Genomic DNA, 72,089 nt, shown 5'->3' with positions numbered 1-72,089 from the left:
CCGTTAAGTTGAGATGTTTGCTAGGTCAGGCCTGTGCCTTTGTCTATATAGAATATGTGTATACATTTTGGGTCCAAACCATCCCACATTGTTCCCTTTCTAAGTTCTTTATGGCCTCAGAAGGGCGTTCTCCGCAGATTATACAAAGTACTGCTGTGTTACCTGACCTGTTAGCCAGTCTCCGAAAGGAAACATCACCTGAATTATAAACCTTCTGGTAGAGGAGTTGAAGGTCCTTCCAGTGTTTAGATGCATGCCTGTTAAATGAGTGCAGGGATCAAGCTGCCCTTGCAGAAAGAAAGATTGTCTAAACGAAGCTCGTGTTCCTAGCCTAGGGAACACCTAAACAAATCCAACTGGCTCAGAGTGAGACAGGGGCAAAGCTTGATGCAAATGGGACTGGGGCTCCATTCACAGTTCCCATCAAGAACTGCATGTGAGAGACTACCAAGATTAACCATCTGTGTGTCTGAGACCCTGTGCCACTGCTGAGGGAGAGATGATCTTCCCAAGTAGACAGCAACTGCAAGAAGCACATGCCAGTGTCGCATAGACTCTCATTATTCTAATGAGACTACTGGATTTGAGCGGCAGAATCGCCTGCAGTGTGGGGGACTGAGGCCCATATTTATACTTTTTTAGCGCCGCATTTGCGCCACTTTTTGACGCAAAAGCGGCACAAACTTACAAAATACAAAACGGCGCTAAAAAAGTATAAATATGGGCCTGAGTCTAACCCACTGCAGGTGACACCTGTCAGCCTAATCTTGGTTTTGCTCCGGATAACTAGCAGTGCCTCATCTTCACCCAAGAGCAGGGATGATTGGGAAGCCAAGCGCATGACATAATTGATTCCTCAGGGAAATCGTGGTCACTCATATCTCATCCGTTTCTCTCAGTTACATTAGTCCCACATATACAATGACAAACAGAGGTAGTATATGTTTCAATAAGGTTTTAATGAAGCACCTGCATCTTAGATAATAAAGCATGTACTGCAATAACCAGGAAGATAAAGCTTGACAGGATTAAAATTGTGACAAGGAAAGTAAAGCATAGAAATAACGATACCATATTGTCACTAGAGTCAATTGACTAATTCCTACCTAGGCAATATTAGCGCACAGCATGTTAAGCTATAGTTCTGCCCTTCAGGTACCCCTGGGAAGAGATCATCCCCCATACCTGAGCAAAGGCCTGATGTCTGCATAAGCAGCTGTAGTGGAGCGGTCAGCAATCAGCATACAGTCATGGTCACCTGGCTGGAATCTCCCTCTAACGTGTATGGGACAAGGAAGTGTTTTTATAATAAAACAACTGATGTTCTGAGAAAATGTCCTTATGTAAGGATGTGTATGTTTCTATGAATACCAGAGACAAAACGTTACCACGTTTTACCGGCAACCTATCTCACTGCAGCCTTGAGAGAAGCACAGAGTGCTTGTTTAAGAACACAGTGCTGGCCTAAGCAAAGAACAGCTACATAGAGAGAAACAAAACAAGACCGCAAATGTGGCTATTGTTAAAATAATAAACAAAGCTGAATAAAATATATCTAGGTTAAAGTGCACAGTGACAGGCCTAGTGAGCTAAAATAAAGAGCATGGAGTTATAACTAAAATGGCTAAACAACACCAGCATATGTATCAACTTAGCAGAGGGAAGCAACTAACCTGTCATGATATTTGTTTGCTCAAACCTAGAATAGAACAACAACCACCTTGCCATGGGATCTGCCTGCACCGGCCCAAATGAGTGCTGCATCTGCAGGAAGGTGTTGTGATCACCTGATGAAGGAGTGGTATGAACAGAATGCTACATTACTGGATACCAGGAAGATCATGAGGTATTGGTGCTGTAGCCTATTTTTCCAATAGCTTTAAAGGATAGATTGTGTGGGCTATACAAGGTAGTGCAAAAGATTTCAGAGGCAAACTATTTGGTGAACAGAAGTGCTACAGTGGAGCCAAAGCAGGTATCGATTGTGCACTGGCTAAAACCACATATCCTGGCATCCTTCACGGTGTACATCATGGCAAGCAATGAATACATTGAGGAAGACAGTGAACCACGTCCTGCCCTGCTGCAGGGTATTACAAAAATTGGTTCTGTGGATGGTGTAAAGCCAAACCTTGACTAATGACTGAGTAGCAGAGAGAATATAGTGAAGTGTAGAGTTTATTTTCTCATCTAATTTCATTGATTCCAAGGTTGACACCTGTATGTTTCCATGACATAGAAATATGGGAGAAGCTTACTAACAAAGAGCAAGACATTGATTGTGTGAGCGAGTGCAGGAGTTGCCAAGATGTTGGAGTTAAGGGTGATTAAGTGCTCCCCTAGTCCTTTTGTCAGTCCAGTGGTATTTGTACCCAAGAAAGGATCCACAGACTTGAGCTTTTATGTGGACTACCATGCCCTCAGTGAGTTGAACAAGACTGTTTCACACCCATTCCCCAACATTGAAGAGCTACTGGGTCCTGCTTATTACTTGAGTACCATCAACCAGACCACTGGCTACTGGCAGGTCACATCAGCAACTAGTGTCAAGTAGAAGAATGTATTCTTTGCACCAGAAAAGTAATGTCAGTTAGAGTGACCCCGTTTGGGCTTAAGAATGTCCTTGCCACTTTTCAACATCGGGTGAATCTTGTTCTCATAGGGATGGGAGATTTCTTAATGTCATACCGGGACAACACTGCCATCTTTACCAATTTGTGAAAGGACCATCTGAGGCACCTAAAACAGTTGTTTGTCAAGATACAGATTGAAAAACTGAAGAAACAGAGAGGCATATTTATAAGCCCCTAGCACATTCCTGCATCACATTATCATAATTCTTTTTATGCTAGTGTGGCATTAAGAAGGCTTTTTACCTTTTTTATGAGATTATACAGTGTAGTGATTGTACCCCACGTGCACTGATTGAGGGGTATTAGAAACGGGGTCTCTAGTTGGCAGAGGTATACACCCCTTTCCAAATAGGGATCACAATCCTAGTCAGGGTAAATCACACGCAATCCAAATTATCCTGTGCCCACCCACTGGTAGCTTGGCACTGAGCAGTCAGGCTTAACTTAGAAGGCAATGTGTAAAGTATTTGTGCCAGTGCCACATGGGATCATATTGTAAGCACTGACCAAAGTGCATCCTGGGTCTTGTAGTGTCCTGAACACTACAGGGTGAATAGCCATCACTCTTGCATTTATGTGAAGCATTTGGTGAGCTTGTTGCTTCTTGCTTTGGGGGCCCAAGTCTCTAGCCCGAGGTTCTTGTGCTGGGCATCATGGCTATTTTTTCAGGCATCCACAAGTGTTCCTAGTCTCCAGTGGAGGAGGGACCTCCATTACTGGGTCCATGAAACGCGAGCCAGCTACAGTCTGCAGGTTTTTTCAGTGGGTGGCAAAAGAGTTCTTTGGTAAAGGAAGCATTTGGCTTAGCCCTCAAATTTTCTTCTTCTGCCAAGTTTGCTGTATTTTCTGCTCTTGCTCCATAAGGCAGGAGGTGGGAGAGAGGAGGCGGACAGCAGCGTTGTTGACGCAAGGCGGAGTCGATGAGCTGGGCACTGTGAGCTTGTGCCTAGTGGCATTCTACTATGCAGTAGAGGCTTAGGCCGCAGGCCCTCTTGGTGGCGTGGAGGTTGCTGGCATTAGGTCGGTGTGGCTTGTGTTTCCTGGAGAGAGCCTGCTTTCGACACACATATTCTTCTATTGTTAAACCATTGCTTGCCACTTGGGTGCCTGGACTTGGGTTTTATCAGATGCCTGCTGTTTGCCCGCTCTTTATCACTCCTATCTCTGCCATCTTTACTATTATTGCCATCTCTGCCCGTTGTATACTACACTGCCTGAAAGTGACCATAGATTCAAGGTCACTAGTGCCCTTTTTGGAGTAGTCTAGCTGACCCAGGTTGTTTTATTGCCATTGCTGAGTTTTTTCTGAAGTTCCTGATCAGTGCATATGAGCAGTATTTTTTCAGACTGTTCAGCCACCAACAAAGGCGTAGGTGTGGGCTCTGAAGGGGCAGTTTGAGAATACGATGACTGAAGAAATCGCGCTCTGGGCTAGTAGTTTATTCTTCCCCTAGCCAAAAACCAAAAGTAAGGAAATTTACTCAGAGCGCTAGAAGCCAGCAATGTCTTTTTAAATCTCATCCAATAATTACTGTTTTTTCTGGAAAGTTGCCCAGAAGCAATGACTGAAGATTTCAATTGTGGTCCCAGTGTCTCACCACTATTGGTTATGCCCTCCTGTCCAGCCCATGGATGTTTTAAGAGTGCCAGTTTTGACAGTGGAACTTCGATGGTTGGCAACTTTAAGGAGGGTTTGGTTCCTCTGTCTCCAACTGTTTCTTCAGCGTCTTCTGTGGAGTTGTCTGCAGCTGCTTAGTCAATGCCCTTCAACCCCTCCAATAGCATCATGAAAGACTGTTTCTACCTCCTCTGTACTGTAGTTCTTCTTCTTTGGCGGGTTCACTTTCTGAATTCAATCATGACATTATCTTTCCGAGTAAGCAATTGAACACTGACAATGGAGGGGAGGGTGTTCCATCTGATATCTTATTTTGCATTGAAAAGATCCTATTTTCTATTTTTTCTTTTTCGGGGAAAACTGTGCTAAGCTCTCATTATGTACTAGAAATTATGTCTGCAGTTTTGTTTGAAGTGCAAGATGTAAACAAGTTTGGTCCTTGCAAGTCAAATTTAGCAGTAAATCTTTTTAAAGATAACATTGTACAAGCTGGTATGCCATTACATCATATGCTGAGCCCAAAAAATGATTGGAATCTTGAAAATGAAGAGCTATACTTAAGTATGTTGTTTGGGGACCTGGAACAGTGTTCTTTCTTGGCTGAGGCTAAGACAGAGATTTTTCCAATGTTCAAAAAGGGGATCGAAAAAGGTACTAAAAAAGTGGGAAAGTAAATAATTCAGCACTGCACTTAGTTTGGGACTGGTAGGGGATCTGGTAATTGCCAGTACATCAATGCATTGTGTCATACTGTGCCCAAGTCAGGTGGTGTGCCAAGCTGGGCTTCGCCGGAGGGTAAGGCAGAGTCTTCTGCAGGGAGTCAAAAGGGGATGATCAAGAAAAGGAAAAATAAAAGAATAAAAAAAAGAAGATTCCCTAACTGTAAAACAAACAAAACTGCATATCTCTTTGATCATTGATATGCAGAGTTTGAGGGTTGGGGGTTTGACCAAATTTCCTTCTGAATGTAGTGCTTCGATTGCACCAACTATGCTGAACTTCTCACATGTTGAGGCGAGTACTGGAGGAGCACCGGTTATTTCCTCTTCACCTTCCTCTCCATTTAGAGGGCTTTGTTTCTCATATCCAACGTTCTGTTCGAGCTTCCTGGGGCCGGAGGGGGATTGGGAAGTTGGGTTCCTCTTCCTTTGCTGGAGTTAGGTTGTAGTAATGTTAGCAATCTTGTTGGCTGCTCTTGAGAGGAGAGAACTCACATAGGAGGGACAAACAAGGGCTATAAGGCGTCTAATTTGTTGACTCTGAGAATGGTGATCAGTGCACCACAGTAGCATCTGTCTCTCACCCTTGTTCCTGACCTAACCATGGGGTAAAAACCTTATGTCCAAGTGTCGGGAACCTTTATGGATTCCCCCAGTAGGCCCCCCACAAAGGACCTATGTGGAGCAGAATGATATGTCTTTTGTTTTGGATATGGTCTTGTTATTTAACAATGAGTGCACACTGATAAATAGATGCTATATCCTAAATTCCTTCACAGAGATTGATGCCTTAAAGTTGGTGAAAAGTGGTGGTATTATAAATGTAACTCTTGATTCGACTAGTCCATCTCCCTATTCCAGAATCACTTTTAGCTTCTTGGTTATTGCAAATTTGGTAATTCAGACTTGTGAGTATTTCCTAAAGCAAGGGATTGATGTTATTTCTGTTGCATAGTACAGGGAATCCCCGATCTAACAATTGAATGGTCCAACGGTATCTAAGTCAATAATAATTGATGCAGAAGGGCCTGATTCTGGTTTTATTTGTGGGAATCCCCGAAATATAGCTATTTCAGTAGGGCAAGGGGGTTGAGTCATTAATGTGGTGGCGGGTCCTGTAATTTATCCCCGGGCTACTGATCTGAAGTATGATCTTCTCCAGTGGAGCTGGGTGGCGGGTATTCTGAATAACACTCACCTTTTATCTAGGATCTATAAGGCCTTGAGGTAGCCTGGGTGGGCTATTTCTGTCATTAAAAATATCTGGATTGGGACAAAATGAGGAAAATTAAATCTTCTGAAATCTTCTAATCCCTTAATCAGGTGCCTACAAAAAACTTGGTCATGTACAGAATATGACTGCAGTGGTTATTTTGCATTCTCCTGTAATGCAGGGCATTCTGAAAGGGGTCATGCTAGTAAGGATATGGCAATCCTACTAGAGGACACAGTTAACTGGAATCATGTAGTCTATAATAATCCCTCAAATGCGTGTTTATGTTTGAAGTTGGACTTCCTGGGTGACAATAGAGGTCCATCTTTCTTTTTATTAGTGAGCATGTATATTCCACCTAGGAAACCATTTGATTTCCTGGTGAGTTCACCCTTTTCCTTTGTTCATGACATCTGCATAATGGAAGATTGCCCCCTGGTTATATTCATGGGGGGTGTAAATGTCAAGGTGTCTAATTCTGCCTATGCAATCTTCGACAGTGTTGACAAAGAAGATATATTGTCCATTCAAAAGATTCTGTTTTCTGATAAAATTGGAATGGACAAGCTAGGGTTCCTTCTGCTTTAGACTTTTAGAAAATGTGACCTGATTATATTAAATGAGATTTCTCCTGTGGCTGGAGCTGCTTCATATACCTTTCATGCTTCCTCCACTCAGCATCTACTTGATTATGTGGTAGTCTCCTTCCAAATATTTAGGGTTTGTGAAAAACTCAGGGCCATATTTATACTTTTTGACGCAAAACTGCGGCGGTGCAGTTTTGCGTCACAAATATTACCGCCGACGAAAGCTTTTTTGGTGCGCCGTGCGGGCGTCAAATTTAAACTTTGACGCACGGCGGCGCAAACCACAGGTGGGAGTCATTTATTTTGACGCACACCGCAGAGTCAAGTCGTAAAGCAAAACAACGTTAACGAGGCGGAAATGACTGTGGGTCGATTTATGACCCCGCAAACCGGATATGTGCCGATTTTTGACGCAATAGCGTCAAAAAACCCTGCAAACACTGCCATTTCAACAGAGGAGAGACAAAATGGATCCCAGATGCCACCACAGACCCCAGGAAGATGACAACAGCCCAGGAACCAGCCAGGAGGACCCACACAAGAACCAGGACACTTATAAGAAGAAAAGAAAGTGTTGCTTCAGTGCAGAGGAGCAGGAAATCCTGGTTAAAGAGGTGACGGAACACCAGCACCAACTGTTTGTGACCTCAAAGTTGCCAATCAGTAGGAGAGAGGCTATATGGCAACAAATTGTTGACAAGATTAAAAGTGTGGCAGAAGTACTCAGAACAGTCATCGAGTGCAAGAAACGCTGGCATGACTGCAAGCGCAGGACCAAGGAAAAGATGGCCAGGAACAGGAAGGCAGCACTGCAGACTGGAGGTGGGAGTCCAGCACACCAGGAGGCCCTGGACCACATGGAGGAGATGGTCGCAGCCGTCATCCCTGAGGAGATCGTCACAGGGATTCAAGGACAGGACAGCGCAGACTACCAGGAGACAACGCACATGCAGGGTAAGTCGCATGGGGAATTGAAATGCACTAATGTCAACTGCAACTGGGGGGAATACCTACTACACATTGCATGTAAGTCATCATATACATGGAGTGGCATGGTTAAAGGGGCATGGCATGGGGGCATGGCCTGCACAGACAGAAGGTGGGGCACACCATAACACTACACCAACAGCAGTCCCATGGGGCATGCTGTCATGCCAATGATGGAGCAAAGGGAAATCCACGCCAGGAGGGAAGGCCACAACATCAAACTGACATCCCAGCACACGTCAGCCACCATACCCCCCACATTAACTAGGGCCCTCTTAACAACCTCTAGCCATACCGACAACTGGAATGTAACTGCGACAACAGTTGCCACTACCACTTCCGCTCTGTGTGCAGTTCAAGTAGCCAATAGCAGAAACCACCCCATGGATCATACACACCTAAATTAGGGGGTTGATGATGACAACTTCAACAATCCCCTGAAAAAAGACAAAGGCCCCAGTACTGTCAAATCTCAATGCCCATAGTTGTTGCAAACATCAGCCAATTTCAACAACAATAGGGGCTGCACAGCACTAAGGACATACCCATGATGCATATGTCAGGGTCCATCCTGTGCCTGGGTCACAATGTAACATCCCAAATGTCATACTGCTCAGACAACAGCATTGAGGGGGATGACACATGTAACTGGTCACTGACATACACCTGCACAGTCATAGGAGGAAATAGGACACTGCTATGACTATCAGGGCAATCCAATGTACCACACATTCCCCAACATCAGCAGTACACATTACCAATGCCAACATCCATATCGTGTCATAACATTGCTATGCGTAGGATATGCTACATGTCAAATACATTTAAGTGGATGTGAAAGATCAGAGATTGGGGCAGGTCCAGATTGTTAAGTGTGCTGCCAGTACCATCAGAAGACCCACAGCCAGTGAAAGGCCTCACTGTGAGAATGGATGTAGACGGAGGGTTGAGTAGGACTAGAAGGTGGCAATTCACTATTTGGCGAAAACCAACACCTAGAAGAGATGATGCCGACAAGTCTAATAACTTAATAACATACATGTGACATGCAGGTGGGCCATAGGCCTGGGAGAATGCCCATCTGAAAGACTGGAGCAATAAACACGAAACAAGATCACAATGTGAAGTCATCACAAGGCAGGCATGTCACATCACTCATGCTACAACACAGACACACTAATTGTACCCTGTTTCATTGCAGAGGAAGATGGATCTCCTGTGCATATGCCTGTCCCAGATTACCCTGATGACATGGATGACGAGCTGATAAACATTCCCCAGGAGACTATCCAAAAGGTCCTTGAAACCCTCCAGACCCCACCTTCAGTCACAAGGAGGAGCACAGAACAAGCAGCCATTGCAGAGGATCCACCCACCACCCCAATTGTAAGACCTGCCAGCTCCAATACAGCTGAGGACTCAGACAACACAGGCACCAGCTTTGAGAGAACTGTAGTTGGGGTACAGCGGGAACTGGCCAAGGAGGTGCGGGTGGGGATGCAAACTATGACAGCCAGCCTAGAGAGCGTGCGTTCGTGCATGATGTAATCTGCAGATCAGGCAGCAGCTATGCAAGCCCGAACATCTATCTTGCAGGAACAGCAAAAAACCCAGAAGGAAACCAGCACAGCTGTAATACAGTTGACCCAACACCTACAACAGCAATCCTGTCAGCACGTGCACGAATGCAACATTGAACCCCTCAGGGCCGACCTGGCTGCCTACCATCGTGAAGTGGCTGCTATTCTTAAGAACCAGCAGATCCTGCTTGCTGCAGTACTGCCCTTAAGACCTTCAGAGGGAGCAGCGACCGGGATGTCTGACTCCACGTCTTCTAACACAGAGGTGTGTGTTGCTCCTTCACAACCACCCCCACCAAGAACAGAGGAGGCAACACACACATCAAAAGAAGAAGACATGGAACAGATCACCTTCACACGAAAAAGTACCCAGAAGCACTAGTCCCTGCCACATGGCCAACTATTACCAAGGTCCTGCGCTTTGTAACATGCCAGTCTTACAACAACTCTACTTAATGACTGTTCTGCTTACCACTGTACATCTTGTCAGCCTGCCCAGTGATTGTCACTCTCCTACTCATTGGCAAATCATGTCCCTCTGCACTGTCTGAAACATCACCCCAGTACGTCAAAAGCATTTCCGTAACCCCTTGTGTAGGATCACAATGTAAGATGTCACTCCAATGGACTCACAATCTTGGACAATGTACAGATAGCACTACAGCACTTTTCAATAAATAGCAATTACACAACAAATTTGTCTCTGTGTAATGTGACACATCAACTGTGCAGTATATAACTGAAATGCGCCTCCTGTCAAATTACGTAGCTTGTCAATACAACTGTCCTGAAATTATGTAGTCTGATAACTTTGCACAGAGGCCTGGATTGCACCATACTCTGCCCTTCCTGAGGGACATATCTGATGAAGTGAGAAACCATACACCATCATGCTGTGTTGGACAGAATAATGCTTCCTCAAGGGATATCTAAGTCATCAAATAGTGGCTGCAAAATGTTGTCACCATGCAATACTAACACATATAACAGTGCACACTAATCTAAGCAAACACTACAAAAATTGCATGAATGATGGTGTCTGAGTTTACATACATATAGGTAATCATGCTGAACTGTATCACAAATGACTTATGTGAGTCATGAAGACAAGAATACTGGAGTGCCTACGAGAACTCATCTTATAAGGGTGTCCTTGAACATCACACTGCAGTCAGACCTAAAACTGTTCCCCCAATACCAAGTCTGGAAGCACTGTTTGTGACGTAGAAAACACACTTACCAACAGAAACACATTGTCATCCATATTACCTGTGATTGGTGGTTGCAACGAAGGGTGGAAACTTTGCAAGGTAGCTCTGAGGTAGCTGCCAAACTTACAGCTCAGTTGGGAGTTGTTTGTGGCATAGGACACAAATGTAATAGTACAAACTTCATGTACACTGATTCCAAGCCCAGGATCAAGTACCATTTAACACATACTGTTAAGGGTTAACCAAAATTTATTAAATGCTAATCACAGAAGAGGAAACTGAGGGAAAAATCTTACCTACCCTAATCTACCCTGACTACTCATTACCCACAACTGTCCCTAACTAACCTAAGCTACACTTACTTATCACATGTGACAAAACATTCTAAACATCCACCCCCCACCCCCCTTATGAGACGGGACACATGGAGGACAACACATGCTAACCTAAAGACACACTATACTATCCTAAACAAATACATATATTTTTGTATTTATTTTTTCATTTTTTTCATTTTTTTTAATTAAACACACAAGAACCCCAACATAGCCTAACCCCCACCCACCCACACATGTAATAAGAAAAAATAGAAACAATCAGGACCCCCCACCCACTAACACTAACTAAACTAACGGCCTATACTAACCTAACACTAAGCCCACTAAGTATAAGAACAAGGAAAGAGGAGGAAGGGGAGGGAATCATGTCCATATCAAAAACAGTCTAGAGGTTGGCCCTGCGGAGGGTCCTCTTGATCGACTTCACACGCCGGTTAATGTGGCGCACATCCCGGCTCAGGTGGCTTAACTTGCGCAGCACACAGTCCATCTTCCGTTCCATGTTGTGGAAGGCTGCAGGGTCAACAGATGGAGCTGGGGCAGTCTGGGTACCGGTGGAGGAGGTCTGTGTGTGTGTGGAGCCAAGGCCAGTGGGCTGTCCTGCACATGTAGCAATGCTGGGGCCTGGAAGTCTGGCAGATGTAGGCACAACAGTCCCAGCTGTGGGTGGGGCCACCTGGCTTGAAGTGGTGGTTGTGCTGGTGGTGGCTGTGTTGAGCAAAGTAGGGCCACCCTGTGGGAAGGCCCTCCATGCCCCGGAGGCTTGTTCATGGCAATATCGACGGGCCATCCTCCTGAACCCCGACTCCACCAGCAGGATGTGCTGGTATCTCATGGCCCGCCGCTGGAACTCATGGACCTATGCTGGAGTCATGTTTGCAGCTGTGAAGACAAAAGCAAATATTCTACATTAGGAACTGCATTGTGTGAAATGGCACAAGAAGTTAATCAGACAATAGATCTACTGTACTTGTAACAGCTCATATCACAATACAGATCATTGAATGTCCCTGAGGAAGTACATGGCAGGCCAGCCTACAAAGGTCACATCACACATGGCACATCCATAACCTACAAGATGGGTAACAACTGGCTTTGACTTGCCATCTGAGTTCTGCCAGTTATCAGCTAACAATCATGCTGCATATCCTCCGCCAATACCTGGGCTACAAAGGTCAGTGTACGGAATGCAAAACTAAAGCCACATGGTCTGCAAGTTGTAACAGGACTTGCCTGTAAAGCACGAAGTGCCAAACCTGAGTGTGTATACTAGGTTCCAACCAAACAGTCACTTATTCACATGTATGTGTAACATACTGGTAGCATCAGTACTAGGTATCCCATTCACAAACCCATGCCTGTGTTTGAGGGTGGGGGGTGGATAAACAACTATCAATTTCCAACAACATATACACCGAGGAGTGTATAGAAAACTCCACACATGTTTGGCTCTACACACGCACCACAGGTAAGGTCCATCAACAATTAGGAGTCAGCAAACCATAGACCAATCATAGAACTTGGTACACCACATATGCTTCCAGTAAGGCCGGACTTACATCAGACACAGAGTTGCAAGAACACCGATGATCATGATTAGCATGCACACCTAGGCCATTGCACTTAAGTTCCACATACTTGTAGCAATACATGTGGAAGTACATGCTACTAGGAGGTTCTACCTACAGTTTAATAAGTACCTTGGTAAATAGGGAAGCAGAAGTCTATTGGAAAGCAATTTGCTGTACCAATCTTGGCGAATGTGGGTCTGACAGGCTGACAAAATCTGAGCTGACTTCCAGTGCGACTCTTGTTGATACAAGTGTCATCCACATGACTCACCCAAGTACTCACTGTGGTGCCTACAGGACTGGCCTACAATCCCTAGATAATACAATAGGATACGCATTGGCCAACTCAAAACATTTGAGAAACTGAAATCCCACTCATGGAACAAGACAAATGATTGCCCAACGCATCACACCTTGCAATGCGTTCAACACACAGGAGTCCATAACCAGCAAACACAACAAATAACAGACATATCAACACTTACTGGAGTGGTCGGGGTCCTCACATGTAGCCACCTCTCCCACAGTGTAGGGTGCCGGTCCACCTGTAAGGCATGGAATGAAGAAATGTGCTCAAAATCTGTGCACTGACCAACAATTTCATTAACATATACAATGTGTAGTCTGAATAAGGAAATGGCAGCCATTCAGACATGATGATACTGCTTCTGATATATCACGGCCAACTTGTACATAGCATGGGTCTCCTGTGACAGTTACACACATATCTGCACACATGCAGTGGCCCTAACTATCATGTGGTGGCAAACATGCCCCATCATTGGTGACCTGAAAAAAATATGTAGTGTAATCATCTCATCATGTGCATCCAAGAGAGACATCCAAAGCCTGGTTACTTGAGGAGTGCATTACCAGTCAAACATGCTATGTGGCCATGACACATTTATGACACATAGGTACAATGTACAGAGGGACAGGGACTTTTGTAAGCCCTCATGTTGTTACTGTTTATTCAGTTGATATGGCCCAGCTGTGGTGATTTGCACCAACCATGGAGATGTGAACGCATGTGCATACCTTTGGACTGCCATCCCTAATTGGAATGTGGCACAACTAACTCCAACAAACATTCTAAGATGTTAGCTGAAGGCACCTTACACCTTTTCACGATGTTCCCAAATCCAGATCTGACATGTACCCAAAAAGATAATGGACAACAATAATCCCTAACATTCATAGTACTTCCGTGAACGCATTCCTTCCGCACTCACCAGACTCACATGAGACATATGTCTGAGCCACTTTGCTATAATCAATTGAGTTGAAGCCAGCACTCATTTTCTGCATCATGTAGTGATTCTAAAGTCAGTCTAGCTATTGCGTCAACAAAGTTAGCCAATATGTTGGTACATCTTTACTTCTCTGGCAAAAGTGCCCTATGTAGACATGATTGGCTCCTATTTTGTTTGGTTGTCTGACACAAAGGCCGCACCAATTTACTTCACGGAAAAGTATCCTGTAAGTTTGCTGAGCACGTGCTACCTGACAGCTAGCAATTGTGATCCTTCCCATAGTGCATCAATTATCCCAGTATATTTCCCCAGCATTACACACAGTCAGCAAGTTAGCTGGCAGACATAGTACAAATCATCTGATGTCACTACAGAGCATTTAATCGTGCACATTTACATGATGAGTACTCACCAACAGGGCCACCAATCACGATTCCCAGGTGGTCCAAGAGATCCTGCTCCCTGGTGATGAGGTCAGCCCACCGGTGCTTCAGCTGGTGGTCACTCCTCTGGCTGGCATACACATGCTGCAGGTGATGCAGCACCTTTCCCCACCGGATTCTGCGCGCCTCTGTGTGATACCCCTGTATCACCCTGCCTCGATCATCAGTGGCAAGAAATGGCACACAAGCCATATGAAGCCTGCCAACTCCTCTTCACCCATGCTGCTAAGATGTGGCCTACCAGACATAGTGGAAATGTGAAAGGGAATAGGGGTTCAAGAAATAGAAAGGGGAAAAGGGGGAAAGTAGGGGTACAAATGCAGAAGAAAAGTCAACTTAACCACCCAACTATCCCCAAACTACCACTACCAACAACAGACTCCCACAAACAATAAAAACACTAGATAAATGGACAAATGTACACAAAAAACAGTAGGACAGTATACACCAACAATATTTATTTCACAAATTGACAATAGAGACAGCACACAGGACAAAAAAGCACAAAATCTAAGGGCACCACTCTCTACACAGTGACACAGTCTAGACGAATCATAGACTGCAAAGTGAAAGCGAAAGTACACCCACTGTACATGATCTGTAAACAGGATATCCTATTACATCACTTCCTGTAAAAAATGTCCGCCTTTTTCGCGTTATGCATCATTTTTTGTCCACCAATACTGTATTTGCGTCTTTTTTTTTACGCACAGGAGTGAAAATTAGCCCGCATCCAAATAATAGTACATGGTCTGTACAATTATCTGGATGCGGCTTAATGTTCACCCCTGTGCGTCAAAAAAAATGACGCAAATACAGTATTGGTGGACAAAAAATGGTGCATAACTCTAGGAACGTCAAGATTTCAGTGCATGAACTGGTTTTGGGCATTTTTTCTGTTTTTCTGTTATGTTACATTTGGGACACATCAGAGATAGGCTGATAGCACCCACTATGGTGTTGATGGTGTATGATCACATGTGTGACATCATACTGCAGCGGACCATTATCTGCTACTTCCTTCACAGTATTTTTATGGTTGGCTGACGCACTAGATGGCCATATGTGTGGCCTACATATATGTATTGCACAAATTGGGCATGTTTGGCATAAGGAGAGGATAGCAATGTGATGCACCTATGTACAATACCTAAATGCCTTTGGCTCAATATGTGTGCTTTGGCAACTTATGTATTTTTTGACCAAGTGTGTGTGTATCACATGATGCATTATTGCACATATGCTTGTATGAATGTGACGTCCATGTGTCCAATCCTTAGATGCAAGTCATTGTGGAATTGAGAGAGGACATGTGTTAGTCATACATGTAGCAACATCCGTAATGTGGACTTCCAAGATTTAGGGTAACGTAGACACCACATGTGACAAACCATGCACCAGATAGATGGCAGATGCCTGTTCATGTCAATGGTCCTCATTTTCAACATCCTATGTCCTAGAGTTTTGGTAACAGCTTCCTAGGCACTAGTTGGTGACTCCCACAGTGAGTCACACACATGCATTGAGGAAGTGGGTACCATGTTGTTTGCCCTGACAGACATAGGTGAATCACAAATGTATGATGACACCACAGTTGAGGTCATAGAAGTGAGCCACAACTCTCAAGTGGCTGTGGTGGACCAGCAGACGAGGCAGCACGTGTCCACATATTTCCAGTGATCAATTGCACTTAGGTGTCTTGTTCATGTGTGTGGTCCAATGATGATCCTGTATATTTTTTGGGGTGTAATTTGTCACAGTTCGGTCCAGGACTCATCATGAGTCAATGGCAGCTGTTCCTGTATCCACTGAGTATCCTTTGTTGATCAATGTGAGTAAAGTGGATGTGGACATGAGAACCTACATGGGGATTGTCCCACCCTGTCACTAAAGACGTGTAATGAGACAGTCAACAGGGCAACCTTGGTGTGCTGAGTGAGATAATGTCTCAGGTGTCATGTTCCGGCAGGTGTCATTACAACATTTGTACACAGGTTAGCCTCTGCAATTCCCACTGCATCTGGGAACATCATAGCCTCTGTGCTGATTATTCTCGCAGCTATTCACCACAGACGGCCCATCAATATGTTGTGAGCACTGTGATTCTGTGTGTGAACTGTCAGGGTCCTGACATGTGTGGATTTTTCATGGACATTATCAGAGGTTGCTGGTTCTGCTGAAGGCCCCGTACCCAATCCCTGCATACGGCCCTGGGACCCTATCACACTTTGTCATTCATGCATAAATGAGACCGAGACGAGGGATGGGCCATGAATTTTACTTTTCACAGAGGATTTAACTCATATGGTACAGTTAATAGGCAGATGATGCTATACAATGTATTTGGGTATGCATTGAAGAAGCCCATGCCCAAATACCCCCTGATGAATGAGAGGTTTGCTAATGCAAGTGTGGTACATATGTAGACACAGGGATACTTTAGTGTGACGCACAGACAGATGCCAGTCAGGCTGACAGAACACAGGGTGAATCAGGATCCAGCAATTTGACAAGTTACATAATCAGTGGTCTGACTACGACTGTTTGAAGGACGAAATAGAGAGTTGACATGTCAAACTGTGTATGTCCTGTGTTTTTGAAGGTGACGAATGAACCCAGGGGCTGTGTTACATGGCTTAATTAGTATCAATGCTTAACGATGCATTTGACAAAATGGCAACTCCTATGCTGTTCCAGGCATCAGCAGGGGCAGTGCTTGTTGAAATGGGTGGTGTGCATGGAGGTGATCACAGGTGTGGGCTGCGTCTGTTTCTCACAATTCCTGTGGGTGAGATTTACATTCTAATGGCCAACAGACATTTTCACACGGGAAGCAATCTACAGGTGCTAACAGGGCTTAGAAACTAGAAGCCAGTGCATTAATTGACCTGATTTCCATGCAGTCAGATGTTCTATGACAATGGCATACCATAGGAAAGGGTGTAGCACACTGGATTGCTATTGACAGGCTGTGTGCGTAGAGGAGGGAATATCAGGGTACACATCTTAGTATTCCACGGACCCCTTCAGACAGGTGGGTTAAGGCCAGAGGCATGGGTGTGTCAGGAGTTAGGAAATGGCCTGACAAGTGCATGGAATGTCATGTGCGCAATGCTGCTCATATGTGTGGCACTTGTGCTGTCTATGTACAGCTTCTATGGAACTCTGGTCACAGATAGCCCTTGCAAATATTGGATGCAGTTGGACTTACTTATGAGTGAAATAGGTGTGGTCCTCTGCTGTTGGCCTTCAAAGGAGAAATTTACATGATATATGTCATTTGCAGTGTGTGTGTACGTGACCATTGTATGTTACGCATCACATTAGCTCTGGGATTTTCAGTGTCCTAATCAGTATATCAGCAATGCTCCATGAGGCAACACTCTTATTCTGATAGTTAGAGATGAAGGTGTGCACAAATGATTAGCCAGACCATGATATGGTGATTATTATAGGTGTTTATTTAAATTAGTTCATTAAAGTGGTAATGGTGATTATGTTTAAAAGAAATTGTTCACGATATGTTGCAGGCCACCATCCTCCTCTTCCTCCTCTTCAGGCATGTGTGGCTCTGGTTCCAGGAGGAACAGACCATCTCCGGGGAATATAGGAGGCTACCAACAGTGATGTCGAGGCACCAGAACCTTCACTTGAGGATGCCTAAGGTCCTCTCGACTATGGTGCATGTCCTCCTATGTGCGTTGTTGTAGGCACGCTCTGCTGCAGTACTAGGGTTGCCAATAGGTGTTATTATCCATGGCTGGATGCCATACCCCTGATCAGCTGCAAGAGAAAATGAATGGTATCATGTTGATGTAGCTAGCCCCATTGAAATGACCTTTCATGGCAGTAGTTGTCTTGTGTTGTCTGTGACTCTTTTTTGTTATTATGTCGCATCCTAGGCTTGTAGGATGTACCATCTGCATTGTGTTGTTTCCTTGGCTGAACGAGTGTTTGGCTGCTGACCGTTTGTCAGAAGTATGTTTTGGGATTTGCAGTACAGTGTGCCCTCACTAGCATTGTGACTTGTGATACAGGTGTCCATGTGTCTTCACTGGGGGTGAGATGATAGTTCCATACACAGGTTAAGATTGACAGCGTTGTTAACACGTTAATATCAATGTACTCTGGACATCCCATACCTTTAGACTTATGCAATGGATTAATGTAAACGTCATTGGGACACTTACAATTTGCAAGGTGACATTTAGGCAACCCACTCCACATGTTGTGATCTTTGACGTCTTAACATTAGGCTGTACAGTAATTTCAGATGTGCGACAGGTTCAATGGTGACCTAAGAAACATGGCTAGCGATGTCACAACCTCAGTGTGTTCATGTTCACATGTTGCAGTTGTGGAGAATGTGTTGTGTGTCCTAGAGGGTTGCTGTGCAGTGTGTATATAAGTAGGTTTTTGTACTTACCAACAAGTAGTCCATTGCCATACCGTCCATCCTGGAAGTGTTCATTGATGGTGCAGGGACTGAAGATGAAGGAGTCATGGAAACTCCCAGGATATTTAGCCACGATGTTGGTGATCAATCCCTGGTGATCGACAATGGCCTGCACATTGATGGAATGTGTGTGCTTCCTGTTGCGGTAGAGGTGTTCAGTTGTAGCAGGTGGCACAAGGCGTACATGTGTGCAGTCGATTGCACCAAGGATGTGTGGGAAGCCACTAATGAGGTAGAACCCCTGTTTTGTTTCCTGCTGCTTCTGCAATGTGTTAGGGAAGCAGATGTGGCGGGGTGTCAGTCCAATGTTGGCATCGAGTACTTTGGGCAAAAAGGCAGAGAATGATGGTTGTGATATTCCGGCAACCAGGGCACCAGTTGTTTGAAATGAGCGACTTGCCAGCATGTGAAGTACGGCAAGCAGCTTGGTTTCTGTTGGGATGGTGCGGGGTGTCAGCAAAGTGGGTGCCAACTGTGGTTCAATGTTGCGCAGCAGCTGCTGAATGGCCTGCCAGTTCAACCTGTACCTCTGGATGATGTTGTGTTCCCTGAGGCCATGAAGGGTTGTTCTGGGGCGGAATATCCTCTCCTGCCTTCTGCCCTCCTTTGGGTCTATGCTGGTGTTGTTGTAGCTGCTGTTGTAGCTGCTGGGTTCTGCGTCTGCGTGCACGCTGGATAAGAATCCCCTCCATGTCTCCCTTTTGCTGCTCTGCTGCTCTGCTGTTGCTTCTGTGTGTTCTGATTAAATACAGGTGTGTTTGCCCCATTTTAATGCCTGCCCTGACCCAGGCGTTAAATTTTGACTCAATTCTGGCTGTGAGTCATTTTCCGGGTCCGCCTCCCGGCTGTGCGTCATTTTTGCCCGAAAGCATAAATACGACGCACAGCCGTTTAAGTCATTTTTTGGACAGGAACGCCTACCTTGCATATCATTAACGCAAGGCGGGTTGCCACATCCAAAAAATGACTCACACGGCGGAATTTTGTTGTCCGCGGGCTCGGGCGTTAAAGTTTAAATACGGGGCAACGTTTGCGCTGAATGTGCGTCAAAATTTTTAAAGCACATTCGGCGCAGACGGAGTGTAAATATGTCCCTCATTGTTTTTCCATCCAATATGAGTGATGATAGCTCAGTTGGTACATTTGTGGCCTTTAGTCTTCAGGAGTTAGATTCTATGAACCCTCAATTGGGTATTATTGGTTTTAATGAGTTGAATTGCCATTCTATTTAGACAACTAAGAACACAGTTGTGCAAGTGTTAAGATCAATGGAGTTTTTGACAACCTGGTGGGACTTGTTTGTGGTGATCCCATTCTTTTTTTTTAGTCCCATATGAAAGAGTATCATAAATTAAGGTCTAGACCCAATGGTGGTCATTACAACCCTGGTGGACGGTGTCAAAGCGGCGGTAAGACCGCAAACAGGCCGGCGGACAAAAAAAGGGAATAATGACCCTGGCAGAAACCGCTAACAAAGACAGCCACTTTAACACACAGCCCGCCATGACGGTACAGACAAACAGCGCAGCGGTCACCGCCAACAGACAGGCGGGAGACAATGTACCGCCCACAGTATCAGAATACACCAATCCGCCACCTTTTCCGGGGCAGATTCACCGCGGATAAAAACACGGCGGAAACAGCTTTTGCTGTGGGAAAACGCTCACCTTCTACACATCCCACAAGGAGCGACGACTCCATGGAGCCGGAACTCAAAATACTACCTGCCCTTGTCTTTCTGCTCCTCTACGACCAACAGCGACGTAGGTGCCGAAGATACAGGTGAGTACTGCACCTACGACACGGGGGAGGGGGAGGCAAAAGTTAGGGGGACACCCACCAAACACCCCCACCCTCACCCTCGCATATCACAACACACACACCAATGGAGTCAAAAATATCACATGAACAACCCACAATCCCCCCGGAAGAATACAAAGACAAAGCGAATTGCGGTCAAACATTGTAATGTGCCAATATACATGTCATACAAAAATATACTGATATATATCTCGAAATCTGTCTTAATTATATATACAATACAAGAAGTAGTGCAGATATGTACACACCAATGTCCGTGCACCAACAGTCCAAAAATGCATGGGCGAGGCCCACAATAGATGCCTGACCAAAATCGGAGAGAACAGTGCCGGGGCATCAGATAGAAACACTACAGGCACCTCAGGGGGAAGGAAAGGGGGGGCACCTCAGCCACATGAATGTAAAGCCAGATCCACGACGGGGCTCCATGCCCATTGATGTATCCTGGGGAGTGCAAAGCCACAGTTTCTCAAGTCACTACAGTGGGTGGCTTGCCCACTGTGCCATCCTGGGGAGTGCAAAGCCACAGTCTCTCAAGTCTCTACAGTGGGTGGGTTGCCCACTGTGCCATCCTGGGGAGTGCAAAGCCACAGTCTCTCAAGTCTCTACAGTGGGTGGGTTGCCCACTGTGCCATCCTGGGGAGTGCAAAGCCACAGTCTCTCAAGTCTCTACAGTGGGTGGGTTGCCCACTGTGCCATCCTGGGGAGTGCAAAGCCACAGTTTCTCAAGTCTCTACAGTGGGTGGGTTGCCCACTGTGCCATCCTGGGGAGTGCAAAGCCACAGTCTCTAAAGTCTCTACAGTGGGTGGGTTGCCCACTGTGCCATCCTGGGGAGTGCAAAGCCACAGTCTCTCAAGTAGATGCTGTTCTCTACTGGTACTGGGTGGGACTGGTGCCCAGACTGGATGAGTCTCCCCGTGAAAGTTCCTGTCCTGTCACTGTCCCAGCTGCACATGGGATAAGGATGCCTGATGTGGCGGTACATTCATTCCTACACGGTCTTTGCTATGTTCAGCAGTGCTTTGCCGTGGCGGTCTTTGCCCTGTTCAGCGGTGCTTTTCCATGGCGGTCTTTGCCCTGTTCAGCGGTCCTTTGCCATGGCGGTTCAGGACTGTTCAGCGGTGCTTTGCCATGGCGGTTCAGGACTGTAAAGCGGTGCTTTGCCATGGCGGTCTTTGCCCTGTTCAGCGGTGCTTTGCCATGGCGGTTCAGGACTGTTCAGCGGTGCTTTGCCATGGAGGTCTTTGCCCTGTTTAGCGGTGCTTTGCCATGGCGGTTCAGGACTGTTCAGAGGTGCTTTGCCATGGCAGTTCAGGACTGTTCAGCGGTGCTTTGCCATGGCGGTTTTTGCCCTGTTCAGCGATGCTTTGCCATGGCGGTTCAAGACTGTTCAGCAGTGCTTTGCCATGGCGGTCTTTGCCCTGTTCAGCGGTGCTTTGCCATGGCGGTTCAGGACTGTTCAGCGGTGTTTTGCCATGGCGGTCTTTGCCCTGTTCAGCAGTGCTTTGCCATGGTGGTTCAGGACTGTTCCGCGGTGCTTTGCCATGGCGGTTCAGGACTGTTCAGCAGTGCTTTAACATGGCGGTTCTGATACTGACATTGGTGTGTGGCATGACGATCTCCACACTGGATATTGGTGTGTGGCATGATGATCTCCACACTGGACATTGGTGTGTGGCATGACGATCTCCATACTGGACATTGGTGTGTGGCATGACGATCTCCACACTGGACATTGGTGTGTGGCATGACGATGTCCACACTGGACATTGGTGTGTGGCATGACGATCTTCACACTGGACATTGGTGTGTGGCATGACGTTCCATCATTGGCCAGCGGGGCTGTGGCATCCTAGCCCCTCCTGGGCTGTGACTCTGGCGGCGGTCTCCTGACCAGTAACGATACTTGTGCCCTCCTGGGCTGTGACTCCGGCGGTGGTCTCCTGACCAGTAACGATACTTGGGCCCTCCTGGGCTGTGACTCCGGCGGTGGTCTCCTGACCAGTAACGATACTTGGTCCCTCCTGGGCTGTGACTCCGGCGGTGGTCTCCGGACCAGTAACGATACTTGGGCCCTGGCCAGTAACGATACTTGGGCCCTCCTGGGCTGTGACTCCGGCGGTGGTCTCCTGACCAGTAACGATACTTGGGCCCTCCTGGGCTGTGACTCTGGCGGTGGTCTCCTGACCAGTAACGACGGTGCTGGCTGTTGTGTCTGGACCGCCGGAAATGATGGCGCACTTCTCCGCCGTGACACTCACAACAGGCTGGGGAGACTTCCTCGGGACCTTCCCCACCTTTTTTGGAGTTACAGCTGACTCACCAATCGCCTTCGATCCCATTTCAGTTGTAGTCCCACCAGGAGTCTTGACACGGTCCGTCGTCCACTCTCCAATTTCAGAGCCTTTACAGGGGGTGGGCTGACAGTGCCTTGGCTCCGGGTCCTACTGCCTGCCATGGTGGACGGTACACTCCAAAAACCTGGAACACACACCACTGGTACTGGAGGCTTTTTGGCTGAGGCGCTACGACGGGACTGATGAATTGGAGGGGGGGTGGGGGCAAAAGGGTAAATTTGACATAGGGACAGTTTCTGACAGACACTGGGATGGGTAGTTGGAGGGGGTCTGGGAGTGGAGGAAGAGGAGGTGGTTGTAGGAGGTGTCACTTTAGGTGTTTTGGGTGCAGGTACTGGAGGTTGTTGTGAGGTGGATGGATGTTGGGTGAGTGATTGCCGGCGTTTGGGTACTTTGGGAGGGGGCGTCACAGACACACTGGGAGAGGACACAGGGGACGTGTAAATGGCAGTGGGGGTGGTGAGTGCAGGTGAGTGGCTTGTGGTGCTGGGTGTCCTGGTGCGAGTCCTAGTGCCTGTAGATGTGGTGCATGCAGGTGTGTGTGTTGATGACACTGGGAGGGAGGAGAGAGACGAGGAGGAGGGGGACACAGTGTAGACAGTGGATGTTGCTGTGTCTGTATGGGTGTGATGCTTGTGTGAGTGCCTGTGGTGTGTGTGGTGCCTATGTTTGCTTGAGCTACTTTTGGGTGTTGACTTGACTTGTGTGCATGCTGGTCTGATGGTGTGCTTGGGATGGGCTGGGGTACAGGGGATTGGGTCTGGCTGATGTACAAAAGGACAGGGAGAGAAGGAAAAGGGGGGGAGACAGAAGAAAGAGAGTTTTAGTGCATGGCATACCTCTACCATTGGCGGACAAGACAGACGCAGCAGCCCCATGCATTACGCCATGCTCCTGCCCTCTGCACATGCAATTTCTGGGATATGGCCTACATGGCAATGGTAGAAATCTGCGCACATGGATGGCAAAGGGGCAACTATCAACTTGCCACTGTTCTGAGGTGGGGTAGAGTGCCACATGGCCTACATTACGGAGGGGCCTTGCCTACCTAACTCGCCCTGGCCTAGGGACACCCACAGCCCACCTCCCCCACCCAGACACCTCCACTGCACACAAAGTCCACAGAATGAGGTTGTACTCACCCCCTTGTGTCTGCTGTGATGTCCTTAAGCGCCCATCCAACTCCGGTAGGCCACCGCCAGGATCCGGAACATCAGGGGGGTCATGGTGCGACGGGCACCCCTCCCACGTTGGGAGGCCTTCCCCAGCTGAGCCTCTGCCGTCTTCTTGCTGCAGCGGCGAATGTCCTCCCATCTCTTACGGCAGTGGGTACCCCGTCTCTGGTGGGCCCCCAGGGTCCGGACTTCCTTGGCGATGGCACGCCAAATGTCCCTCTTCTGGTGGGCGCTGACCTACATGACATGCACAAGGAAAGAGGAACAGTCATTACCTACTGCACCGTCAATGTGAGTGGCCCCCTCCCTACTCTGACCATGTGGCCCATTCATTCCCATGCATTTCTGTTCTATGAACTCTGCACCCTTCTCTCTTCCAACCAGCCCTCTTGACCCAGGCATAGCCCATCCAACGTGCTCCCTGTGTACTGACCTGTTGGTCTGGAGGACCGTAGAGTAGCATGTACTGGGGGAGGACCCCATCCACAAGTTTCTCCAACTCCTGTGCAGTGAAGGCAGGGGCCCTTTCCCCAGACGCAGCAGCCATCGTCGCTTCCAGACCGAGGTCACAGCAGCACTAGCAGTGTAGGTCCTCTCCTGTCGAAGGTCAGGTATCTAGTGATTGAAGAGATAGAAAATGGCGGTGACGTCCGCAGCGGGGCACATCATCCCCGCCGGCGCACCTGTTCATTGGCTCCTGGGACCCATAGGGTCCAATGTTAACCAATGCAGCATTGCGCCACGTTCTACGACCGCCTACCGCGACGGTGTCCAACGCCAGTGCAGTTACCCCACAATTCCATTGACCCAGTTTAGAGGTCAGGCAGCCGCCATTTCAGGGGACCACCATGGCTTCATTTACTACTGCGTCACACATAGCTAGGCCTATAATCAACACACATACAGGAAGGGGTTTTGTGAGTGGTGTAGTCTTGTGTGTAACTGTGGGTACATACCTGTAGGAATAGTGACTGGTTCTTCGCTGTTGTCCTTCTTAGGCACCGTCAGCTGGGACATATGAGAAGATGGCGGAATCCTCCGGTGTACCGACCGCTGGTCGACCTGTTGACAATGGAAGAGAGACATTTAATCGTGACCTACCGGTTTGACCGTGGCACAATCCAGGAACTATGTACCCAGTTGGAGCCAGACCTGATGTCACCAATCCGCCATCCAACTGGAATACCCCCTGACATGCAGGTGCTGTCAGTGCTCAATTTCCTTGCAAGTGGGTCATTTCAGACTACTGTGGCCATGGCATCATGGAAGTCCCAGCCTATGTTTTCAAACGTTTTGTCCAGAGTGTTGGCTGCCCTGCTGAAACACGTAAGGAGATACATCATTTTCCCTGAGGTGGAGGATTTACCTACAGTTAAAGGTGACTTCTATGCCCTTGGACATATCCCCAACGTCATAGGTGCTATTGATGGGACCCATGTAGCTCTGGTCCCCCCCCACAGGAGTGAACAGGTGTACAGGAACAGGAAGAGTTATCATTCGATGAATGTCCGATGGTCTGTTTGGCAGACCAGTACATCTCGCAGGTAAATGCTATGTTCCCTGGCTCTGTGCATGACGCCTACATCCTGCGGAATAGCAGCATCCCTGATATGATGGGTCAAATCCAGAGGCACCGTGTATGGCTATTGGGGGACTCTGGTTACCCCAACCTTTCGTGGCTATTGACCCCAGTGAGGAATCCCAGGACCAGGACAGAGGAACGGTACAATGAGGCCCATGGGCGGACTAGGAGGGTGATCGAACGCACCTTCGGCCTCCTGAAGGCCAGGTTCAGGTGCCTCCATATGACAGGTGGGTCCCTATTCTACTCACCGAAGAAGGTGTGTGACATCATCATCGCATGCTCCATGCTCCATAATTTGGCATTGCGACGCCAGGTGCCTTTTCTGCAGGAGGATGATCCAGATGACGGTGTTGTAGCAGCTGTGGAGCCTGTGGACAGTGATGAGGATGAAGCTGAGGAAGAAGAAAACGACAACAGGGAGTCAGTCATACAGCAATATTTCCATTGAGACACAAGTGAGTACATTTTCAGGTTTAACATTAGATTAACTTTCACACGTCTACCTCTATCCTGTACCTACATTTCACTCACTATTTGTTAATTCAGTTGTCCCCTTCCATTTCAGTTTCACAAATGTGGTAACCTACGTGTCAACAGCTTGCACCCTTGAAAGGCTTGTGATGTGTGACATTGGTATGTTGGCCTTCCAATGGGTAACCCTTTTTGACACTGTAATTGACAATACAAAGTTCAAAATCATAGACTGACTCCAGTTTTATTAGTGTTTCAAGGGTGTTTATTTAAGTGCATAAAAATGAAGTGGGGTTGTGAAATGGGGATGGGTTATGGTGGAAGAATGTCCATGGCAGAGTCAAGTCTATTAGTCTCACAGGTACATTGCACATCTGGCCATTGGAAGTGGAGCTGGGGCAGTTCCAATCTGGACAGGGTAACAAAGTGGGACAGTGGGGGGACAATCAGGGTAGTCTTATTTCCTGGCGGGGGTCTTGCCATCTTGCTCTGTCCTGTTCCTGGATCTCAGGGACCGCTTTCGTGGTGGTTGTCCGTCTGCAGGGGGTGGGGTGCTGGTGTGGTGGTCCTGTGGCGGGGCGTCCTTTCCACTAACGCCGGCGGAGGTGGTGGGCATTTCATCGTCGTGGCTAGTGTCAGGGGCCCCTTGGAGTGCCACGGTGTCCCTCAAAGTCTTCTGAATGTCTGTCAGCACCCCTACAATGGTGCCCAGGGCGGAGGCGATGGTCCTGAGCTCCTCCTTGAACCCCAAATACTGCTCCTCATGCAGACGCAGGGTCTCCTGCAACTTGTCCAAGACCGTTGCCATCGTCTCCTGGGAGTGGTGGTATGCTCCCATTATGGAGGAGAGGGCCTCGTTGAGAGTAGGTTCCCTTGGCCTGTCCTCCCTCTGTCGCACAGTAGCCCTCCCAGTTCCCCTGTGTTCCAGTGCCTCCGTCCCCTGGACCGTGTGCCCACTACCACTGCCCCCAGGTCCCTGTTGTTGGGGTGGTGGGTTAGCCTGGGTGCCCTGTAGTGGTGGACACACCGTTGATTGACCTGTCCTGGGTAGGGAGGTTTGGGCCCGCTGGGTGGGTGCTGTGCTGGTGTTACCAGAGGGTGGAAGTTCGGTGTTGGGCTGTGGCTGGGCAAGGGGAACCGACTGTCCTGAGGCCCACGATGGTCCGGGCTGGTCATCAAGATCCAGTAGGGCAGAGCTGCTGTCGTCACTGTGGGCCTCTTCTGGGGGTGGAGTGGAGTGGTGTTGTCTGGACCCTCTGGTGTGGTGACGTTCCTTCGGGTTCCTGCGGGGGTATAAGTACATGATTATTGAATGTGTGTGTTTCATGGTGTGCAATGGTTGGGTGTGCGTGTACCCCAGTGCAGGCATTCCTGTGTGGGGGCTTATGTGCTGATGGTTGGGGGGTGTTCTGGGCATGTGCAGTGGGCATGCTTTAGTGATGGGTATCCATGCTTAGTTGTGTCATGCAGGTCTTGGGGTTGGGATGGGTGGTTGGTGTTATGGGTACATTAGTGAGGAGTTAGGGTGATAGGGGAGGGTGTGAGGGTGGGGGTGTGTGATAGCATGCAGGTAAGGTGGGGGATGTGATAGTTAAGATTTGACTTACCAGTGTCCGTTCCTCCAACGACTCCTGCGAGGCCCTCAGGATGCAAGATGGTCAAGACTTGCTTCTCACATGTTGTTAGTTGTGGGGGAGGAGGTAGGGGTCTGCCGCTAGTCCGTTGTACCGCGATGTGGTACCTGGATACCGTGGAACGCACCTTCCCCCGTAGGTCGCTCCACCTCTTCCTGATGTCCTCTCTATTTCTTGGGTGCTGTCCCTCAGCGTTGACCCTGTCCACTATTCTTTGCCATAGCTCCATCTTCCTGGCTATGGATGTGTGCTGTACCTGTGAGCTAAATAGCTGTGGCACTACCCGGAGGATTTCCTCCACCATGACCCAGAGCTCCTCCTCAGAGAAGCGGGGGTGTCTTTGGCGTGACATGGGGTGGTGTGGGTGAGGTGTGGGGTGGTGTATGTGTTGATGAGTGTGGTGAGTGTAGTGGCATGTGGTGTTTTGTGCGTGGATGTTGTGTGGGTGTGGGGTTCTCTATTCTGTGCTGTCTCTCTATGGTGTTCTCTCTAATTTTGGGTCGTAGGGGTTTGTGGGTGATGTGGGTGTGTGTTTTATATTGTGTTGGATGTGTGGGAGTGTTGTTTGTATGTGTATCAGGTGTGTGTATTTGGAATTGTCCAATGTGGCTGTGTTTTGGAGATGTGTGTGTATTTTGCAGCGGCGGTGTGTACCGCCAATGGAATACCGCGGTTGAAAGACCGGTGTTGTGTGGGTGTCTGAATTTCGGCGGATTCCGTGATGTGTGTCATAATAGCTGTGGCGGGCTCCCGCCGCCGCCGCGGTGTGTTGGCGGTCTTCTGCACGGCGGTAAGTGCCTTTTACCGCCAATGTTGTAATGACCCCCAATGACTCTTAGTTGCTGAAAAAGTGCAAATCCTCATTTCAATTATTAAATCAGGAAATAAATCTATTAATACGAAAACAGCATTTGCTTTTTTCCTTGGGTTGACAGCTTGAAATTGACCATCTTAAACAGTTAAGAACCCAATGTAAACTTTATGAAAGTAGAATGGAACATGATTTAAAATGAAACAATCTAAGAGAGGCTGCAAGTGCTAAAGACGCAAGGAAGTACTGGCTTCTGATTGCCAAATGTTTTGACTCTAGATTGAAGGTGCAGGCAATTCTGATTCCTGAAAATACTTGGGAGGATTATATTTCCCAACTGCATGCAAGTAGAATCGAGTTAGATATCCAAGTGCCTATTAGTGTGGATGAGGTATCATACCTGCTGTATGGTGCCCCCGCTGTGCATGAGATAATGGTGTTTGTAAAGAATGCTACAACGCCGAATCTTTCGGCCTGATGACGTACTCATTACGGTTATTAATAACAACGCCCTAGCTTTGGGATCTTTCCTCACTCTGCTATTTACCTATTGTTACCATTCTTGGAAAATACCCCAATCATTGAAGAGTAGTGTCACTGTACCGTTGTGTAAGAAGGGCCCTAAGTCCTCCCAGGCAAGCTTTAGACAGATAACATTGCTGGACGTTTCTGGCAAATAATTTGCCAAGAGTGTGTTCTGTCATTTACAGCAGTGGGCTCAAGATCAGAATATTATTCCCCCAGAACAACCTGATTTTGGAAGAATCATAGTACACTGGATATGACTGCGGTCCTTCAAATGGTAGTGGTAGCATTCATTGATTTCTCCAAAGTCTTTGATAAAGATAGATGGGTAGATAGATAGATAGATAGATAGATAGACAGATAGATAGATAGATAGATAGATAGATAGATAGATAGATAGAGTGGAAGACCAAATGTTGTGGAGGAAGGGTTTTCTTTTGGGTGTTCTGCATCACATTCTGGGTCTTATTACGGAGTTACACATGGATAACTGGTGCCAAATTCTGATGACAAGGATGCAGTGTTTTTTCCTGTAATGTCAAAACACTTAATGGTCTTAAGCAAGGCTGTTTGTTGGCTCCCCTTTGCTGCAATGTTGGGGACTAGGCGTCCCAGAGGTCTTCAGCCCCAGCAGAGGCAGACACAAGAAGAAGACGTGTTGCAGCAGTAAGAGTCACACGATCATCAGGAAGGCTTGGAAGACTTAAGTGCTGGATGTTCTGGGCGACTCAGAAGGTGCAGGGACGCTGCTTGTGCAGCACCCGGACAAGGCTAAACTCCGATGCTGGTTCTGAGGGGGTATTTATACTGAAAGAAAAAAGTGTGCCAGAAAGGCATGTATCCCACATGGCAGCATGGAAACTCCCAACAAACCTGGGGAAAATCATGTGTTACTTACAACGGATATGAGGTCTTGCAGGTGGCAGGTGCAAACGTAAATGGAAACAATTAACAAGTATAACGGAACCCTAGTGCATGATGGGGCAGTTCAATGAGTCACCAAGAAAGCATACTTATCCTGAAAAGACGTGATAATCTGCAAGTGAAAAACAGACTAAGGGCCAGATGTATCAAGGTTTTTTGCATTCACACACGGTGCGAATGCCCGTTTGCGAATGCAAAATGCCAGTTCAGAATGTATGAAAGACATTCTGAATGCAACTTTATGGAATTACCAAAATAGCGATTCCTTAAAATTGTGACCCTGTTTAGAGAGTCGCAAATTGCGACTCTCTAAATAAGAAATCGCAAATAAGGATTCCTTATCTGCGATTTCTTAGCACATGTATGAAGTCATTCCTAAATGCAATTTGGGCATTTAGGAATTGCTATTTACCACCAGGTTCAACCTGGTGGTAACCATGTGCAAAATTAAAAAATGCATTTAAAATGCATTTTTCAAATGTACATGTAAAGCACACATGCCCTTTTGTCATGTGTGCACCTTACATGTCCCCCCAAAACAAATTGGGGTGCAGTAGAGGGGGCCTTAGGCCCCCAGCACCCTGGGGTTTTGCATTTCTAAAATTGTGATTTCTGGTCAAGAAATCACAATTTTGGAAAAGCAAAAAATGAGCAGATATGGGCCAACAGGCCCATAGGGGCGAATGGGGACAAATTCTCTATTTGCGATTCGGTAATAGCATTTGCGATTTTTAAGAAATCGCTATTACCGAATAGAAAAAATCATACATACCTTTTTGTATTTCTGAAATAGCGATTTCTTAAAAATCGCTATTTGAGAATCGGAAATCGGTTGTATGATACATCTGGCCCCAAACTTGCCTAGCAACAGAACATGGGGAGGGGATCAATGGTTCAGGCATCCTGGGAGAGGAATCATGGAGTGCTCGAGACTGGAAGGTACTACAAGGGAAGCATGAGTTAGAGTACTTAGGGCAGGGAGTTGCTACAAGGGAAAAGTGACATGAGCCAGGAGAGTATAACCCACTGCACATAGGGCACAGGATGTAGTTCTGGCACATGCTTACCTGAAAAGATGGGAGACACACATACCTCTCCTGCAAGAAACTCACCTTACTATTACTGAACAGAATGCCATAAAAAAGAGGTTGTATGGTCAACTATATGCCACTACATATTCAGCTTTTGTCAGGGGAGTGTTACTATGAATATGTCGAGAGGTGCCTTTCCAGAAAACTAGCAAGTTGATTGATCCTAGTGGGAGGTATCTAATGGTGACAGGCAGCCTTGCGGGCAGAGTCTGGACACTAGTTGATATTTATGCTCCTAACATAAAACAAAGTAATTTATTTATGGAACTGTCTAGAGTCTTTTCTGCATACATAACACACCTCATTTTATTGGTGGGAGACTATAATATTATTGCTGATCCAAACCTAGATTGCTCCCATCCCGTGTTGGATGAGCCACTGACCTGGTGTCTTAGCCAGGTATTTTCAGATTGGAAGCGTCAGTGGGGGCTGGTGGACTCCTGGTGGTGATTGAGCTCTGGGAAAAAAAGAATATTCTTTCTTCTCCGGATTGCATTAACTGCATGTATGCCTGGACACTTTTCTATGTGCACCCAAAATCCATGGGGCAGTCTGCAATGTAGAATATTTATGCAGTACAGTCTCTGACTACAACCCGTTGTTGCTTATGTTAGACTGGCATAGAGAACACCCTTGTCTACCAGTTGGTGGCAGAGGGTAGAAACCCTGCAAGATCCAGTATTCCAGCACGCCATTGAAGAGGCCATTCAGGAATACTTCTTGGATAATGTGGATATGACTACCTCGCCGTTGTTTGAATGGGACACCTTCAAGACGGTTATTAGAGGGCAAAGCATTGCTGAAGTAGTTGGGGTGCTGTGCACCCTTGTGAAAGAGATTGAGTCCCAGGAAAAAGTGGATAGAGATTTAGAACTTGCCAGGCTGGGTAACCTGAGTTGATACAACAACTTTTAGATGCAAAAGAACAAATGGTAGTTTGCATGGAAAAGCTCCGCTGCTTTGACTATTGTGAGTACATTATTCGGGCACATGCAGAGCGCAATAAAACAAGATCACTATTGGTATGACTTGCCAACCCAACATCTAGTAGCTCTCGGATCCTTGAAATAGACTCAGAGAGTGAGGAGTGCCTCTTCCACAAGCAAAACATCAGCAATAGGTTTGTAGAGTATTATAAGTCACTGTATGCCCCTTCCCCTGGTCATACCTCGTTAGGCCATGGAGGACTTTCTGGGACTTGTGGTCTTGTCAAGCCTGGGGGCCGCTAAGGTTGATGACCTTGGCGTGGAGATCACAGAACTGAGTGAAAGCTGCGATCAGGGCAATGACTCGAGGTAAGATCCCAGGGACAGATGTCCTGCTGGTGAATTTTCATGCCACAGATGTTGATCAACTGGCATCAAGATTAGTCACTCTATATGTGAAGGCCCAGGAAATGGGCCATCTCCCATCCTCAACCTGCGGAGCACTAGTGGTCCCACTGCTCAAACCAGGCCAACCCCCGAAGATTTACAAGCATAACGTCTGCTGTCAATGCTCATTATGGACTATATGACCATTAGTAGAATACTAGCCTCTCAACTGCCAGAAAAAATGCGAGGCTGGAAGACATCTTTGGTTTAGAACTTTTTATGCAACCATGCAACCAATCCGGCTTATCTCATAAAACTTAATATGCTTGAAAATACAACAACTTATGGAGGCCGCAATAATACCTTGCTGTTAATTTATAAGATCATGGCTCATCCCCGGTACACCAACTCAAGGATTCCACTGTCTCTTTCATAACACAATGAAAACATGGGGGTTTGGAAGAGGCAGGCCTGGAAAATTACCTTAATCCTCCACATGTGCCAGTAACTCAGGACAGCACCAAACCAAGCGGAGACCAATACCAGAGAAAATCAATTCACTCAGGCCTTATTCCCTTCCACCTCTAGTATGCCAGTGTTACTCTTTGCTTGTAGGTACTCTCTGGCCACCTCAGAATTAGAAAAGGAATAAACCTACCCTCTGTCTCGGAACCACTGTTTAGCTAGGAACCAGAGGAAGGGCTCTAACCACAAAGTGAGCATCTCCTTCTTACTAAATCTCATCAAAGCAATAGTGTAGCAATGCTCAACTCTGGGAACTTACAGATCTTTCATCCTCTCATTTCCTGGGGTTACTTATTTGCTACAATTCCAATTCATAGGCCGCATCATCTGGGACCTCCCAAAGTGGCCAGCATCCTGCCCAAGCAAGCATGTTTTGCCTCTGGAATTCCTGATAGATAAACACCTCAAGTAGAGAAGCAATGGATGTTAAGTGATTTTTCTTCACCAAAAACTTTAGCAGCTATGAAACATCTCCAGTCTCACTTCCTCACTCTAACCGCTGCAACACTTCTCACTTCATTTTAAGGCTGGGGTCACACATGGCATCCAGGCTCACTGTACGTCCTCACGTCACTGCACCTGGTGGACAAGCCAGCAGAAGTGGCAGGCCACACTGCTGACAGCCACCATGTTGTCAATCTGGGTGCCACCAGGACTCGGACAAGAATAGGACCATAGCACATCCCCCACCAGAAGATCCACCCTGTGGGGCGGCATCAGTTCCACAAGTACAAAGATACTGCTACACCTACTGCAGCTTCTTCAAGACAACCCAATGCAGCCCTATTAATGGAGCTATAGTAGAGATTTGGATGAACGTGGCCATCTTGGAGCACGGCAACAGCAACATAACTTTGGTTAAAACAAATTGCTTTAGAAAACTAAGTTGAATACTGCAGAATGACATTTTAAAATAAGTGAAACGCCATCAGTGCTTCCAAACCTTACTATAAACAGGGAATTATATACCGGGAATTACTATAAGATAATTCCTAAAGTCCTCAGATGCATTTTGACAAAATGTAGATCCTGCTATGACGTTTTCATGGCTTTTACATGAGTATCAGTCCTAACAGAAAGGGGACCCAGGTAATTAATTTGGAAGGCTGGCCACCAAGTAATAATGTTTACAAAAGGTATACTTTTTTTAATCTTCTTTAAACATGTATTTGTTGCATTCAAAGTAACTATGGATTTTAAACACTTTTAAATCTCATTTAACTGGTTTGAGAACTAGAAACTGTGCTGTTGCAGCAGTTAAAACAAGCATAGGTAACACTAATATGTTAATTTTAATATGCTATTGCATGCAGTGTTAGCACATTAGCACAAAACATTTGAGAGGAACCCAGTAAGAAAGAAATTGCTATATTTGTAAAGTAGTCCCTCATGTAGTTCAATGTAAGCACTTGATTGGTGGCAAACACCCAATACAACCAAAAAGCCAAAGCATTAGGTGAAACAGAATGCTCCACTGGCATGAGCCAAGACGTTACAGAATATATTTGTTAGCAATAGATCGGTTTGACAACTGTGCCATCATAACCCAGACCTAACAACCTGAAACCAGACATAAAAACCTGCAACAAGAAAATGAATAGCATGACTCTGGTGACCCTGTGCTAAATAACTTGTACACCTTACTCCACAGTTTGAAGTGGAGACAAACAGATGGGTCATTTCTATTGTTTGTTTAAAAGTGGCCTAAAATTACAAAAGTGTATATATATGTGGAGTAGTACACTTTACACTCCATCCTTTACATGTCCCAAGTGTGCAATCATATACTCATATATGACATTATATATTCATTGGGTGTGTTAATCCTATTAGCCTGTGTGAAGCATCTTCACAAATTAATGAAATGTAATAATTTCAGAAACTAATGGGCAAATTTATCAAAGGGTTGCATAGCGTTGGCTTCACACAACAGGGTGGAAAAGCAACACGAGCCTTAAAATGTGATTTGTCAAGCTCTGAAAGTCCACCTTCATGGCCCTGATTTGCTTGATAAATCCAGAGGAATACAACTCAGCACAAATCGCTGTGTTACATTACTGTGCCCAAGGGAGGCATTCCATGGATAGTTCAGGAAGGTATCCCCTTCTGCACAAAATCAATTCAGCTTACAGAGCAGACACCCTTGCACCATTGTGCAAGGGTGCCTGCACTGGCACTGGACAGCATATTGTGTGTCAGCTCTGGGAGATGCAGGAATGAGGTGTATAATGTTAGATACAGTGCATTCCTGCAATTTCCCTGCTAACAGTGCAGCCCAGCAAGGTGGCTTGCTGTGTTGAGATGTGAGTCTTTTTGATAAATGTGCCTGTGACAGAGTTAAATACGCATGGACTAATGTTCAGTTGAAACTTACACCTCAAGTTACATTAGCATAGGTAAACATGCATTCTTTTTTTCACTGTTTACATTTATTCCTTGAGCTAAACGTGTGCATGTATAACCATGTATTCAAAGTGCATACCTAATGCTGAGCTAAATTATCCTAACTGTAGGCCTCAGTGTGAAATGCATTTTGTTTTGCCAGCATGTTCTTTCTTTTTCCACAGGTTTATTATCATGATTCTCATTAGCTAGAGAAAGGTGTATTGTATGTATTAGACTGCTGATGGTGAGGCTTGTAGAGAAGAACTAGGCAAGGACCGTGGAGACTACTAGTGAGAAGAAGACTCCTATTCATTGTGTACCAGGAATGAGAGATGTTCAACATTGCATTTACTGTCTAAGTTTTGAGTCACTGGGAAACCTAAGAGATGTTGCAATACACATCACGGGCAATGAATTGATTGGCTCCTGGTGGTGTGGTAACACATTGGAATGTTGCTGAAGCTCCTAATGTTTTAACTGGTATTCACAAAGTTAGTAGTTAGCCAGATTCCCTTTAGACTTTGAGGGGTACAGACCTCTCTGCTTTCCTTTCTTCTTGCAAGTGTAAAGCTTCATGCTAAACACATTCCTTTTTCCTGAAGAGTTCTACTGAAGACTTGCTATGCTGACACCTTTCTAAGCTCCATAATTAGAACCCTGTCTAGATGATCTCGTAGTCATACTATATTTAGGAGAGAAGGGGAGAATTTTTATATGGAAAACCTCTTTTTTCTTTTCTTTTTCTTTGTGACTGCTACTATTTTGTATCTTATTTTGCTATGGCTGAATCTATTGAGATATTTTTCAGCTTAGCGATATTGCTCTGCCTTTTGAATATATTCCTGGCACATTTATAAACTGAATTGATTATTAATTTAGGTACATCTTTGTTAACTACAGTCATTGGTTCCTGGTCCTTATTGCGAAGTTGCATAAGCTTCACAAGTTTGAAATGTATTTAGATGTTTGCTTCCTTTCAGTGCTTCATGTCATCCATATGAACAAGGAGAAAACAATCTTTGATGATTTTACTAAGAGACCGTGACAGACCTCCCTGTGTGGTCTCAGATGGTAGCTTGTCAGATGGTTGGTTACTTAAGCAAAGGGAGTTACTGTATCGCTATAAGAGCCCTACACTTGCCTAAATCCAGTCCTTACCCGTAAAGTCCATGTCTTGATTTGGAGGATCAGCAACGTTCCAGCGGATCAGAAAGGAGTTATAAAAGCAGAGAGTGAGTATTAATAGGCTATAATTATGTATGTCTAGCTTGTAGTATTTTGATAAGATTGTGCGGTGGGATGCTGTGATATTTTAGTTGTTGTGAGGATGTGTATGTTTTGAATGGAAGAAGTTTAAGTGGTTATCAGGCTGGACAGAGCCTAAGATAAGTAATAAGTTATCAGTGTAGAAAACACTGTGTTATAGTTGTCTGCTAAGTTTCATAGTGTCAGTCATGAGGTAGCATCGGCTGCACAAGTGAGATAGGGACATATACATTTGTGTGAGCATAGGTTGTGAATGGTGTGGTAGATCCTACTGCACAGGGGTGAAGCTGCACTGATCCGGATGATTCCCCACTGCTCAAGGTTTCACTCAAGTGTGAGTCTGAGTGGGCTGGGAGGGGTTGCTCTGGATCAGTTTTTGTGTGATTGAATACTTTGAATCCTTTAGTGGTGCATATACATTTTTTGTTGAAATCACTTAGAATTGTTTGTTTATGCTTGCTTAGATTTGGGAGAAGAGTACACTTGTGAAGATTGTAAAGGAGGATGAACGACTGAGAGGAGTAAGAAGTACATCATAGTGTGCTGTTCTGAGATTGGACAGTTGGCTTTGGTGCTACACTGTTATTGGTTGGGTACATCAAAGAGTGTTGCACTGTTATTGGTTGTTAACACCGAACGAGAAATGTGGGTATAGAAAATATTTCCGGGATTGAACAAAATTCTATTTGTGACTGTGGATATTACTGTTGAAAAATTATATTTTTCTAGGCTATACTATGTTTGATTGGGGAGATGTGAGTGTCCCTGCTCCAGACGGAGAAGAGGCACCACCAGAAGGTATGAAAGAGAGTTTAAGGACCAGTGTCCCTGTTAACTCCACTGTTTCTAATGTCCCACATGCAATAACTGTCCTGGTTACTGTTGGTCCCGAAGTTCCCTTGTATAAACCTGAGTCGTCAGGAACAACAGCACATGTTTGGATGGTTGCTACTGGAATAAATCATCAACTACTGTTCCTGTTGTCCCTGGTTGGGGCAGGTGACAGGAAGTAATCCTTTAGTTCTGAATCAGTGATTCCACCTTAGTTTGCCCCTGTAGCATCAACAATTAATCAAACAGGACTCCCTCGTAAAAGAATCCATTCGGAGGTCGCAAAATTCTAACCTGTCTATTCGGAATTCACCTCAGTAGTCCGTTAGAAGGAATTGTATCCAGTACCTCTGGAGTCCAAAATGTTGTTAATTCACAAGAATTAGATGATTTGATTAGGTTGCTCAATAAGTCCCCATAAGGTTTCAGGACTAAGCAGAGAACTTTATTCTCCTGGAAGAGAGAACACAGTGGATGTGGTCAGTTAGAAAATGGGTTATTACAAGTAATAGATCCACAATTGATCTTATGGGGAACCAAACACCCCATTGTAGCGCTTGACTCTTAGAGGGTAGCAGAGAAGAGCAGTCCAAGGCCTACCTAAGGGAGGGCTAAAAGTCACCAATCACTGGCACACAATAATAACCCTCAATAAGTAATTGCCCAGTCAGTAAATTTTCTTTAGAAAAATGAGAAGTATATTAAATACACACACACACACACCTAAATACTATGCAATAATTTACAAATATATACATTGCCAGATCGAACATACCATAAATGATATTGTGTAACCACTGGTGATTCCCTGGAGGAGTCATCCAAAGATCTCAAGTTCTCCGGATTGCATTAACTGCATGTATGCCTGGACACTTTTCAATGTGCACCCAAAATCCATGGGGCAGTCCGCAATGTAGAATATTTATGCAGTACAGTCTCTGACTACAACCCGTTGTTGCTTATGTTAGACTGGCATAGAGAACACCCTTGTCTACCAGTTGGTGGCAGAGGGTAGAAACCCTGGAAGATCCAGTATTCCAGCACGCCATTGAAGAGACCATTCAGGAATACTTCTTGGATAATGTGGATATGACTACCTCGCCGTTGTTTGAATGGGACACCTTCAAGACGGTTATTAGAGGGCAAAGCATTGCTGAAGTAGTGGGGGTGCTGTGCACCCTTGTCAAAGAGATTGAGTCCCAGGAAAAAGTGGATAGAGATTTAGAACTTGCCAGGCTGGGTAACCTGAGTTGATACAACTTTTAGATGCAAAAGAACAAATGGTAGTTTGCATGGAAAAGCTCCGCTGCTTCGACTATTGTGAGTACATTATTCGGGCACATGCAGAGCGCAATAAAACAAGATCACTATTAGTATGACTTGCCAACCCAACATCTAGTAGCTCTCGAATCCTTGAAATAGACTCAGAGCGTGAGGAGTGCCTCTTCCACAAGCAAAACATCATCAATAGGTTTGTAGAGTATTATAAGTCACTGTATGCCCCTTCCCCTGGTCATACCTCGTTGGGCCATGGAGGACTTTCTAGGACTTGTGGTCTTGTCAAGCCTGGGGGCCGCTAAGGTGGATGACCTTGGCGTGGAGATCACAGAACTGAGTGAAAGCTGCGATCAGGGCAATGACTCAAGGATAAGATCCCAGGGACAGATGTCCTGCTGGTGAATTTTCATGCCACAGATGTTGATGAACTGGGATCAAGATTAGTCACTCTATATGTGAAGGCCCAGGAAATGGGCCATCTCCCATCCTCAACCTGCGGAGCACATTGTCCCACTGCTCAAACCAGGCCAACCCCCGAAGATTTACAAGCATAACATCTGCTGTCAATGCTCATTATGGACTATGGGGGTGATTCTAACCCTGGCGGTCGGTGATAAAGCGGCGGCCAACCCGCCAACAGGCCGGCGGTCGAAAAAATGGAATTCTGACCCTGGCGGGAACCGCCAACACAGCCCGCCACATTAACACTCCGAGCGCCGCGGCGGTGCAGACAAACAGCGTGGCGGTCACCGCCAACAGGCAGGCGGCAGACAATGTACCGCCCACACTATCACAACTCACCAATCCGCCACCTTTTCCGGGGCGGGAGCCCCGCCGATAAAAACACGGCGGAAACAGACTACGAACGGGAAAACGCGCACCAAAACACACTCCACGAGGAAGGAGGACAGCATGGAACCCGAATTAAACATCCTACCTGCTCTCGTCTACCTTCTCATCTACCACGAGTACGAACTCCGGCGCAGACGACAACGGTGAGTACTGCACCTACGACACACAGGAGCGGGGAGGAGGGAAGCTTACGGCACACACATATGCGCCCCCCCCCAAACTATGTACACACTAATGCAGAGCAACAATGCACAGTGACACCACCCAAACCCCCCTTAAGAATGCAAAGACAGAAATAAATTGGGACGAAAAATTTATATAAAAAATAGACTCTGATATGGAGCGGTCAACTACGCAAAATATCCATAACAAAATGATACTATATACACTGGCATGGAGAACCGAGGCAATTAGTCCTGTACATGAAAGTTAAATGGAACAGTCCGTGGGCTACAGTGTAGCGACACAAGGGCAAAGCCCACACAGGAGACCTGAGTCCTTTGGAGAGAACACTGCAGGGGCATCTGATGAAAAAATTACAGGCACCTCAGGGGGAAGGGAAGGGGGAGGCACCACAGCCACATGAGTCCACGACGCCAGATCCACGAAGGGGCCACCATGCCCATTGATGTATCCTGGGGAGTGCAAAGCCACAGTCTCTCAAGTCTCTACAGTGGGTGGGTTGCCCACTTCACCATCCTGGGGAGTGCAAAGCCACAGTCTCTCAAGTCTCTACAGTGGGTGGGTTGCCCACTTCACCATCCTGGGGAGTGCAAAGCCACAGTCTCTCAAGTCTCCACAGTGGGTGGGTTGCCCACTTCACCATCCTGGGGAGTGCAAAGCCACAGTCTCTCAAGTCTCCACAGTGGGTGGGTTGCCCACTTCACCATCCTGGGGAGTGCAAAGCCACAGTCTCTCAAGTCTCCACAGTGGGTGGGTTGCCCACTTCACCATCCTGGGGAGTGCAAAGCCACAGTCTCTCAAGTCTCTACAGTGGGTGGGTTGCCCACTTCACCATCCTGGGGAGTGCAAAGCCACAGTCCATCTGGTGGATGACAGTGTCCACTGCTCAAGGAGGAGGCATGGTGGGCACAGTGAACCATAAACAGTGCTTGACAGGAAGGGCCCAGCGGAGCGGTGCTTGGGAGGAAGGGCCCAGCGGAGCGGTGCTTGACAGGAAGGGCCCAGCGGAGCGGTGCTTGAGACGGCGGGGCCCAGCGGAGCGGTGCTTGACAGGCGGGGCCCAGCGGAGCGGTGCTTGAGACGGCGGGGCCCAGCGGAGCGGTGCTTGACAGGAAGGGCCCAGCGGAGCGGTGCTTGAGACGGCGGGCCCAGCGGAGCGGTGCTTGAGAGGAAGGGCCCAGCGGAGCGGTGCTTAAGACGGCGGGGCCCAGCGGAGCGGTGCTTGACAGGAAGGGCCCAGCGGAGCGGTGCTTGAGACGGCGGGCCCAGCGGAGCGGTGCTTGACAGGAAGGGCCCAGCGGAGCGGTGCTTGAGACAGGAAGGGCCCAGCGGAGCGGTGCTTGAGACGGCGGGACCCAGCGGAGCGGTGCTTGACAGGAAGGGCCCAGCGGAGCGGTGCTTGAGACGGCGGGGCCCAGCGGAGCGGTGCTTGAGAGGAAGGGCCCAGCGGAGCGGTGCTTGAGACGGCGGGGCCCAGCGGAGCGGTGCTCTTCTGCACGGCGGGGCCCTGTTCAGCGGTGCTCTTCTGCACGGCGGGCCCTGTTCAGCGGTGCTCTTCTGCACGGCGGGGCCCTGTTCAGCAGTGCTCTTCTGCACGGCGGGGCCCTGTTCAGCGGTGCTCTTCTCCACGGCGGGCCCTGTTCAGCGGTGCTCTTCTCCACGGCGGGCCCTGTTCAGCGGTGCTCTTCTGCACGGCGGGCCCTGTTCAGCGGTGCTCTTCTGCACGGCGGGGCCCTGTTCAGCGGTGCTCTTCTGCACGGCGGGGCCCTGTTCAGCGGTGCTCTTCTCCACGGCGGGCCCTGTTCAGCGGTGCTCTTCTGCACGGCGGGCCCTGTTCAGCGGTGCTCTTCTCCACGGCGGGCCCTGTTCAGCGATGCTCTTCTGCACGGCGGGCCCTGTTCAGCGGTGCTCTTCTCCACGGCGGGGCCCTGTTCAGCGGTGCCTATCTTCACGGCGGGCCCTGTTCAGCGGTGCTCTTCTCCACAGCGGGCCCTGTTCAGCGGTGCTCTTCTCCACGGCGGGGCCCTGTTCAGCGGTGCTCTTCTGCACGGCGGGGCCCTGTTCAGCGGTGCTCTTCTCCACGGCGGGCCCTGTTCAGCGGTGCTCTTCTGCACGGCGGGCCCTGTCCAGCGGTGCTCTTCTGCACGGCGGGCCCTGTTCAGCGGTGCTCTTCTCCACGGCGGGCCCTGTTCAGCGGTGCACATCCAGTAGGTCAAGGGAGCCAGACCTGGCCTGGACTCCCTGCTCAGTCGCCCTCCGACCGTGATGCTTCTGGACCCTTCGGGGACGGAGTCCTGGGCCCTTTGGTGTCCTCCTTTCCAGCTGGGATGTGGCATGTGGGGCCCACCTGCTCCGCGCTCCTGCTGCCTGACTTCTCTGCCCTGCTGCCCTTACGCTCCTTAGATGGGGCTCTCGGGCCCTTGCCTCCCCTAGATGATGTGGCTGGTGAAGTGGGCGAAGTTTGCTCCTTGGGGGCAGCCGTGTCAGTCCTCGCACGGCGGCCCTTGTGTTTCCTGGTCCTCTTGCCGGGGGGGGGGGGCTGGATGTGTCCTTGCTGCTGATTGAGGTGTCACTGCTGGCAAAGGGTGGACTCCAGAACCCATGCACAACAGTGACACCCGAAGCTGGGCTGGTGGTGGCTGTGGTGCTCTTGGGACTCTTTGCAGATGGAGGGGGTAGGTCATCGGAGGGAAAGAGGTTAAGATTAGCCAGGAAAACTTTTTTAGGGCCAAGGTAAAGGGTAGGAGAAGTGGTGATGGAAGTGGAGGAAGAGGATGTGGTTGTAGGAGAGTCAGGTGTGCTGTCATTGGGTGAAGGTGCTGGTGCTGTAGGCTGTCGTGAGGTGGATGGCTGTTGGGTGGGTGGCTGCCTGCATTTGTGTGTCTTGGAAGAGGGGGTGACAGACACAGTGGGAGAGGACACAGGGGACGTGTAAATGGCAGTGGGGGTGGTGACTGCACGCGTGCGGACTGTACAGGAGGGTGTGGTGGTGATGGAAGCACTGGCTGATGTTGGTGTGCATGCAGGTGTGAGTGTAGACGTCACAGGGAGGGAGGAGGGAGACGAGGAGGAGGGGGACACAGGGGTGGCAGTGACTGTTGGAATGTCTGCATCTGGGTGTTGCTTGGGTGAGTGTTTGTGGGATCTGTGGTGCTTGTGTCTGGATGAGCTGCCCTTGGGTGTTGAGGTGTGTGCAGGCTGGTCAGATGGTGTGGATGGGATAGGCTGAGGAACATGAGACAGAGACAGGCTGGAGGCAGTCAGAAGAGGGAGGCTGGAAACAGGGACAATGGCTGCCGTCAGTGCTGAGGCCAGAGCAGTGAACGATCGTTGATGGGCAGCCTGACCCGAATGAATGCCCTCCAGGTAGGCATTGCTCCGATGCACCTCCCTTTCTACCCCCTGGATGGCATTCAAAAGGGTAGTCTGCCCAACAATGAGCATCCTCACAAGGTCAATGAGCTCCGCACTGAGGGCAGCAGGGGTGACAGGGGCAGGGGCTGAGGTGCCTGGGGCAAAGGAGACGCCCGCCTTCCTGGGCGAGCGGGCACGGAGCGTAGGCTGAGGGGCTGCAGGGAGGGCGGGGCTGGTGCGCTGGGTGGCGGCTGTACCTGTAGAGGTGGGGGTCCCGGATGTTTCTGCCACCGCTAGGGAGCACCCATCCGAGGACGTGTCTGTGTCGCTGCTCTCACCACCGGTCCCCGTTGTGGTGCTCCCCTCGCCCTCCGGATCACTGGTGCCCTCGGTGTCTGTTCCTGGGCCCACCGGGGCCTTGTGACTTGCAGCTCCCTCGTGCTCCGATGCCAAATCTCCTCCGCCTGATGATGCTAATGCACACATGCACAAGAAGATGAAGAAGAAGGGGGGGGGGAGAAAAAAGAAGACCAGGTTGAGTGCATGCAATGTCAACACCATTGGCGGAGAGGACAGACACAGGGGCCTCATGCACTAAGCCGCGCATTCGGGGTACACTACTCAGTACTTCTGACTAAGACAACAGGTCAAGAGAGGACAAACGCGCAGATGTGTGAGGCTGGACCATCAATAGCTGTACTTGTCACCCTACAGAGGTGGGGGCCGGGAGCACAGGGCCATGCCTAAGGGAGAGGACTACACTACAGAAAGCGCCCTGGCCTAATGTCACCCACAACCCTCCTCCCCCACCCAGACGCCTCCACTGCGCAGAAAGATAGCAGAATGTGCTGATACTCACCCCCTTGTGTCTGCTGTGATGCTCTCAAGCGCCCATCCAAATCAGGGTAGGCCACCGCCAGGATCCGGGACATCAGGGGGGTCAGGGTACGACTGGCACCCCTCCTAGGTTGGGAGGCCATCCCCAGCAGTGACTCAGCGGTCTTCCTGGTTCCGCGGCGGATGTCCTCCCACCTCTTGCGGCAGTGGGTGCCCTGTCTGACGTGGACCCCCAGGGCCCGGACTTCCTTGGCGATGGCACGCCAAATCTCGACTTTCTGATGGGCGCTGACCTATGTGACATGTACAGGGTGGGAAGGAAACATTCATCAACTTACTGCATGTTAGATGTGATTGGCCCCCCCTCCCCAACCTTGCCATATGGCACATGCTCTCATCTGTCGTGCGTTGCACTCCTCATTCGCCCCCCACCCCACCAACTTACATCCACCCCACTCCACACAGGCATCGCCCATTCCATGTGCACCCGGTGTACTTACCTGTTGGTCTGGAGGACCGTAGAGTAACGCATACTGGGGGAGGACCCCTTCCACGAGCTTCTCCAACTCTTCAGACGTGAAGGCAGGGGCCCTTTCCCCAGTCGCAGCAGCCATTGTCACTTCCAGACCGAGGTCACAGCAGCACTTGCAGTATAGGTCCTCTCCTGTGGATGATCAGGTCTCGAGTGATTAGGCAGATAGAAAATGGCGGTCACGCCCGCGGCGGTGCGTACCGCGGCGGTGCGTACCGCTACCGCCGGCGCACATCGTCATTGGCTCCTGAAACCCATAGCATTCAATGTTAACCAATGCGGCTCCGTGTAGCGGTCTTCGACCGCCTACCGCCACGGTGTGCTCCGCCAGCGCATTGACCTCACATCCCATTGTCCCACTTCACAGGTCAGGCAGCCGCCATTTCAAGGGCCCACATGGCATAATTTCTACTGCTACACACAGGCCTAGGCCTTGCATTGCCACACATACACGCCTTTCAAAACATAGATAACCGTGTGCTATGCAAGCTGTGGTGAACGTACCAGTGATTGGCTTGACTCTGTGCTCCATGTTGTCATTCCTAGGCACCGTCCGCTGGGACTTGCGAGGAGAAGGATGAATCCTCGCGTGTACCGACCGCTGGTGGACCTGTCGACAATGGAAGAACGCCACATCATACTACGATACCGACTTGACCGTGCCACTATCCATGAACTGTGTGCCCAGCTGGAGCCAGCCCTGATGTCCCCCATCCGCCAACCCACAGGAATTCCCCCTCTGGTGCAGGTTCTGTCAGTCCTCCATTTTCTTGCAAGTGGCTCATTCCAGACAACAGTGGCCATGTCATCTTGAATGTCTCAGCCTATGTTTTCCAAAGTTTTGTCTAGAGTGTTGTCTGCCCTGACGAAACACATGCAGAGTTACATTATATTCCCTGAGGAGGTTGATTTGGCCACTGTAAAGGGTGATTTTTATGCCCTTGGACATATTCCCAACATCATTGGTGCCATTGATGGGACCCATGTAGCCTTAGTCCCCCCAAAAGACGATGAGCAGGTGTACAGAAACAGGAAAAGTTACCATTCTATGAACGTCCAGGTGGTCTGTTTGGCTGACCAGTACATCTCCCATGTGAATGCCATGTTCCCTGGGTCAGTGCATGACGCGTATGTGATGCGTAATAGCAGCATCCCTTATGTGATGGAACAGCTACAGAGACAACGTATGTGGCTAATAGGTGACTCTGGTTACCCCAACCTGCCTTGGCTATTGACCTCAGTGAGGAATCCCCGGACCAGGGCTGAGGAACGGTACAATGAGGCCCATGGGCGAACTAGGAGAATCATAGAAAGGACCTTTGGGCTCCTGAAGGCCAGATTTAGGTGCCTGCATATGACAGGGGGATCCCTGATGTACTCACCAAAGAAGGTGTGCCAGATCATCGTGGCCTGCTGTATGCTTCACAATCTGGCATTGCGACGTCAGGTGCCTTTCCTGCAGGAGGATGGTCCAGATGGTGGTGTTGAAGCAGCTGTGGAGCCTGCGGAGAGTGAAGAGGAGGAAGACTCAGAGGACGACACAGACAGCAGGGACAGAGTTATCCAACAGTATTTTCAGTAGCACACAGGTAAGAATCAACCACGCCATTTTACTTTTCCAGCAAGCCTCCTGCTTCTCAACTTTGTCTATGACCCCCCAGTTCTTTTAAACTGATGTTTGATTTTCCCTTCCCTTTTCAGTGCTGTATGACCCACTCCGTGACTACTGTTTGGTTAGCCCATGGACTAATGCTTATTGATCTCGGTATGTGTTCAGCACAAAGTTAACAGAACATAATTGATCGGTAATGTGTTATACATTTGTAAATAATACAGCCTGACTCCTGTTTGATTTCAGTGCATTGAGTGATTTATTTTTTGTGCTAGATAATGGTACATGATATAAACACGGTGATGGGTGGGGGTGGAGTAATGGCCATGGCAGAGTCCAGTTCTCAGTCTCACGGGTGCATTGTCCATATGCCTGTGGAAGGATGGAGCAGGGGCAGTTCAAGGTTGGACAGGGTGGCAATGTGGGACAGTGGGATGACTTCAGGGGGTGTCTCATGCTGGCGGGGGTCTTGACATCCTACTCTGTCGATTTTTTTGATCTCAGGCTCCTCTTGCGGGGTGGTTGTTCTTCAGCAGGAGGTGGGGTTCTGGTGGCCTGTCGTTGTGGTGGGGCCTCCTGTCCACTAGCGCCGGCGGAGGTGGTAGGCTGTTCCTGGCTAGTGACAGGGGCCCTGTGTGGTGCCACATGGTCCCGCAACGTGTCTTCTATCCGGTTGAGGGCCTGGACTATGCTCCCCATAGTGGTAGAGATGTTGGTGAGTTGATTGGTGAACCCCATGTAGCGTTCCTCCTGCTGTGCCTGGATCTCCTGGAACCTGGCCAGTACCGTCGCCATCGTCTCTTGGGAGTGGTGGTAGGCTGCCATGATGGTGGTGAGGGCCTCTTGGAGAGTGGGTTCCCTGGGCCTCTCCTCCCCCCCCTGTCGCACAGCAGCCCTCCGAGTTGCTCTGTTTCCCCCGGCCTCTGTCCCCTACACTACCACTGCCCCCAGGTCCCTGTTGTTGTTGGGGTGGTGGGTTAGCCTGGGTGCCCTGTAGTGGCAGACACACCGCTGATTGACCTGTCCTAGAGACAGAGGCATGGGCCCGCTGGGTGGGAGCTGTGCTGTTGGTCCCAGAGGGGGTTGGGTCTGCTGTGGCCTGTGTGTGGGGAACCGACTGTCCAGAGGTCCCCGATGGTCCGGGCTGGTCATCAGGTTCCAGGTCGACAGAGCTGCTGTCATCACTGGGGGCCTCTTCCGGGGGGGGATGGACATTTCTGGACCCTCCTGGCCGGTGTGTTGGCGTTCGGGTCCTGCATGGGGTAAGAGAGTATGGTTATTGTTTCTGTGTGTGCTATTGCGTGCCATTGATTGGTGCCCTTGTCCCCCAGTGCTGCCATTCCCTTGGGGGAGGTGTTGTGGGGGTGTTTTGGGGGGGGGGGTATGTGCAGTGGTCATGCTTGGGTGATGGGTGTCCATAGTTTGTGGGGGCATGCAGGGGTTGGTGTTGGGTGGGTTGTGCTGGAGAGACATTCTCAGGGAGGATGTGTGATGGGGGGTTGGGGGTGAGGGTGGTGGTGGAGGTTAGCATGCTGGGGGGGGGTGAAGTAGTTGAGATTGTACTTACCAGAGTCCATTCCTCCGTGTACTCCAGCAAGGCCATCAGGATGCAGGATGTTTAGTACCTCTTGCTCCCATGCTGTGAATTCGGGTGGAGTGGGTGGGGGTCCCCCGCCAGTCTTCTGCACTGCGATGTTGTGTCGCGAGACCATCGAGCGCACCTTTCCCCTTAAGTCGTTCCAGCGTTTGCGGATGTCGTCTCGATTTCTGGGATGCTGTCCCACCGCGTTGACCCTGTCCACGATCCGCTGCCATAGCTCCGCCTTCCTGGCTATAGTGGTGTGCTGCACCTGTGAGCCGAAGAGCTGCGGTTCAACTCTTATGATTTCCTCCACCATGACCCGGAGTTCTTGGTCCGAAAAGCGTGGGTGCCTTTGGGGTGCCATGGGGTGGTGTGGATGAGGTGTGGGGTGGTGTATCTGGTGATGAGTTTGTTGGTGTGTGGTGCTTTGTGCTTCTATGTGGTGTGTGTGATGGTGTAGTGTGACTCTGTGTGATGTAGCTCTCTATTCTGTGATGTGTCTCTCTCTCCTTCGTCTCTGATCTTCGGTCGTAGGGGTTTGTGGATGATGTGGGTGTGTGTTTTATAGTTGTATGGATGTGTGGGAGTGTTGTTGGTATGTGTGTCAGGTGTGTGTATTTCAAATTGCCCAATGTGGCAGTGTTTTGGAGCTGTGTGTGAATTTTGACCGCGGCGGTGTGTACCGCCAATGGAATACTGCGGTTGAAAGACCGCCGCGTGGATTGGTGGGTCAGAATGGCATGGGCGTGTTTGTGTTGGCGTGGCGGTGGAGGTTTGGTCATCTCCAGTTTTCCGCGGCCCGCTGATGAGGCGGCCTTCCTTGGATGTCTGGTTTTTGGCGGATTCACAGTTGGTGGTCAGAATGACCGTGGCGGTTTACCGCGGCCGCGGCGGTAGTATGGCAGAGTTCTGACCGGCGGTATGGCCCTTTTACCGCCAAGGTCAGAATGACCCCCTATATGACCATTAGTAGAATACTAGCCTCTCAACTGTCAGAAAAAATGCGAGGCTGGAAGACATCTTTGGTTTAGAACTTTTTATGCAACCATGCAACCAATCCGGCTTATCTCATAAAACTTAATATGCTTGAAAATACAACAACTTATGGAGGCCACAAAAATACCTTGCTGTTAATTTATAAGATCATGGCTCATCCCCAGTACACCAACTCAAGGATTCCACTGTCTCTTTCATAACACAATGAAAACATGGGGGTTTGGAAGAGGCAGGCCTGTAAAATTACCTTAATCCTCCACATGTGCCAGTAAATCAGGACAGCACCAAACCAGGCGGAGACCAATACCAGAGAAAATCAATTCACTCAGGCCTTATTCCCTTGCACGTCTAGTATGCCAGTGTTACTCTTTGCTTGTAGGTACTCTCTGGCCACCTCAGAATTAGAAAAGGAATAAACCTACCCTCTGTCTCGGAACCACAGTTTAGCTAGGAACCAGAGGAAGGGCTTTAACCACAAAGTGAGCATCTCCTTCTTACTAAATCTCATCAAAGCAATAGTGTAGCAATGCTCAACTCTGGGAACTTACAGATCTTTCATCCTCTCATTTCCTGGGGTTACTTATTTGCTACAATTCCAATTCATAGGCCGCATCATCTGGGACCTCCCAAAGTGGCCAGCATCCTGCTCAAGCAAGCATGTTTTGCCTCTGGAATTCCTGATAGATAAACACCTCAAGTAGAGAAGCAATGGATGTTAAGTGATTTTTCTTCACTAAAAACTTTAGCAGCTATGAAACATCTCCAGTCTCACTTCCTCACTCTAACCGCTGCAACACTTCTCACTTCATTTTAAGGCTGGGGTCACACATGGCATCCAGGCTCACTGTACGTCCTCACGTCACTGCACCTGCTGGACAAGCCAGCAGAAGTGGCAGGCCACACTGCTGACAGCCACCATGTTGTCAATCTGGGTGCCACCAGGACTCGGGCAAGAATAGGACCATAGCACATCCCCCACCAGAAGATCCACCCTGTGGGGCGGCATCAGTTCCACAAGTACAAAGATACTGCTACACCTACAGCAGCTTCTTCAAGACAACCCAATGCAGCCCTATTAATGGAGCTATAGTAGAGACTTGGATGAACGTGGCCATCTTGGAGCACGGCAACAGCAACATGACTTTGGTTAAAACAAATTGCTTTAGAAAACTAAGTTGAATACTGCAGAATGACATTTTAAAATAAGTGAAACGCCATCAGTGCTTCCAAACCTTACTATAAACAGGGAATTATATACCGGGAATTACTATAAGATAATTCCTAAAGTCCTCAGATGCATTTTGACAAAATGTACATCCTGCTATGACGTATTCATGGCTTTTACATGAGTATCAGTCCGAACAGAAAGGGGACCCAGGTAATTAATTTGGAAGGCTGGCCACCAAGTAATAATGTTTACAAAAGGTATACTTTTTTTAATCTTCTTTAAACATGTATTTGTTGCATTCAAAGTAACTATGGATTTTAAACACTTTTAAATCTCATTTAACTGGTTTGAGAACTAGAAACTGTGCTGTTGCAGCAGTTAAAACAAGCATAGGTAACACTAATATGTTAATTTTAATATGCTATTGCATGCAGTGTTAGCACATTAGCACAAAACATTTGAGAGGAACCCAGTAAGAAAGAAATTGCTATAGTTGTAAAGTAGTCCCTCATGTAGTTCAATGCAAGCACTTGATTGGTGGCAAACACCCAATACAACCAAAAAGCCAAAGCATTAGGTGAAACAGAATGCTCCACTGGCATGAGCCAAGCCATTACAGAATATATTTGTTAGCAATAGATCGGTTTGACAGCTGTGCCATCATAACCCAGACCTAACAACCTGAAATCAGACATAAAAACCTGCAACCAGGAAATGAATAGCATGACTCTGGTGACCCTGTGCTAAATAACTTGTACACCTTACTCCACAGTTTGAAGTGGAGACAAACAGATGGGTCATTTCTATTGTTTGTTTAAAAGTGGCCTAAAATTACAAAAGTGTATATATATGTGGAGTAGTACACTTTACACTCCATCCTTTACATGTCCCAAGTGTGCAATCATATACTCATATATGACATTATATATTCATTGGGTGTGTTAATCCTATTAGCCTGTGTGAAGCATCTTCACAAATTAATGAAATGTAATAATTTCAGAAACTAATGGGCAAATTTATCAAAGGGTTGCATAGCGTTGGCTTCACACAACAGGGTGGAAAAGCAACACGAGCCTTAAAATGTGATTTGTCAAGCTCTGAAAGTCCACCTTCATGGCCCTGAGTTGCTTGATAAATCCAGAGGAATACAACTCAGCACAAATCGCTGTGTTACATTACTGTGCCCAAGGGAGGCATTCCATGGATAGTTCAGGAAGGTATCCCCTTCTGCACAAAAACAATTCAGCTGACAGAGCAGACACCCTTGCACCATTGTGCAGGGGTGCCTGCACTGGCACTGGACAGCATATTGTGTGTCAGCTCTGGGAGATGCAGGAATGAGGTGTATAATGTTAGATACAGTGCATTCCTGCAATTTCCCTGCTAGCAGTGCAGCCCAGCAAGGTGGCTTGCTGTGTTGAGATGTGAGTCTTTTTGATAAATGTGCCTGTGACAGAGTTAAATACGCATGGACTAATGTTCAGTTGAAACTTACACCTCAAGTTACATTAGCATAGGTAAACATGCATTCTTTTTGTTCACTGTTTACATTTATTCCTTGAGCTAAACGTGTGCATGTATAACCATGTATTCAAAGTGCATACCTAATGCTGAGCTAAATTATCCTAACTGTAGGCCTCAGTGTGAAATGCATTTTGTTTTGCCAGCATGTTCTTTCTTTTTCCACAGGTTTATTATCATGATTCTCATTAGCTAGAGAAAGGTGTATTGTATGTATTAGACTGCTGATGGTGAGGCTTGTAGAGAAGAACTTGGCAAGGACCGTGGAGACTACTAGTGAGAAGAAGACTCCTATTCATTGTGTACCAGGAATGAGAGATGTTCAACATTGCATTTACTGTCTAAGTTTTGAAGCACTGGGAAACCTAAGAGATTTTGCAATACACATCACGGGCAATGAATTGATTGGCTCCTGGTGGTGTGGTAACACATTGGAATGTTGCTGAAGCTCCTAATGTTTTAACTGGTAGTCACAAAGTTAGTAGTTAGCCAGATTCCCTTTAGACTTTGAGGGGTACAGACCTCTCTGCTTTCCTTTTTTCTTGCAAGTGTAAAGCTTCATGCTAAACACATTCCTTTTTCCTGAAGAGTTCTACTGAAGACTTGGTATGCTGACACCTTTCTAAGCTCCATAATTAGAACCCTGTCTAGATGATCTCGTAGTCATACTATATTTAGGAGAGAAGGGGAGCATTTTTATATGGAAAACCTCTTTTTTCTTTTCTTTTTCTTTGTGACTGCTACTATTTTGTATCTTATTTTGCTATGGCTGAATCTATTGAGATATTTTTCAGCTTAGCGATATTGCTCTGCCTTTTGAATATATTCCTGGCACATTTATAAACTGAATTGATTATTAATTTAGGTACATCTTTGTTAACTACAGTCATTGGTTCCTGGTCCTTATTGCGAAGTTGCATAAGCTTCACAAGTTTGAAATGTATTTAGATGTTTGCTTCCTTTCAGTGCTTCATGTCATCCATATGAACAAGGAGAAAAAAATCTTTGATGATTTTACTAAGAGACAGTGGCAGACCTCCCTGTGTGGTCTCAGATGGTAGCTTGTCAGATGGTTGGTTACTTAAGCAAAGGGAGTTACTGTATCTCTGTAAGTGCCCTACACTTGCCTAAATCCAGTCCTTACCCGTAAAGTCCATGTCTTGATTTGGAGGATCAGCAACGTTCCAGCGGATCAGAAAGGAGTTATAAAAGCAGAGAGTGAGTATTAATAGGCCATAATTGTGTATGTCTAGCTTGTAGTATTTTGATAAGATTGTGCGGTGGGATGCTGTGATATTTTAGTTGTTGTGAGAATGTGTATGTTTTGAATGGAAGAAGTTGAAGTGGTTATCAGGCTGGACAGAGCCTAAGATAAGTAATAAGTTATCAGTGTAGAAAACACTGTGTTATAGTTGTCTGCTAAGTTTCATAGTGTCAGTCATGAGGTAGCATCGGCTGCCCAATTGAGATAGGGACATATACATTTGTGTGAGCATAGGTTGTGAATAGTGTGGTAGATCCTACTGCACAGGGGTGAAGCTGCACTGATCCGGGTGATTCCCCACTGCTCAAGGTTTCACTCAAATGTGAGTCTGAGTGGGCTGGGAGGGGTTGCTCTGGATCAGTTCTTGTGTGATTGAATACTTTGAATCCTTTAGTGGAGCATATACATTTTTTGTTGAAATCACTTAGAATTGTTTGTTTATGCTTGCTTAGATTTGAGAGAAAAGTACGCTTGTGAAGATTGTAAAGGAGGATGAACGACTGAGAGGAGTAAGAAGTACATCATAGTGTGCTGTTCTGAGATTGGACAGTTGGCTTTAGTGCTACACTGTTATTGGTTGGGTACATCAAAGAGTGTTGCACTGTTATTGGTTGTTAACACCGAACGAGAAATGTGGGTATAGAAAATATTTCCGGGATTGAACAAAATTCTATTTGTGACTGTGGATATTACTGTTGAAAAATTATATTTTTCTAGGCTGTACTATGTTTGATTGGGGAGATGTGAGTGTCCCTGCTCCAGACGGAGAAAAGGCACCACCAGAAGGTATGAAAGAGAGTTTAAGGACCAGTGTCCCTGTTAACTCCACTGTTTCTAATGTCCCACATGCAATAACTGTCCTGGTTACTGTTGGTCCCGAAGTTCCCTTGTATAAACCTGAGTCGTCAGGAACAACAGCACATGCTTTGCTGGTTGCTAATGGAATAAATCATCAACTACTGTTCCTGTTGTCCCTGGTTGGGGCAGGTGACAGGAAGTAATCCTTTAGTTCTGAATCAGTGATTCCACCTTAGTTTGCCCCTGTAGCATCAACAATTAATCAAACAGGACTCCCTCGTAAAAGAATCCATTCGGAGGTCGCAAAATTCTAACCTGTCTATTCGGAATTCACCTCAGTAGTCCGTTAGAAGGAATTGTATCCAGTACCTCTGGAGTCCAAAATGTTGTTAATTCACAAGAATTAGATGATTTGATTAGGTTGCTCAATAAGTCCCCATAAGGTTTCAGGACTAAGCAGAGAACTTCAGTCTCCTGGAAGAGAGAACACAGTGGATGTGGTCAGTTAGAAAATGGGTTATTACAAGTAATAGATCCACAATTGATCTTATGGGGAACCAAACACCCCATTGTAGCGCTTGACTCTTAGAGGATAGCAGAGAAGAGCAGTCCAAGGCCTACCTAAGGGAGGGCTAAAAGTCACCAATCACTGGCACACAATAATAACCCTCAATAAGTAATTGCCCAGTGTAAGAGGCTGGACTGGCTTGTAGTGAGTACCAAGGGGTACTTGCACCTTGCACCAGGCCCAGTTATCCCTTATTAGTGTATAGGGTGTCTAGCAGCTTAGGCTGATAGATAATGGTAGCTTAGCAGAGCAGCTTAGGCTGAACTAGGAGACGTGTGAAGCTACTACAGTACCACAAGTGTCACTTGCACAATATCATAAGAAAACACAATACACAGTTATACTAAAAATAAAGGTACTTTATTTTTATGACAATATGCCAAAGTATCTTAGAGTGTACCCTCAGTGAGAGGATAGGAAATATACACAAGATATATATACACAATAGCAAAAATATGCAGTATAGTCTTAGAAAACAGTGCAAACAATGTATAGTTACAATAGGATGCAATGGGGACACATAGGGATAGGGGCAACACAAACCATATACTCCAAAAGTGGAATGCGAACCACGAATGGACCCCAAACGTATGTGACCTTGTAGAGGGTCGCTGGGACTATTAGAAAATAGTGAGAGTTAGAAAATTAGCCCTCCCCAAGACCCTGAAAAGTGAGTGCAAAGTGCACTAAAGTTCCCCCAAGGACAAAGAAGTCGTGATAGAGGAATAATGCAGGAAAGACACAAACCAACAATGCAACAACTATGGATTTCCAATCTAGGGTACCTGTGGAACAAGGGGACCAAGTCCAAAAGTCACAAGCAAGTCGGAGATGGGCATATGCCCAGGAAATGCCAGCTGTGGATGCAAAGAAGCTTCTACTGGACAGAAGAAGCTGAGGTTTCTGCAAGAACGAAAAGGGCTAGAGACTTCCCCTTTGGTCAACGGATCCCTCTTGCCGTGGAGAGTTGTGCAGAAGTGTTTTCCCGCCGAAAGAACGCCAACAAGCCTTGCTAGCTGCAAATCATGCGGTTAGCGTTTTTGGATGCTGCTGTAGCCCAGGAGGGACCAGAAGGTCGCAAATTGGACCAGGAGGTAGAGGGGACGTCGAGGAAGACAAGGAGCCCTCTTAGCAGCAGGTAGCACCCAGAGAAGTGCCAGAAACAGGCACTACAAGGATGCGTGAAACAGTGCTCACCCAAAGTTACACAAAGGAGTCCCACGTCGCCGGAGACCAACTTAGAAAGTCGTGCAATGCAGGTTAGAGTGCCGTGGACCCAGGCTTGGCTGTGCACGAAGGATTTCCACGGGAAGTGCACAGGGGCCGGAGTAGCTGCAAAAGTCGCGGTTCCCAGCAATGCAGTCTAGCGAGGTGAGGTAAGGACTTACCTCCACCAAACTTGGACTGAAGAGTCACTGGACTGTGGGAGTCACTTGGACAGAGTTGCTGGATTCGAGGGACCATGCTCGTCGTGCTGAGAGGAGACCCAAGGGACCGGTAATGCAGCTTTTTGGTGCCTGCGGTTGCAGGGGGAAGATTCCGTCGACCCACAGGAGATTTCTTCGGAGCTTCTAGTGCAGAGAGGAGGCAGACTACCCCCACAGCATGCACCACCAGGAAAACAGTCGAGAAGGCGGCAGGATCAGTGTTACAGAGTTGCAGTAGTCGTCTTAGCTACTTTGTTGCAGTTTTGCAGGCTTCCAGCGCGGTCAGCAGTCGATTCCTTGGCAGAAGGTGAAGAGAAAGATGCAGAGGAACTCGGATGAGCTCTTGCATTCGTTATCTAAAGTTTCCCCAGAGACAGAGACCCTAAATAGCCAGAAAAGAGGGTTTGGCTACCTAGGAGAGAGGATAGGCTAGCAACACCTGAAGGAGCCTATCACAAGGAGTCTCTGACGTCACCTGGTGGCACTGGCCACTCAGAGCAGTCCAGTGTGCCAGCAGCACCTCTGTTTCCAAGATGGCAGAGGCCTGGAGCACACTGGAGGAGCTCTGGACACCTCCCAGGGGAGGTGCAGGTCAGGGGAGTGGTCACTCCCCTTTCCTTTGTCCAGTTTCGCGCCAGAGCAGAGCTAAGGGGTCCCCTGAACCGGTGTAGACTGGCATATGCAGAATTGGTCACATCTGTGCCCAAGAAAGCATTTCCAGAGGCTGGGGGAGGCTACTCCTCCCCTGCCTTCACACCATTTTCCAAAGGGAGAGGGTGTAACACCCTCTCTCGGAGGAAGTCCTTTGTTCTGCCATCCTGGGACAAGCCTGGCTTGACCCCAGGAGGGCAGAAACCTGTCTGAGGGGTTGGCAGCAGCAGCAGCTGCAGCGAAACCCCAGGAAAGGCAGTTTGGCAGTACCAGGGTCTGTGCTACAGACCACTGGGATCATGGGATTGTGCCAACAATGCCAGGATGGCATAGAGGGGGCAATTCCATGATCTTAGACATGTTACATGGCCATATTCGGAGTTACCATTGTGAAGCTACATATAGGTAGCGACCTATATGTAGTGCACGCGTGTAATGGTGTCCCCGCACTCACAAAGTCTGGGGAATTGGCCCTGAACAATGTGGGGGCACCTTGGCTAGTGCCAGGGTGCCCTCACACTAAGTAACTTTGCACCTAACCTTTACCAGGTAAAGGTTAGACATATAGGTGACTTATAAGTTACTTAAGTGCAGTGTAAAATGGCTGTGAAATAACGTGGACGTTATTTCACTCAGGCTGCAGTGGCAGGCCTGTGTAAGAATTGTCAGAGCTCCCTATGGGTGGCAAAAGAAATGCTGCAGCCCATAGGGATCTCCTGGAACCCCAATACCCTGGGTACCTCAGTACCATATACTAGGGAATTATAAGGGTGTTCCAGTAAGCCAATGTAAATTGGTAAAATTGGTCACTAGCCTGTTAGTGACAATTTGGAAAGAAATGAGAGAGCATAACCACTGAGGTTCTGGTTAGCAGAGCCTCAGTGAGACACTTAGGCACCACACAGGGAACACATACCTATAGGTCACAAACTTATGAGCACTGGGGTCCTGACTAGCAGGGTCCCAGTGACACATAACAAACATACTGAAAACATAGGGTTTTCACTATGAGCACTGGGCCCTGGCTGGCAGGATCCCAGTGAGACAGTGAAAACACCCTGACATACACTCTCAAACAGGCCCAAAGTGGGGGTAACAAGGCTAGAAAGAGGCTACTTTCTCACACAACCCCGCCCCCAAACGAAGGACAATAAGGCTAACCTTGGCCAGTTGAGACTTTATTGTCTAAGTGGTGATAAGTAGAGAGTAGCTCTGCAATAGACTGGTTACTCCCTTTATCATCCACTATATGGTTACTTCCCTGTGGGGATGTAAACCACCCTGTTTGAAGTTTTTTAGCTAAGCAACAATGTGAAGATGTATTTTCAGAGTTTCTATCAGTAAGTTTTAGTTTAGAGCAGTGGGAATTGTCCACTGAACCTATTTGTAGTGATGGAAATGCCAGACAGGGATGCTGTCTCAGAAAAGCCATAGCTGGGCAAAAACTTTGTCCATATGGCTGGAAGAGAGAACAGGGATGCTGTTTCTCTTGAGTTGGAGCAGGGCAGGGATGCTGTCCTATGAGCTCCACACTAGGGCAGGGATGCTGTCCTAAGTGTTGTGAGGCAGTGCAGGGTTTCTGCACTAACGTTTCTCTGGGAGGGTTGGAGGGATGCTCCATGTTAACTAAAATGGTGCTCTTTTTCTCACCAATGTTAGTTATCCCACAGAGAGGTACTTCTACCTCAGGGAGTACAGTTTTGCCAACTGATGATTCCCTTGGAACAGGTGCCACCCCAGGAGAGGTTTCTCTCACCACAGGAATGGTATCCTGAATGGTAGGGAGGTTAGGGGATACTGTGATACCCCTTTTACCTGTTGTTGGAGAGGGATCCTGAGTTTTCAGGCCTTCTCTCCTTTGCTTTTTCATTTCAGTAGAAATGAGAGGGAACAATTCCTCTGGGATGCCCAGCATGGCTGCATGGGCATAAAACTCTACATCAGCCCAACCTGAGGCCTCTAGGTCATTACCTAAGAGACAATCTACAGGTAAGCTAGGTGATACCACCACCTGCTTAGGGCCAGTAACTCCACCCCAACTAAACTGAATTATAGCTAAGGGAAGAAACTTAGTGGAGTTATGGACATCAATAATCTTATACTGTTGTCCAATGATGTGTTGATCAGGATGCACTAGGTTTTCAGTCACCAAAGTGATACTGGCACCTGTGTCCCTGTAGGCCAAGGCCTCAACACCATTTATTGAAACTGTCTGCCTGTACTTATCCATTGTAAGGGGACAAGCAGCCAGTGTGGCAAGGCCAATGCCACCAGGTGTGACAGAAACTGTCTTGGGACTGACTACCCCAGTTTCTACTATGGACCCATAAGTGAACCCAACTACACCCTTAACTTGACTGTTGCCAGCAGTCCCACCACTAGTACCACTACTGCTAGGGGCACTAGAGCTTGATGTATTAGTGGTGGTAGGCTCAGGGGGTTTACATGGACAGGACTTATCCCCTGGCCTATGGCCTCTATTTTTACACACAAAGCACCAAGGCTTTTTAAATTGTGTAGGTTGAGAAGAAGAGGAAGAATTTGTTTTATCCCCATCCCCTGAAGAGTGTTTAAGATTTGAAGTGGGATCTTTGGTTTTACCCTTATCCCCATGCTTATCTTGAGATTTTTCACCATCTTTCTTCTTATTGTTCTCTTTGTCACCCCCTGTATGAACTTTTCTGTTCACCCTTGTTCTGACCCATTTGTCTGCCTTCTTTCCCAATTCTTGGGGAGAGGTCAGATCAGAGTCCACCAAGTACTGGTGCAACAAATCAGACACACAATTATTAAGAATATGCTCTCTCAGGATCAAGTTATACAGGCTGTCATAATCAGTAACTTTACTGCCATGTAACCACCCCTCCAAGGCCTTCACTGAATGGTCAATGAAATCAACCCAGTCTTGTGAAGACTCCTTTTTGGTCTCTCTGAACTTTATCCTGTACTGTTCAGTGGTTAAGCCATAACCATCCAGGAGTGCATTCTTAAGAACTGTAAAATTATTGGCATCACTTTCTTTCACAGTAAGGAGCCTATCCCTACCTTTTCCACTAAATGATAGCCATAGGATAGCAGCCCACTGCCTTTGAGGGACATCCTGTACAACACAGGCCCTCTCAAGTGCAGCAAACCACTTGTTAATGTCATCCCCCTCCTTATAAGGGGGAACTATCTTGTGCAGATTCCTGGAATCATGCTCTTTTGCAGGATGACTATGGGGAATACTGCTGCTGCCACCATGGGTTTCTAAACCCAACTTCTGTCTTTCCTTCTCTAATTCTAAAGACTGTCTATCCAAATCCAGCTGTTGCTTTTTAATCTTCAGTCTGGTTTATTCCACCCTCAACTTATTGAGTTCCCTTTATAACAATCTGTCATCAGGGTTGGTGGGAGGGACATTTCTAGATACAGAGGTATGATGGGAATGAACAGAAGGAGACCTGTCCCTTACAGAGGGCACCCTAACAGCTTGGCTAACAGAAACATCAGTACCACTGTGGTGTGAATAAATGCTTTTGCTATGATGTGAGACAACACTATTTGTATGGTGTGGCTCTTCATCATTACCAACTATGCTAGACTGTCTAGTAATGGGCAGGCTAGGAAGTTTCTTTCCTGAATCTTTTCCTGGGGGAGTCCCTGGATGAGATTGGGAACCATTAGCTACTTTTTCAACAGATGGGGCACTTTTAGCCTTATCTTGTTCTCTAAGCATGTTAAATAACAATTCCAAGGAAGGATTCTTCCCTACACTCAAACCTCTCTCTACACAGAGACTCCTTGCTCCTTTCCAGCTAGTGTGGTCATATGCAAGTTTGGACAGATCAACATTTTGGCCTGTGCCAGACATTTTTAGAGAGAGTTAAAGTGATAGAAAAAGAGAAAAAAGTTTGTCAGAGCTTTTTAGAAAGACAGAGAAAAAAAACTTTTTAAACTTTTTAGAACTTTTTAGAAAGTTTAGAAGTACTTTTCAGCACTTAGAAAAGAGTGAAAAGAGGAAATGCAAAACTTTTTGGCTATGTGTATATACACTGACCTTGTTTTGTATATTTTTCTCTTATGAAAAGTACAATGACAAGAGTGGTAAGTAGTCTCAAAGCACTTATCCCACCGCTGCACAACCAATGTAAGAGGCTGGACTGGCTTGTAGTGAGTACCAAGGGGTACTTGCACCTTGCACCAGGCCCAGTTATCCCTTATTAGTGTATAGGGTGTCTAGCAGCTTAGGCTGATAGATAATGGTAGCTTAGCAGAGCAGCTTAGGCTGAACTAGGAGACGTGTGAAGCTACTACAGTACCACAAGTGTCACTTGCACAATATCATAAGAAAACATAATACACAGTTATACTAAAAATAAAGGCACTTTATTTTTATGACAATATGCCAAAGTATCTTAGAGTGTACCCTCAGTGAGAGGATAGGAAATATACACAAGATATATATACACAATAGCAAAAATATGCAGTATAGTCTTAGAAAACAGTGCAAACAATGTATAGTTACAATAGGATGCAATGGGGACACATAGGGATAGGGGCAACACAAACCATATGCTCCAAAAGTGGAATGTGAACCACGAATGGACCCCAAACCTATGTGACCTTGTAGAGGGTCGCTGGGACTATTAGAAAATAGTGAGAGTTAGAAAATTAGCCCTCTCCAAGACCCTGAAAAGTGAGTGCAAAGTGCACTAAAGTTCCCCCAAGGACAAAGAAGTCGTGATAGAGGAATAATGCAGGAAAGACACAAACCAACAATGCAACAACGATGGATTTCCAATCTAGGGTACCTGTGGAACAAGGGGACCAAGTCCAAAAGTCACAAGCAAGTCGGAGATGGGCATATGCCCAGGAAATGCCAGCTGTGGATGCAAAGAAGCTTCTACTGGACAGAAGAAGCTGAGGTTTCTGCAGGAACGAAAAGGGCTAGAGACTTCCCCTTAGGTGGATGAATCCCTCTCGCTGTGGAGAGTCGTGCAGAACAGTTTTCCCGCCGAAAGAACGCCAACAAGCCTTGCTAGCTGCAAATCATGCAGTTAGCGTTTTTGGATGCTGCTATAGCCCAGGAGGGACCAGGAGGTCGCAAATTGAACCAGGAGGTAGAGGGGACGTCGAGCAAGACAAGGAGCCCTCTTAGCAGCAGGTAGCACCCGGAGAAGTGCCAGAAACAGGCACTACGAGGATGCGTGAAACGGTGCTCACCCGAAGTTACACAAAGGAGTCCCACGTCGCCGGAGACCAACTTAGAAAGTCATGCAATGCAGGTTAGAGTGCCGTGGACCCAGGCTTGACTGTGCATGAAGGATTTCCACCGGAAGTGCACAGGGGCCGGAGTAGCTGCAAAAGTCGTGGTTCCCAGCAATGCAGTCTAGCGAGGTGAGGCAAGGACTTACCTCCACCAAACTTGGACTGAAGAGTCACTGGACTGTGGGAGTTACTTGGACAGAGTTGCTGGATTCAAGGGACCTCGCTCGTCGTGCTGAGAGGAGACCCAAGGGACAGGTAATGCAGCTTTTTGGTGCCTGCGGTTGCAGGGGGAAGATTCCGTCGACCCACAGGAGATTTCTTCGGAGCTTCTAGTGCAGAGAGGAGGCAGACTACCCCCACAGCATGCACCACCAGGAAAACAGTCGAGAAGGCGGCAGGATCAGCGTTACAGAGTTGCAGTAGTCGTCTTAGCTACTTTGTTGCAGTTTTGCAGGCTTCCAGCGCGGTCAGCAGTCGATTCCTTGGCAGAAGGTGAAGAGAGAGATGCAGAGGAACTCGGATGAGCTCTTGCATTCGTTATCTAAAGTTCCCCAGAGACAGAGACCCTAAATAGCCAGAAAAGAGGGTTTGGCTACCTAGGAGAGAGGATAGGCTAGCAACACCTGAAGGAGCCTATCACAAGGAGTCTCTGACGTCACCTGGTGGCACTGGCCACTCAGAGCAGTCCAGTGTGCCAGCAGCACCTCTGTTTCCAAGATGGCAGAGGTCTGGAGCACACTGGAGGAGCACTGGACACCTCCCAGGGGAGGTGCAGGTCAGGGGAGTGGTCACTCCCCTTTCCTTTGTCCAGTTTCGCGCCAGAGCAGGGCTAAGGGGTCCCCTGAACCGGTGTAGACTGGCTTATGCAGAATTGGGCACATCTGTGCCCAAGAAAGCATTTCCAGAGGCTGGGGGAGGCTACTCCTCCCCTGCCTTCACACCATTTTCCAAAGGGAGAGGGTGTAACACCCTCTCTCAGAGGAAGTCCTTTGTTCTGCCATCCTGGGACAAGCCTGGCTTGACCCCAGGAGGGCAGAAACCTGTCTGAGGGGTTGGCAGCAGCAGCAGCTGCAGTGAAACCCCAGGAAAGGCAGTTTGGCAGTACCAGGGTCTGTGCTACAGACCACTGGGATCATGGGATTGTGCCAACAATGCCAGGATGGCATAGAGGGGGCAATTCCATGATCTTAGACATGTTACATGGCCATATTCGGAGTTACCATTGTGAAGCTACATATAGGTAGTGACCTATATGTAGTGCACGCGTGTAATGGTGTCCCCGCACTCACAAAGTCCGGGGAATTGGCCCTGAACAATGTGGGGGCACCTTGGCTAGTGCCAGGGTGCCCTCACACTAAGTAACTTTGCACCTGACCTTTACCAGGTAAAGGTTAGACATATAGGTGACTTATAAGTTACTTAAGTGCAGTGTAAAATGGCTGTGAAATAACGTGGACGTTATTTCACTCAGTCTGCAGTGGCAGGCCTGTGTAAGAATTGTCAGAGCTCCCTATGGGTGGCAAAAGAAATGCTGCAGCCCATAGGGATCTCCTGGAACCCCAATACCCTGGGTACCTCAGTACCATATACTAGGGAATTATAAGGGTGTTCCAGTAAGCCAATGTAAATTGGTAAAATTGGTCACTAGCCTGTTAGTGACAATTTGGAAAGAAATGAGAGAGCATAACCACTGAGGTTCTGGTTAGCAGAGCCTCAGTGAGACAGTTAGGCACCACACAGGGAACACATACCTATAGGTCACAAACTTATGAGCACTGGGGTCCTGACTAGCAGGGTCCCAGTGACACATAACAAACATACTGAAAACATAGGGTTTTCACTATGAGCACTGGGCCCTGGCTGGCAGGATCCCAGTGAGACAGTGAAAACACCCTGACATACACTCACAAACAGGCCCAAAGTGGGGGTAACAAGGCTAGAAAGAGGCTACTTTCTCACACCCAGTCAGTAAATTTTCTTTAGAAAAATGAGAAGTATATTAAATAAACACACACGCACACACACCTAAATACTATGCAATAATTTACAAATATATACATTGCCAGATCGAACATACCATAAATGATATTGTGTAACCACTGGTGATTCCCTGGAGGAGTCATCCAAACATCTCAAGTGAATTCAATAATTTATTTTGTGATAAGACACATTTAGGTGGTCATTACAACCCTGGCGGACGGTGTTAAAGGTGCGGTAATACTGCAAACAGGCCGGCGGACAAAAAAAGGGAATCATGACCCTGGCGGAAACCGCCAACAAAGACAGCCACTTTAACGTACCGCCCGCTATGGCGGTACAGACAAGCAGCGCTGCGGTCACCGCCAACAGACAGGCGGAAGACAATATACCGCCCATAGTATCACAACCCGCCAATCCGCCACCTTTTCCTGGGCGGATTCACTGTGGATAAAAACACGGTGGAAACAGTTACTGCAATGGGAAAACGCTCACCTGAACACATTCCACGAGGAAGGAGGACTCCATGGAGCCGGAATTACCAACCCTACCGGCCCTTGTATACCTACTCATCTACGAAGAGCAACGGCGGCACCGGCGAAGACAACGGTGAGTACTGCACCTACGACATACGGGAGGGGGGAGGCAAAAGTTAGGGGGACACACACGCAACACCCCCACCCCCACCCCCACCCCCACCCTTGCATATTACAACACACACACCAATGCATGCAGAAAAATCACAGCAACAACGCACAATCCCCCCGGAAGAATGCAAAGACAAAACGAAATCAGTTCAAACTTTGTAATGTATCAATATACATGTCTCAAAAATATACAGATATATCATAAAATCATTCAAAAGTATATACATTACGAGAAGTAGTGCAGATATGCACATAACAATGTCCGTGCACCACTAGTCCAAAAATGCATGGGCGAGGCCCACAAAAGATACCTGTCCACAAACAAAGAACAAAGCGGGGCATCAGATAGAAATACTACAGGCACCTCAGGAGGAAGGGAAGGGGGGCACCTCAGCCGGATGACTGCAAAGCCAGATCCACAATGGGGCTCCATGCCCATGGATGTATCCTGGGGAGTGCAAAGCCACAGTCTCTCAAGTCTCTACAGTGGGTGGGTTGCCCACTGTACCATCCTGGGGAGTGCAAAGCCACAGTCTCTCAATTCTCTACAGTGGGTGGGTTGCTGTAGGAAAGTACCATCTTGCCTGGCATGTTACCCCCATTTTTCACTGTATATATGTTGTTTTAGTTGTATGTGTCACTGGGACCCTGGTAACCCAGGGCCCCAGTGCTCATAAGTGTGCCTGTATGTGTTACCTGTGTAGTGACTAACTGTCTCACTGAGGCTCTGCTAATCAGAACCTCAGTGGTTATGCTCTCTCATTTCTTTCCAAATTGTCACTGACAGGCTAGTGACCATTTTTACCAATTTACATTGGCTTACTGGAACACCCTTATAATCCCCTAGTATATGGTACTGAGGTACCCAGGGTATTGGGGTTCCAGGAGATCCCTATGGGCTGCAGCATTTCTTTTGCCACCCATAGGGAGCTCTGACAATTCTTACACAGGCCTGCCACTGCAGCCTGAGTGAAATAACGTCCACGTTATTTCACAGCCATTTTACACTGCACTTAAGTAACTTATAAGTCACCTATATGTCTAACCTTTACCTGGTAAAGGTTAGGTGCAAAGTTACTTAGTGTGAGGGCACCCTGGCACTAGCCAAGGTGCCCCCACATTGTTCAGAGCCAATTCACTGAACTTTGTGAGTGCGGGGACACCATTACACGCGTGCACTACATATAGGTCACTACCTATATGTAGCTTCACCATGGTAACTCCGAATATGGCCATGTAACATGTCTATGATCATGGAATTGCCCCCTCTATGCCATCCTGGCATTGTTGGTACAATTCCATGATCCCAGTGGTCTGTAGCACAGACCCTGGCACTGCCAGACTGCCCTTCCTGGGGTTTCTCTGCAGCTGCTGCTGCTGCCAACCCCTCAGACAGGCATCTGCCCTCCTGGGGTCCAGCCAGGCCTGGCCCAGGATGGCAGAACAAAGAACTTCCTCTGAGAGAGGGTGTGACACCCTCTCCCTTTGGAAAATGGTGTGAAGGCAGGGGAGGAGTAGCCTCCCCCAGCCTCTGGAAATGCTTTGTTGGGCACAGAGGTGCCCAATTCTGCATAAGCCAGTCTACACCGGTTCAGGGACCCCTTAGCCCCTGCTCTGGCGCGAAACTGGACAAAGGAAAGGGGAGTGACCACTCCCCTGACCTGCACCTCCCCTGGGAGGTGTCCAGAGCTCCTCCAGTGTGCTCCAGACCTCTGCCATCTTGGAAACAGAGGTGCTGCTGGCACACTGGACTGCTCTGAGTGGCCAGTGCCACCAGGTGACGTCAGAGACTCCTTGTGATAGGCTCCTTCAGGTGTTAGTAGCCTCTCCTCTCTCCTAGGTAGCCAAACCCTCTTTTCTGGCTATTTAGGGTCTCTGTCTCTGGGGAAACTTTAGATAACGAATGCATGAGCTCAGCCGAGTTCCTCTGCATCTCCCTCTTCACCTTCTGATAAGGAATCGACCGCTGACCGCGCTGGAAGCCTGCAAACCTGCAACATAGTAGCAAAGACGACTACTGCAACTCTGTAACGCTGATCCTGCCGCCTTCTCGACTGTTTTCCTGCTTGTGCATGCTGTGGGGGTAGTCTGCCTCCTCTCTGCACCAGAAGCTCCGAAGAAATCTCCCGTGGGTCGACGGAATCTTCCCCCTGCAACCGCAGGCACCAAAAAGCTGCATCTCCGGTCCCTTGGGTCTCCTCTCAGCACGACGAGCGAGGTCCCTCGAATCCAGCGACACCGTCCAAGTGACCCCCACAGTCCAGTGACTCTTCAGCCCAAGTTTGGTGGAGGTAAGTCCTTGCCTCACCTCGCTGGGCTGCATTGCTGGGAACCGCGACTTTGCAAGCTTCTCCGGCCCCTGTGCACTTCCGGCGGAAATCCTGTGTGCACAGCCAAGCCTGGGTCCACGGCACTCTAACCTGCATTGCACGACTTTCTAAGTTGGTCTCCGGCGACGTGGGACTCCTTTGTGCAACTTCGGCGAGCACCGTTTCATGCATCCTCGTAGTGCCTGTTTCTGGCACTTCTCCGGGTGCTACCTGCTTCAGTGAGGGCTCTTTGTCTTGCTCGACGTCCCCTCTCGCTGCAGGTCCAATTTGCGACCTCCTGGTCCCTCCTGGGCCCCAGCAGCGTCCAAAAACGCCAAACGCACGATTTGCGTGTAGCAAGGCTTGTTGGCGTCCATCCGGCAGGAAAACACTTCTGCACGACTCTCCAAGGCGTGGGGGATCCATCCTCCAAAGGGGAAGTCTCTAGCCCTTGTCGTTCCTGCAGTATTCACAGTTCTTCAGCCTAGTAAGAGCTTCTTTGCACCAACCGCTGGCATTTCTTGGGCATCTGCCCATCTCCGAGCTGCTTGTGACTTTTGGACTTGGTCCCCTTGTTCCACAGGTACCCTCAGTCAGGAGTCCATCCTTGTTGCATTGCTGATTTGTGTTTTCCTTGCATTCTCCCTCTAACACGACTATTTTGTCCTTAGGGGAACTTTGGTGCACTTTGCACTCACTTTTCAGGGTCTTGGGGTGGGTTATTTTGCTAACTCTCACTATTTTCTAATAGTCCCAGCGACCCTCTACAAGGTCACATAGGTTTGGGGTCCATTCGTGGTTCGCATTCCACTTCTGGAGTATATGGTTTGTGTTGCCCCTATCCCTATGTTTCCCCATTGCATCCTATTGTAACTATACATTGTTTGCACTGTTTTCTAAGACTATACTGCATATTTTTGCTATTGTGTATATATATCTTGTGTATATTTCCTATCCTCTCACTGAGGGTACACTCTAAGATACTTTGGCATATTGTCATAAAAATAAAGTACCTTTATTTTTAGTATAACTGTGTATTGTGTTTTCTTATGATATTGTGCATATGACACTAAGTGGTACTGTAGTAGCTTCACACGTCTCCTAGTTCAGCCTAAGCTGCTCTGCTAAGCTACCATTATCTATCAGCCTAAGCTGCTAGACACCCTATACACTAATAAGGGATAACTGGGCCTGGTGCAAGGTGCAAGTACCCCTTGGCACTCACTACAAGCCAGTCCAGCCTCCTACATTGGTTGTGCAGTGGTGGGATAAGTGCTTTGAGACTACTTACCACTCTTGTCATTGTACTTTTCATAAGAGAAAAATATACAAAACAAGGTCAGTGTATATACACATAGACAAAAAGTTTTGCATTTCCTCTTTTCACTCTTTTCTAAGTGCTGAAAAGTACTTCTAAACTTTCAAAAAGTTCTTAAAAGTTTAAAAAGTTTTTTCTGTCTTTCCAAAAAGTTCTGAAAACTTTTTTTCTCTTTTGTCTATCACTTTAACTCTCTCTAAAAATGTCTGGCACAGGCCAAAAAGTTGAACTGTCCAAACTTGCATATGATCACCTTAGCTGGAAAGGAGCAAGGAGTCTCTGCATAGAGAGAGGTTTGAGTGTAGGGAAGAATCCTTCCTTAGAACTGTTAATTAATATGCTTAGAGTACAGGATAAGGCCATAAGTGCCCAATCTGTAGAAAAAGTAGCTAATGGTTCTCAATCTGATCCAGGGACTCCCCCAGGAAAAGGTTCAGGAAAGAAACTTCTCAGCCTGCCCATTACTAGACAGTCTAGCATAGTTGGTACAGAGGTTGAATCACATCATACTGAGGATGTGCTCTCACATTATACTGGTAGCCAAGCTGTTAGGGTGCCCTCTGTAAGGGACAGGTCTCCTTCTGTTCATTCCCATCATACCTCTGTATCTAGAAATGTCCCTCCCACCCACCCTGATGACAGATTGTTGGAAAGGGAGCTCAATAGATTGAGAGTGGAGCAAACCAGACTGAAGCTCAAGAAGCAACAGCTGGATTTGGATAGACAGTCTTTAGAAATAGAGAGGGAAAGACAGAAAATGGGTTTAGATACCCATGGTGGCAGCAGCAGTATTCCCCATAGTCATCCTGCAAAAGAGCATGATTCCAGGAATCTGCATAAGATAGTTCCCCCTTACAAGGAGGGGGATGACATTAACAAGTGGTTTGCTGCACTTGAGAGGGCCTGTGCTGTACAGGATGTCCCTCAAAAGCAGTGGGCTGCTATCCTATGGCTATCATTTACTGGAAAAGGTAGGGATAGGCTCCTTACTGTAAAAGAAAATGATGCTAACAATTTCCAAGTTCTTAAGAATGCACTCCTGGATGGTTATGGCTTAACCACTGAACAGTACAGGATAAAGTTCAGAGATACCAAAAAGGAGTCTTCACAAGACTGGGTTGATTTCATTGACCAGGCAGTGAAGGCCTTGGAGGGGTGGTTACATGGCAGTAAAGTTACTGATTATGACAGCCTGTATAACTTGATCCTGAGAGAGCATATTCTTAATAATTGTGTGTCTGATTTGTTGCACCAGTACTTGGTGGACTCTGATCTGACCTCTCCCCAAGAATTGGGAAAGAAGGCAGACAAATGGGTCAGAACAAGAGTGAACAGAAAAGTTCATACAGGGGGTGACAAAGATGGCAACAAAAAGAAGGATGGTAAGTCTTCTGACAAGGGTGGGGACAAATCTAAAAATGAGTCTTCATCAGGCCCACAAAAACACTCTGGTGGGGGTGGTGGGCCCAAATCCTCCTTTAATCAGAACAAGGAAAAGAAACCATGGTGCTATTTATGTAAGATAAAAGGCCATTGGACAACAGATCCCAGTTGTCCAAAGAAAGGCACCACAGCTCCTACCACTACAACCCCTACTGCTACACCTAGTGTCCCTACTAATAGCAGTAGTGGTGGGAGCAAACCTACTAATAGCCAATCCAAGGGAGTAGCTGGGCTCACTTTTGGTAATTTAGTTGGGGTTGGTCTGATTAGGGAGACCACAGAGGCTACTTTAGTCTCTGAAGGGGCTATTGACTTAGCCACTTTGGTTGCTTGCCCCCATAACTTGGAGAAGTACAAGCAACTAACCCTAATAAATGGTGTTGAGGTCCAGGCCTACAGGGACACAGGTGCCAGTGTCACAATGGTGATTGAGAAACTGGTGCACCCTGAACAACACATACTTGGACACCAGTACCAAGTAACCGATGCTCACAACATAACACAAAGCCACCCCATGGCTGTTGTAAATCTCAACTGGGGGGGGGTATCTGGTCCAAAGAAAGTTGTGGTAGCTTCAGATTTACCTGTAGACTGTCTATTAGGGAACGATTTGGAGACATCAGCTTGGTCAGATGTGGAGTTGGAGGCCCATGCAGCAATGCTGGGCATCCCAGGGCATATTTTTGCTTTGACAAGGGCTCAGGCCAAAAAGCAAAAAGGACAGGGAAGCTTGGATCCTGGAACAATGGACCAAGTGCTCCCTAAAGCTAGGGCTAGTAGAAGCAAACCACTTCCTACTATCCCTCCCTCTACAGTGGATTCTACTTCTGAGGAAGAAGAATTCCCTCCCTGTGCAGAACCTACACCAGAGGAGCTGGAAGCAGACACTGCTGAGCTTTTGGGTGAAGGGGGGCCTGCCAGAGAGGAGCTGAGTGTGGCACAGCAAACCTGTCCCACATTAGAGGGTCTCAGACAGCAAGCTGTCAAACAGGCTAATGGGGATGTCAGTGACTCACACAGAGTTTACTGGGAGGACAACCTCTTGTACACTGAGCATAGGGATCCTAAACCTGGAGCTGCCAGGAGATTAGTGATTCCTCAGGAGTACAGAAAGTTCCTCCTAACACTGGCACATGACATTCCCTTAGCTGGGCACCTGGGTCAAATGAAAACTTGGGACAGATTGGTACCACTGTTTCATTGGCCTAGGATGTCTGAGGACACAAAAGAATTTTGTAAGTCCTGTGAAACCTGTCAAGCCAGTGGCAAGACAGGTGGCACTCCAAAGGCACCCCTTATCCCACTGCCTGTGGTTCCCTTTGAAAGGGTAGGGGTTGACATAGTTGGCCCCCTTGACCCTCCTACTGCTTCAGGCAATAGGTTTATCTTGGTGGTAGTGGACCATGCCACAAGATATCCTGAAGCTATTCCTTTAAGGACCACTACAGCTCCTGCAGTGGCAAAGGCCCTCCTGGGAATATTTTCAAGGGTGGGCTTCCCAAAGGAAGTAGTATCAGACAGAGGAAGCAATTTCATGTCTGCATACTTAAAGGCCATGTGGAAGGAGTGTGGTGTAACTTACAAGTTCACAACACCCTATCATCCACAAACAAATGGACTGGTGGAGAGATTTAATAAAACTCTCAAAGGCATGATTATGGGACTCCCTGAAAAACTCCGCAGGAGATGGGATATCCTTCTACCATGCCTCCTTTTTGCCTACAGGGAGGTACCCCAGAAAGGAGTGGGCTTCAGCCCCTTTGAACTTCTTTTTGGACACCCTGTTAGGGGTCCACTCACACTTGTAAAGGAGGGTTGGGAACAACCTTTAAAAGCTCCTAAGCAGGATATTGTGGACTATGTACTTGGCCTCAGATCAAGGATGGCTGAGTACATGAAAAAAGCCAGTAAAAACCTTCAGGCCAGCCAAGAGCTCCAGAAGCAATGGCATGATCAGAAGGCTGTTTTGGTTCAGTACCAACCAGGGCAGAAAGTGTGGGTCTTGGAGCCTGTGGCCCCAAGAGCACTCCAAGATAAATGGAGTGGTCCACACACAATTGTTGAAAAGAAGGGTGAAGTCACCTACTTGGTTGACTTAGGCACTGCCAGGAGTCCCCTTACTGCCAAGTATCTAAGCACTTTTGATTTGACTGCAGGGTATTGGCAGATCAAAATGTCAGAAGATGCTAAACCTAAGACTGCATTTTCTACCATTGGAGGACATTACCAGTTTACTGTAATGCCTTTTGGTTTGAAAAATGCACCTGCCACTTTTCAGAGGTTGGTGAACACAGTCCTGCAAGGGCTGGAAGCTTTCAGTGCAGCATATTTGGATGATATAGCTGTCTTTAGCTCCAGCTGGGATGATCACCTGGTCCACCTTTGGAAAGTTTTGGAGGCCCTGCAAAAGGCAGGCCTCACTATCAAGGCTTCAAAGTGCCAGATAGGGCAGGGTAAGGTGGTTTATCTGGGACACCTTGTTGGTGGGGAACAGATTGCACCACTTCAGGGGAAAATCCAAACTATTATTGATTGGATTCCCCCTACCACTCAGACTCAGGTGAGAGCCTTCCTAGGCCTCACTGGGTATTACAGGAGGTTCATTAAGAACTATGGCTCCATTGCAGCCCCTCTTAATGACCTCACATCCAAGAAAATGCCTAAAAAGGTATTATGGACAGCAAACTGTCAGAAAGCTTTTGAGGAGCTAAAGCAGGCCATGTGCTCTGCACCTGTCCTGAAAAGCCCTTGTTACTCTAAAAAATTCTATGTCCAAACTGATGCATCTGAATTAGGAGTAGGGGCAGTCCTATCACAACTTAATTCTGAGGGCCAGGATCAACCTGTTGCTTTTATTAGTAGAAGGTTGACCCCTAGAGAAAAGCGTTGGTCTGCCATTGAGAGGGAGGCCTTTGCTGTGGTCTGGGCTCTGAAGAAGTTGAGGCCATACCTGTTTGGCACTCACTTCATTGTTCAGACAGACCACAAACCTCTACTTTGGCTAAAACAAATGAAAGGTGAAAATCCTAAATTGTTGAGGTGGTCCATATCCCTACAGGGAATGGACTATACAGTGGAACATAGACCTGGGAGTAGCCACTCCAATGCAGATGGACTCTCCAGATATTTCCACTTAGACAATGAAGACTCATCAGGTAATGGCTAGTCTTATTGTCCTTCGTTTGGGGGGGGGTTGTG

Source organism: Pleurodeles waltl, chromosome 11 (genome assembly GCF_031143425.1).
Source record: "Pleurodeles waltl isolate 20211129_DDA chromosome 11, aPleWal1.hap1.20221129, whole genome shotgun sequence".
Classification (NCBI taxonomy): Eukaryota; Metazoa; Chordata; class Amphibia; order Caudata; family Salamandridae; genus Pleurodeles; species Pleurodeles waltl.
The sequence above is the reverse complement of the archived record's forward strand: the minus strand, read 5'-3'. Positions refer to the sequence as shown.